Source organism: Miniopterus natalensis, chromosome 10 (genome assembly GCF_054644295.1).
Source record: "Miniopterus natalensis isolate mMinNat1 chromosome 10, mMinNat1.hap1, whole genome shotgun sequence".
Lineage (NCBI taxonomy): Eukaryota > Metazoa > Chordata > Mammalia > Chiroptera > Miniopteridae > Miniopterus > Miniopterus natalensis.
In genome coordinates, this window is record NC_142090.1 from 84,353,646 (window position 1) to 84,404,366 (window position 50,721).

Sequence of the window (50,721 nt, forward strand, 5' to 3'; positions counted from 1 at the left end):
GAGAGGGAAAAGGATAGATAGAAACATGGATGAGATGGAAACATCATTGATGAGAGAGGTCGATCGGCTGCCTCCTGCACGCCCCCTACTGGGGATCAAAGAGCCTGCAACCTGGGCCCCAGCCCTGATAGGGAATCCCAGTGACCTCCTGGTTCATGGGCCAATGCTCAACCACTGAGCCACACCGGCCCGGCCGTAACTTCCATAAGGATTTCTTTAAAGGCTGTGGCTGTAAGTCAGGCTGTCCCTACTTTGTGCTCAGTAGACTTGGCACAAAGTCTGGGTTGCAGGCTTGATCCTCAGTAGGGGGCATGCAGGAGGCAGGTGTGCCCGTGGGACTTAATCCCACAGCCTTGCTCTGTGCTCAGCAGACTTGGGCATCTCCAGCCTGAGGGAGGGAGAGCCTCGTCTAACTGGGCAAAGGGCAGATGGGGAACCAGGTGGGGCCGGTTCCAAGCCAGATGGCCTTCTGGAAGGTTCGGGGGAGGCAGGAGCAGAGTCCCCAGGAAGTGTTGGAGGGAGAACCCATTCTGGGATTTTCTGGATGAAATGAGAAGCCACAACAGATGGCCATTGTCTGGCTCCATGGAGAGACCACAAGTGACCTAAGGGGTGTTTGGAAAGGGCACACCTGTTCCCTGCAGCAGCTGAGGGGAGAGCCCTGACGAGAGGTTTTGTGAGCACAGCTGGCCCTGCGGAGCTGAGGAAGACGGGAAGAGGCCCCCAAGCCCCTGTGGCCGAGAATGGGCCACCCCCCTGCTGTTTAGGGCTGGAGTGACCCAAATTATGGCCTCCTCAGACCTGTTTATCACACAGTTGCTATACTGTCCAACAGTTCTATTTCTAGGGATCTGTTCCTTTTAAGGTTGTTGGGTTGGGGTTTCAACTCTCTCATCCAACAAACATACCCCCCGTCCCCAGAAAGACAAGGAAGGTCTGGGTTTTACGTGCCTGCTCTCCTCTTAACCCTGGGTGTTTACAGAGCTTGGAGCCCACAGGGGACCCATGAGTAACACCATCCAGGGCAAGCCCTTGCCCTGGAGCCCAGCACACCTCCCTCCATGATGCCAGGCAGAAAGTGCAGCGAGGCCCAGAGGGTCCGAGGACACGCCTTTGGGGGTTCTAGGGCCACATGGGAGTGCTGGCTATGAGAGACAAAAGGGGGTTTAGAGCTTCCTGGCCTCTGGGAGGGCCCCAGGGTGTTATTTTTAAGGCCAAGAGCAGCTACAAGTCTCAGACTGTTATTGACCTCACTTGGAAGCCCCGAGGCTGGGACACTGAGCCCCTGGAATCTAACACCAACGCAATTTTCTACCCCAGAGAAGACAAAAGGCCCCGGCATACACAGCAGGTGCAGGCTCCTGTACAGCCTGGGAGAGGCCGACTCTTCAGACACACTTGCTTCCAGCGGCACATGTCCAAGGAAACGTCACTGGAGGCTTCGGCGCACGCCAGCTGGACCCTGGGCCTGGCCGGCAGGGAGGGCACCCTCAGTCTCAGTTTCTCCAAAGCTCCAGTCGTGCCTGCTGCCCTCAGTACATCTTCCTCCCAGGTGGAAAGGCTGGATCAGCCAGGGAAGTCAGGCAGTTTCCGCGCAGCACAGGGCAAGAGAGTTCTTGATGGTGTCCACTGACTTGGTCCCAAACACATCTGAACACAAGCCCCAGGCCGAAAGTAGGGAACAGTCCACACAACCACCATCCTTTCCTCCTCAGGTTTGTCAATGCGGGGAAAGACAGACAGATAGACAAACTGAGGAAGAACTGGTTCCAGATTAAAAGAGAAAGGACACAGGCCCCCCAAGTGAACGGGACCTTTTGCTACTAAGGACACAATTGGGCAATGTGGCAAAATACAATACAGGGCCTGCGATGTCCTGATGAATCACTGTGCTCTGGTGAGGCAGGAGAGTGCTCTTGTTTCAGGAAAAAGATGCTGAAGGAGCATGATATCCACAGCTTGCTCTCAGGAAGCAAAGGTGGTCCAGCGTTAACATTTAGGGGTCTGGGTAAAGAGTGATATTCTTGAACTGTTGTATGGGTTTCTATTTTGAGCTTAAGAGGAAAAGAAGGCATGTCCTGCAAGATCTGGACCTTCCTCCCTCTCCTGGCCCGGAGCCATGTGAAGAGGCGGGCACCTGAGGCCACTGTGCCCATCCCTCACCCTCGGTGCCTCCCCCACTCTGGCAAGGCTGATCCCATCTGCTCCACCTGCCCCAGCCCTGGCCAGACCGGCAGTTCAGGGTGTTCTTGCCCAAGCTTCGCAGTCTCGTGGCCTCGTCTCCAGCACACACCTAACTCTTTGTTGTTAATCTTCACCCAAGGGTATTTTTTCAATTGATTTTTAGAGAGTGGGGGGGGGGGGTTAGAAATCGATGTGAGATTGAACCTGCAACCCAGGTATGTGCCCTTGGCAGGTAATTGAACCCTCAACCCTTCAGTGTTCGGGATGGCACTCTAACCACTGAACCATGCCAAGCAGGGTGCTGCCCCTGTTCTTGACCCCGCTTGTCTGGGTCCCACAGCTGCCTGGACATCTCCCGTTGGGCATCCAGCCAGCTCCTCAAATTTAACATGCTGACACTTAGAGCCCCTCTCACTCAGGCTGGATTTGCCAAAAGGTGGTCACAACAGGTGCTTAGGGCCACCGAGAAGTAATGAACTTCCGGGGGGAAAATTTTAATATTCCAAAAATGCATCGAAGCAGCTCATCCTGTAGTGTACAGTTTATTGTGAATTATGTGTGGGGAGGAGCACCTCACGTTGGCAGCATCAGGCCTTCTGAGGTCTCAGTTCAATGTTCCCTATCACCTCCAACAAGAACTCATCCCTCCTGAACAGCCTTGGGAGATGGCAACTCACGGCATCCTCTCTAAAACTGTCCTTTAGTTCTCTCACACCCCCACATCAGGTTTGTGTTGTTTTTTTTAAATATATCTCTATTAATTTCAGAGAGAGGAAAGGAGAGGGGGAGAGAGAGATAGAAATATCAATGATGAGAGAGTCATTGATCAGGCTGCAAACCGGGCATGTGCCCTGACCGGGAATCGAACCCGGATCGCCTGGATCCTAGGTCAATGTTCAACCGCTGAGCTATGCCCGGCCGGGCCACATCAGGTTTTTAAATCTTAACCCTTCTCCTGCCCCCAAACCCCACACTCTCCCTCCCTGTCCACTAGCCTGCTGGGTTGGGTCTGCAACACATCCCTGCCCCTAACCAAGCCCACACACACTGTCCTCTGTCATGGGTCACCTCCCCCAAGCACAGAGCAGAGGCACCACGGTCCTATTTATACAGCTCCAGGGGTTCCCCTTTGACTCGAGGCCAAGCCCCCGCCTATAAATCAGGGCCTCCCCACGAGCCTGTCTAGCCACCTTCCCCTGCGCTGTTCATCACCCCCTCACAGATCCTGGGCTCCAGCCAAACTAGACTTCTAGCCATCTGGGAACAAATGTTCCCTCTGCCCCAAAATAACCCACATCCGTCTCCACCTGTTGAGGTCTGTCCTTGGAAGGCTATTCAATAAATAGCACTGGGACAATTGGTCACTTGAAGGAAATGCTTTGGGTTCTCTGCGGCATACCACACACCAAAACACATTCCAGCTAAACCACAGTTAGACACAAAATATAAGTATAGGATAAAAATCACATGTATTTTAAAAATCAAACTATGAAAAGTCTGAAAAAATGACGTGATTGTTGAGTATTATGATAGGGTATTAGAACCTAAGCGTAGAAGGAAAGAATGAAATTTCAAAGGAAAGAGAGCAATTGTTCACCTTAAAACAAACAGCAGCTTTTTCCCCAGGAAAAAGGGTTTATTTGGGAACCATAAAGAACTGCAATTTGGACAGTCTAATGGCAGGTGAACCTGGGCAAGTCCAGAGACCAAAGAAGAGGAATGTTCTTTATTATTATTATTATTTAATCCTCAGGGGAGGATATTCTGTCCAGCGCGTTTCAGAGAGTGGGAGGGAGGAAGGGAGGAACACGGATGGGAGACATCGCGCCCCGCGGGGACGGACCCGGGTCTGCGGCCGAGGGCGGCGCTCTAACCACTGGGCCGCACCGCCGGGCGCGGGAACCTCCTTTCCACAGGCGAAGGGGGCGCGGCTGTAAACGGAGCGCCCATTGGAGGAAACCGGGCCTTCGGGGCGTAGCGGCTCTCCATTGGCCGCGCCGTGGCCACCCCTCATTGGCGGAGCGGTTTCCGTGCAGAAGACCCTCCTCCTTCCCGCGGCAGGCGAGCGGGCGTCTTCCAGTTTGGGGGGGACTGAGGCACGGTGCAGCGAGGTCTCCCCACAGGCCCTCCCCATTCGCGTTTACATCAAGTTTCTGGTCACTGACCCTCCAGTGGAACCTGACTGTGACGCCCAAGCCGACAGAGAATCCTTCCCATGTGGGGTCCCCATGTTGGGGTCCCCGTGCAGGGACGCGGTCTGGTCAGCAAGTCAGGGGAGGTGCCTGGACGTCCGTCAAGAAGGCCGGTGACGCCTCATCACATTCCTTCCCTGGGGCGTCTAAAGGTCCAAATCCTCTCCAAGACCCCAAATTTCACGACTCGCCCCGACCCCCTGCTTGGCTAGCTCTTGCTCTGGCTCTGTGGGGCCGCGTGTTTTCAGCCCGGGAGGGCACCGCGCCCACCCCGACCAGGGGGGCGGGCGGCTCCCGTCGCGGTCACCGCTCAGAGCTGGCCGGGCGGACGGCCTTTCCCTGGAGCAGGCAGGGGTCCGCCCAGGGAGCTCCCCGGTCAGGCCACGTGCTCTACGGGCGTCCCCTCACTTGTCGCCTATAAACAAAACCACCAGGTACCCCGTCACCAAAAAGGACCGAGGCGAAGGGAGGGCTGCAGTGCAGGACGGGGGCCGGGGGCCCGGGGAGGGGCGAGGGGCGAGCCGAGGGGCGAGGCCGCCCGTTCCCACCGCCGACCGCCCCTCCCCGGGCCTCCTCACCCCGGGCGGGCGACTCTCTGCCGGGAGGCGCGTCCCCTTTAGCTCCCGTCACCACCGGGCCAGGCGCTACCGTTCCCGCTTCGCTCGTGGGCAGCGGACTCGCCGGGCCGCCTGCGCGCAGGGCCGGCCGGGCCCCGACCCGAGGCCGCTCTGTTCCCGCGCGGCCCGCGGCCCACGGGTCCTCCCGAGCGTGTCACACGGAAACGGCTGTGGCGCCCGCGCAGCTGTCGGGGGCGCGACCCCCCCGGGCCTCGCGTCCCCGCCCGTCGCGCTCAGGCCCTCGCGCTGCTCTCCCGCGTGTAACGACGCGGCCGCCACGCCGCCGTCCCCGTGCGTGTCCCCGGCGCCGCGAGGTGCCCCGCGGACCAGCGCCGAGCCCGCCCTCGTGCGCACCCTCCGTACCTCGGGGACTCCGCTCCCACGTCCCGCGGAGGCCAGCACCCCACGGCCCCACCGGGGGCTGGGCGCGGGCGACCCGCCCTGAACGCCTCTCTAAGGGACCGGGGCTGACAGCTGCGCGCAGGTGCGGCGTCGGCAGGCAGTGCGCTTGCAGCGTACACGCCAACCGGGGCCCCGGCGTGAACCTGGGCCACGCGCAGGACGCCGCATTTCCGGGGACCCCCACCTGAGACCCCCAGCGGCCCCGTCCCTCCTGACGTCACTTCTCTGCGCCCCGCCGCCGCTTCCGGCCGCGAGGACGTGGTGGGCGTGGCCGGCGGCGTCATGCGAGCGCGCGCCGGAAGCGAGCGCGGGCCGGGCGGAAGTGGCGGGGCGGGGCGCGGGGGCGGTGGGGGGCGGCGGCCGGCGATGGGCGGCCGGAGTGAGTGAGCGGGCCGGCGGCGAGGCTGGGGGGCCCCGGAGAGCGAGCCGCAGGGCGGAGGGCAGGGGCGCGAGCGCGGCGGGCGGCGGGCGGCAGCCAGGGCGCGGCGGCGGCGGCGGCGGCGGCCAGGGCGCGGCGGCCGAGAAGATGGCGGACGGCGACAGCGGTAGCGAGCGCGGCGGGCCCGGCTGCTTCCAGCCCGCGTCCCGCGGCGGCGGCGAGCAGGAGACGCAGGAGCTGGCCTCGAAGCGGCTGGACATCCAGAACAAGCGCTTCTACCTGGACGTGAAGCAGAACGCCAAGGGCCGCTTCCTCAAGATCGCCGAGGTGGGCGCGGGGGGCTCCAAGAGCCGCCTCACGCTCTCCATGGCCGTGGCCGCCGAGTTCCGCGACTACCTGGGCGACTTCATCGAGCACTACGCGCAGCTGGGCCCCAGCAGCCCCGAGCAGGTGGCGGCGGCGGCGGCGGCCGAGGAGGGCGGCGGGCCGCGGCGCGCGCTCAAGAGCGAGTTCCTGGTGCGCGAGAACCGCAAGTACTACCTGGACCTCAAGGAGAACCAGCGCGGCCGCTTCCTGCGCATCCGCCAGACGGTCACGCGCGGCGGCGGGCCCGGGCCCGGCGGCCTGCAGAGCGGCCAGACCATCGCGCTGCCGGCGCAGGGCCTCATCGAGTTCCGCGACGCGCTGGCCAAGCTCATCGACGACTACGGCGGCGACGACGACGAGCTGGCCGGCGGCCCGGGCGGCGGCGCGGGGGGCCCCGGCGGGGGCCCGTACGGCGAGCTCCCGGAGGGCACCTCCATCACGGTGGACTCCAAGCGCTTCTTCTTCGACGTGGGCTGCAACAAGTACGGGGTGTTTCTGCGCGTGAGCGAGGTGAAGCCGTCCTACCGCAACGCCATCACCGTCCCGTTCAAGGCCTGGGGCAAGTTCGGGGGCGCCTTTTGCCGGTATGCGGATGAGATGAAGGAGATCCAGGAGCGGCAGAGGGATAAGCTCTACGAGCGCCGCGGCGGGGGCGGCGGGGAGGAGTCGGAGGGCGAGGAGGCCGACGAGGACTGAACGGCGCGGCGTCCCCGCGGCCCCCGCCTCCGTCCCCTGTCTGAAGAGCTCGCTCCTGCTCGTCCCCAGTGAGCCGGCGGAGGCGAGTAAGGGAGGCCCACAGGGAGAAAACGAAATTTAAAATAATGTAGTTAATTACGAGAAGTAACCATAAGAGAACAGTCACGGACAATTAGAGAAAAGCAGTAAAGTTCCAAGGAGCTGACAGCAACCTGCAAGGAACAACAGCGTCTCGTCACCTGAGCAAAACAGTCCCAGCGTCTGCGGTTTCCCAGCGGAGGTTCCTGAACCCATCGGGATTGCCCTTTGGGGGTAGGTCCTCGCACATCGTGGGCCAGGGAACACTTCTGCGTTACCCAGACCTCTTGATGACAGCTGAACTTGTGTTGTACTTGGGAACCTGGTCTAAAGGTCTCTCTAGACCTCACTGTTGCAGTGTCTATCCCTTCACCTCCATTGAAATCAGCATTTTGGATCTAGGTCTTCGTGGAATTCCTAAGAGAGACCTCTGCGGTTACCCACTTTTGAGGGTACCGGTTTCATGAAAAGGAATGCAACTTTAATCATGGACAGGGCAAAATACGAATTCAAGAAGTCACCGGGGAATACAGAAACAGATTGGATCCACTTTGTTTAAGATGGTTTTGCATGATACCTGGACCAAGGCCAGTGTCTTGTCTTCGCAGAATTGTCGGGATGCAAATGGATTCAGATGTCAAACCCTGAACTAGAATTGGTTACTAAAATATTTTAAAAGTTGGCAAATTTTTTTGAAGATGAAAGAGCAGTTTTATGTTGGGGGTTGCTGAGTAGGCACAAGGAAAATCGGGCATAAAGCACAAGGAAAAACCTTTGAGTGGATTGGTTGCTGCTCACTAATGTTCTTCCCCGATCTCTCAGACACGGAGGTCGTTACCAAGAAATGGTTTAGGTATGAGTGAGAGCCAGATCCCTGTGGCTCCACCACGTGGGGCAGTGAATTAAGGCTAATTCGGCTGTTTTGGCCACCAGTTGGCTGGATTTTAAATCGTAAAACTTGAAAAAGGAACAGTGTGGCTACAAGCCTGAGCTTTAATGGAATATACGTCTCACAGAAAAGTCGGAAATAACCAAAACTGAAGTCTTCCTCTATCTTCAGTTTAATCTGTGGATTTGTTCAAATACTAGAGATCCTCAGGTCCAGAATTCCAGCATCATTTATTCTTTTTAAATAAATTTTTAAAAACTTGATCCATTGTATTAGTACCTCACAATCAAAGTTGGCAAATGACGGGTGTGTGTCAAGCAAGCAGCGTGCCCTTTGGAAGCCGAGATTCATCCGAATAGAGCCGAAGTGAACGTGAATGTACTGACTGTATCCTGGACGCGTTTTTGTACCATCTTGAAATTTCAACAAAACTGGCTTTTGCCAGTTTATGCAGCTGTCTTTCAAGAATAAAAGTTGGGGTTTTCAAGGATCGCCTCTTCTATATTTTAAATGGATTTTCAGTAGAAATGATTTTTACTAATCAAGTTAATCCCACCGCATCAAAAGGTATTTGAGTGTCATAGACCTAGGTAACTGAATCAAATGGAAGCTATGTTCTTTCCAAAGTTTTTCAGGTATGCTTTGTGTGACACCTTCTCAACCAGGAGGCAAGTAACCCCACGTCCACAATCTTAGTGTGTTTTTTTTTTAACTGCATGACTGCCCTTTATTTGAGCTGCCTTCTAATTTATTGCATACCCTTTTTATTACCTTATTTTGGTATTATTCAGTATATACAATCTTTTTGTATTTATTAGGAAATAAGTGATATACAAAAAGGTCGTTTTCATGCATTGTGGCTGAGAGGGAGGGAAATAATCATGTATATAAAATTAGGCTTTTTAAAAAATTAGACTGTGATTCAGAATATTGTTAATCTTAGATTTTAAAAAAAAAGTGGAAGAGCCACAAACATTGGTGCCCTTTTCAGACGATGTCTCTACTCTCATCATCCACAGTAGACTTTTTAAACAGATTTTTTTAAAGCTTTTCTTTTTTTAAAATTTTTCTCCGTTGCAAAGAATGTTTCCTAAATTGTATGGGAGCAATAGTATTTTCGATGTTTTAATGACATCCATATACTTGTACTGTATTTTGTACTACAAGGCAGCTGTTTTCAATGATGTCCTGCTGTATTTACCTTTGTGTTTTGAGTGTTTTATTTCTTTGCTGCGGAGAACAAATCCCTAAGTAGTTTTAGTAAAGGAGCTGAGAAACTAGCGTTAAGTTTGCAGAAACTGTTTAAGTTTCAACCTTTGAGGCAGCAATGAAAAGTAGGGTTGCAGCTATCAGTCGGTTGCTGTAACTTTCTCATTTTAAACCATGGACAATTCCTGTACAGACCAACTTGTTTTCTCGCGTCAGTGGTGGTTCTGTTGCTCAGCGGCAGTGCGCCGGTTGTTTTGCAGGTGCGGCACCTCCTCAAGGGGCTGGCTTATCGTTTTTTGTTCTTTCTGTTGGTGAATTGCAGTAACTGGCCTTGCCTTTCTATTCTGTAGAAATGACAGGGTCTTCACAGTCCTCACCAGTGGCTACTAAGCTATAATTAGCTGAATAGAAAGAATGTGGAAGTGGTCTGAGGCGTATAGAGTATATGCCAAGAACACTACCATATATGGAATCAGCTTTGGTTACCAGAGAAGTTTTCTTAGTCATTAGACCATATAACAGTAATATATCATATGTAAATCTTTAGATATCAATTTGAGAATCCTCCAAAAAAAGGAGCAAAGAATGCATAAGCTATGTGTTGGAAAAGTAATTTATATTAAAATTTTGACCTGCCTATGTAAGATTAAGTGGTAAATGTCATAGTGGTGGGTTTTAAGTCTTAACCAATCTCAAAGGTTTGTTGCTCCTGCAGGGTGGTTGATGGCCTCTCTTCCCACTGCAGGAAGGTTACACAAGGATGTGGATTGATTGTAGCATTTCACTGATCCTCATTATAGTCTCTAGGGACAATAGAAACCACACTTTTAGTGTGTGGTTTGTTAAACAAGGGGTATTAATGGGCTGTCTTTCAGAACTCGGTCATAAGTATTGCTTATTAAAGGAAATAATCTTTGTTAAATTCAGGCAGAAAATGTTTTCAACCACTGCTACGAATAGCATTTTAGGACTTGTTTTTGACTTTGGCAAACATCTCAGCTAATGACCATGTTAAAAATCTTCATATTCCCAGTAATTGGTAGAATGTTCATTTCTCAAACCACTGCAGTTACAGAAGTGAGAAGCCCACAATTTTAGGAACAGAATTGAAAGAGCGAAAAACTGAGGAGTTCCCACGGTTCCCTTCTGGTTTCTACTGTCCCTACCTGTTGTTCATGTAGAACCCAATTCTCGTCAGCAGAGGAAGTTGTCAGTGCATATGCTGCACAGAACCAAGTGTAAATCTGGATGGCACCAAAAATCAAAGCGAAAACCAAACCAAAACCCAGACACCCTATGTTACTATGGGAGGCATGTAGGTGGTACAAATGACTGTAGCTGTGATACAGACACAGCTACTTGTCAAGTCACTTTCCATAATATTTACTGCAAAATGATTGAGACGCCCTCGGTGCAGGCAGCCATTAACCTGCTTCCTTTGTTACCTCTCGATCACTTTGCAATAAATTGCAGGTCTTTTAAGAGATTCAAGCTTCAGTTTTCTCAAAACAAAACAGTTATCCTGTCTTATCTGAAAATGCAGGGTTGTGGGCAGAAGAGGCTGGTTATAATAATGCCCTCATATTGAGTGGTCTGTAAACCGCTGCACACTTCAGGCACGTCGTTGCTGAGGATGCTTTGTTAAATGTGACCTTGACTGGCTTTACAGGGGGTAGAGTGATCTACACAAGGTATTAAAAGGTGACAATTCGCTTGCATCTACCTTGCCTTGAGGTGAAATTGAGGAGAAGCTTGAGTGTGTAAGCTATGCACATAAGTTTTCTTCACTGTAAATTTTGTTTTCATTTTAACCCAGTTATGGTACTTTGTCCAATGCACAACTGATCTCTCAGTAGATATTCATTTGAAAATAGTGTGGCCTTGATCGGTGAGAAGGGGAAGGAGAGAAGTGACTTTTGCTTATGTAAAAATGACTCGTTTGCCAAGAGTCGTTCTGCAGCACTCTTAGTACCTAATGTGTTTGTGATTGGTCTCCTTTTTGATTGGGGAAATATAATGGTTTTGACCCCGGAGTTATTCAGTTCAGTTGTCTTCTATTTTTAGGAAGTATCAGAATTACTCCGATAAGTACAATGTTGACTGCTTTGATGTCCAATCTCAGGTTTTAGAATATTTAGTGATGTAAAATCCCACTGTTAACTCTTAAAAAACAATTGTAATTTAGTATCCTTGAAGTCACATGCATAAGGCCTGTTCAGGGAGCAGAGCCTGCCATCATTTTGCTCCTTTCCCGTTTTGTACTTCACTTGAGAAAGTGTGGAGTGGTTTTACATTGTATATTGCCATTTTTAACCCTGACATTTTCTCAAGATAAAGCACTTTTTGATCATGAAATACATGGAATCTGTGTGTGATGTGGATCATGGTTTCTCAGGCTCCCCGAGATAATCTGCTTATGGATATTATTCTAACTCTGTGTATGAAGCGTAGAAATCTTTGCTAATGTTAGAAAGTTTGTATTAATCCAGAATGCATTTTGCTAGCTTCCAGTGGATGGGACAGTGAACAAGGCTGCATTCACAGTTACAAGTTACTTTCCCTTGAGCCTTACAGTAACTTTTTTTGTCAATAAGAGCACTGAAGTTATAGTAAATGATGAGATTCAGTTTTCAGGGTTAGTTTTAGAGTACTGTAAATCAATTAGATGTCTTCCTAAACAGCTGCTATTCCCATTGAATAAACTGAATAGTGGGTGTGTGGGTGGTGGTGGGGGGGAGAGTTTGTAGAAAAGGGAAAAAACACATTTACCTTAAGAAAAATATAGACAAAAAAGAAAAAGTGCATGTCAATGCTGTTTGAAATTCCAAATATAAGGTAGAAATAGCAAATGGCAAATTAAAACTTTATTTCCCATTTTAAATCTAGAAAAGCAGCCATTAATTTTCAGATGTTAGACCCCAGAAATTTCAAGATAGACTCTTGATACAGCTAACTTAGTTTCATTACTGGTGAATTTAACAGACTCTTATTTCAACAAATGTGGTCTAGTTGTCAGTACCAAAAACCAAATTTGGGAAATGAAAAAATAAAATTGCATCATGATGACATTACTCAAATAATTTCCAATTGGCATCTGTACCTTTGATCCAAGTAAGAACTTTACAAATGTATATTTCCTAATGAAATGAGGAATATGTCATCCATGTAATCACCTTTATTCACAATCTTTTACTTTTCATTTGAAAGTCTAACTCATGCCTCTTGAATTAGACATTCCAGTTGGGACAGGCAGAGCCATGTGAGAACAGCAGCGAGAGAGTATGACTGTTCCTGTAATTAACAAGCAGAGTTTGCCCAGGAGCAGATTTTGTTTTCCCTGGGTTATATGTGAAGTGTCCTCGGACACCGATGAGAGGGCTGTTATATCTTTATGATTAAGTGTGGGCTCAGAGTATTGGAGAGAAAGCGATAGACCTGTTCAAGTTCTTTATCCACTAGCACATTTTTTTTATCCTCCCTTCAATAATTTCAGTGGCTAACTCAAGAAAATGAATTTAGACCACCCTTTATTCCTTAAAGGAAAACTTTCGTCCCTAGTCTTACCCTGTGTCACAAGATTAGGATGATTCAAAAAAATCTTTATACTTGGAAATAGCAGAGCAAGTAATATTTTTCCCCCTTTAAAATTGCTTTTTTGGGAACATATAACTGCAGGGAGAGTCCTAAGAAAATTGAAAAAATTATGTCACTAAGTACATGTGTAGGAATTTGGGAGTTTCATTTTCAGCTCTTCACATATGAGACATAGAGCCTTTTCTCCCAGCCCACACTGCACCTCCGAACAGAAGCTCTCTGGATTCCTAGAAGTTAACAGATTGGGCAAGTGCAGAAACATTTTAAGTCAGAGCAGGGCATACTTACAGAGTGGGCAGTTTCTCGTGTTAGGGTAGCAGGCAAGTATATTTGAGTTTTTTCAATGATTATCTATTTGAATAATAATGTATTTGGACTTTTTTCCTAAAGTTCTAGGGAAAGTAGTAGGGATTTATGCTTTTGCACCTTCACGCAGGTGTTTTTCCATGATCATTTTTAAAAGTCCATTTGTATTCTGAGGTGTTTCCAGTCACATCTACCGGGGCTTCCTTGGATTAGATTCTTCACCCCAAAGTGAGGCTGATGTCCTGCTGGTACAGAATCTACAGGCACCATTTGAAGTAAAACCAAATCCTGACAGCAGGAGACAGCTTCCTGATCTAATTAGATGTACAACTAGAGTTAAAGTTGGAAGCCACTTTACAATTGATCTTAGCCAAAAGGCTGAGAAGCAATGGAAGTTACTTTAAAGGGGGGTTTGGGGTGTCTTCAGTCTGTGTAAATACCCACCTGCTGTGCATTGTAAACCAAGTGTGTGTTATGTGTGAATATGTAGGACTGACTTCTGCTTCAAGAGAAGCCGCACCTTTAATTTTATAAGGTCCCCTCCACCTGTAACCCTATAAATATTTGTAAATAGAACACTAAAATTTGTAGTGATAATATCAATTTGGGAATATCTGCTGAGAGACCAAAAAGTTCATTTTTTAAAAGTACCTTGGTTAAAAGAGTAAAGATTATTCCTCTTATTTTTTAAAAGAAGAATGCACTTTAACAAACAGAGCTGCATGGCAATTCAAACAAATCCGTGAAGTGCAGTACCCATTCAGAAACCACACTTCCTGGAAAATGTTCTAAAGCAGAGTCTAGGTGGGCTGTTGATCTCACTGCCTGGAGGTTGAAGCTCAGATTGCAGTCAGTTTGAAGATGAGCAGGGCTGCTTCAAAAGAGCTATGTTAATACAGCCAGGAGCTTCAGACAGGTCTCTAAAATGCAGGTCCCATAATTACCACTAACTAGCAAAACTGACAGAAAAACTCATAGAGAAAAAAGTTTAAGAATCCTTACTGCTGGTGTGTACTCCTTACAGTAGCAGACTTTTGCAAATGGAGTTTTACAGTCTATATTTAAAAAATTGTATGTTTGTAACAAATAAAGTATGCGGAAAAGTGAATGACAATCTTGTGCTGGTGTCTCTAATTTAAGGAATTACCTGGTGACTGGGAGGGAGATGCCACACAGCATCTGCTGGGGCTCAGATGGGTCAGGCATAGGGTGGGAGTAGGGTGAGTTCCCACTGAAATGACTTATAAGCCATTGCATGTTCCATCTGCCTCTGGATGCCCATAACCCGTTTTGAGTTAGTAAGCAGTCTGGAGTAAATCAAGGTTGTAAATGAATTTCATGCTTTGGGTAATTCCCCAGACAGGCCACTTGTCGCTTCCCCTACTTTCTTCCTATTCTACTGGCTTTTGGGTCCTTTCATTTCCTGGTGTGTATCATAACTGACTTCCTGTGGAGTAGATTAGGCCAATCTTAAGCCAGCATTAAAGGAAAAATACAATTGTTATGTCTACAGACCCGTGTTTTTCATCTCAGAAGCTCCTTTACACTCAAAATTCATTGACGTTCCCCTAGGAGCTTATCTTTGAGGGCTTTAATAATTGGTACCTGTCATATTAGAAATTGAATCTTTTTCCCCCCCAATGTTTTTATTCATTTTAGAGAGAGGGAGGGAGAAACATTGGTCAGCTGCCTCCTGCACGCCCCCTACTGGGGATAGAGCCCAGGACCCTGCCGGAGTGTGCCTTAACTGGGAATTAAACCAGTGGCCCTTTGGTGCATGGGAGGACCGACAACTAATTGAGCCACACCAGCCAGGGCAGAAATTGAACCATTTTTAAGACAAAAATAAGTTTATGTTCCATTCACTATCAGCAACGACATCACATCATTTGGCCTCTGGACAACACTAAACCTGCAAGAGAATGAACATGAACAAGGCCAGCAGCAATGTTAGGAAAGTAGTTTTGACTTCCGGACTCCCTGAGAGTCTTGTAGGACCTGGGGGGCCGGTTCTGGATCACTGAGAATCACTGAACTAGACTGGGATGTAAAAAGTATGCCTTTCTGAAGATCAGGGGTGGAACTGGGAAAGACTAAGCTTATTAATCCTTTAGTTCTTCCCACATTTTCTTTATTTATCCTCACCAGAGGGTATTTTTTCCATTGTTTTTCAGAGTGGAAGGGGGAGAGAGAGAAAAACATTGAAGTGAGACAGACACCCATTGGTTGCCTCCCATACAAGCCCCAACCAGGACCAGGGGCCAAGCCTGCAACTAAGGTACCCTTGGCCACAATCGAACCCGGGACCCTTCGGTCCACAGGCCAGCACTCTAACCATTGAGCCAAACTGGTTCAGGCCCATATTTTCTTTATATTAGAGCCTCTTGCTCTAATTACTCCTACCACACACACACACTTCTACAATCTGCCATGGTTCTCAATGCTGACTGCAGAAGCACTTGGATGCTGATGCCCAAGCACCGCCCTGACCAACTGGACCAGAATCTTTAGGACATAGACATAGTGTTTTACTTTGTTGGGATGAGAGGCTGTGGGATCTTGTGGTCTAAGGAAGAGAAAGGACTGGGAATCTGCCAGAGGGAAACAAAAGAAATGCAGGATTGCAGAAGACTTGGGACACAGTAACCTGTGACTGCTGTGCTGGGATTACCCACGTCACCACTTGAACACAAAAATAGCTCATTTTGAGAAAAGCTTGCAAATGGAATCATGGAACACTGTGTCAGCAGTACCCTCACTGGGGGAACCCAGGGGCTTTACTCTCACATAGAACCCTTTAGTGGTCCTCAGTCATTTGGAAGGCTTCTTAAACACCAGTTCCTGAGCTTCTGGTTCAGCTGATCTGGGTGGAGGCCGAGAAGCTCCATTTCTAGCAGGTTCCCAGGTGGTGATGCTGCTGATGGTCAAACCCCACTTGGAGCCTCACTGCAGAAATCACAGAAGTTCTGAGGAAATGAACTCTCATCACCAACTGACGGAGACCTCAGGAAGCATTCACCCTGGTGTACTGGTTCTGCCATAGCCCTGCTGAGTTTTTCAGCTTGATGTGAAGTTGTCACTGCAGTTTTGGGTGCAGCCAGGCTGCAGTCTGAAAAACTCTTTTGAAGTGAGCACCTCAAGGGATAGGTGCTGACTTCAGAATTTTGGTATTTTGTTAGTTTCTGTCCTTGTCTGTGCTATAAACAGTGTGACTCCAGTATCTTTCACACCCAAAAATCCTTAAGGTTCTACAACAGCGTCCAGTTTCCTGGAGAAGCCATTGGGACTTAGGGAGACGACAGCCACCTGGTGGTCAGCACTGAAATCTAATAACCATGAGGTCAGATCATTTGTAAATTCATTTATTCAGTTCTTTATTGGGTAGCTATGTGCCAGGTATTGTACTAGGTATGGGAGATATGGTTCAAATGGAACTTACAGTTTAGTGGGTCCAGAGAGAAAATAGTAGAAAGCTTTTCAGAAGAACTAGGAGGAACTAAGGTACACTGGATTGAGGATATGCTCAGGGGTCAAATGTTCTGGTCTGTGTGACTAGGATGCTAGAATGGGTTGCAACTGAAATTTGCTACAGATTTTCCCTCTTACTAAAACACTTCTATGAATCTCAAATCCTAAGAAGCCACTTCCCCAAACCCCAGGGAGGAAGTGGACAGAGGAAGGGAGTGGGAGAATTGAGAGCCCTTTTATGAATATATACTGTCCCCTGTTCGGAAAGTAAAGGCAGGGTCCCCACCTTTGGTATAAATAATATATAGAGAAAGCATGTTAGGTTCTCAGGAAGAATGGCAAGAGTCTTCTGAGGGAAGGAGAGTTGTTGTCAACAATGTGGAATGTTCTAGTCCCAGCAGCTGCCAATTTTCCGGCAGGGAAAACCCAGCTGGCGACATCGCTCAGGCAAGTGAGTCATCAGGACAGTGGGATCTCATCTGTGTGCTCATCTGACCCACACCTCTTCTGGTGGGGACTGTGAGCTCTTTTGGATACAACTGCTGAACTCTCCCAGACCTTTGTCAGCTCAAGGTTTCTCTTTTGACTTCCTACAGAAACTAGTGTGTGGGAGATTCTTGGGGTTTTTGTTGCAGTTTCTACATTGTCACTACCACTGACTCTCTGAAGGCTTCTGAGGGAGGACTTCACGTTGGTTCACTTGCTGCCAATCCATTTTCTATGTAAATGAATACAAGCAAATTCTAAGGAGAAATTTCAGCACCATTTTTCGAAGACTGATTTCCCCACTGAATTTTCTTACTCATTTTAGACATTGCCTTGTTCCACTTGTTCACACATTCATTGGTTGATTCTTGGATGTGCTGACTGGGGATCGAACCCGCAACCTCAGCATATTGGGACGACACTCTAACCAACTGAACCACCCAGCCAAGACTTGCATTGACTTTTGACATCCTTGTCAAATATCAAATGACCACAGGACTGATTGATCCCACTGGTCTATGCCTATCCTTAAGCCAGTACACTGTCTTGATTACTGTAACTTTGTAGTCAGTTTTGAAATCAAGAAGTGTGCATCCTCCAACCTAATTATTTTTCAAGATTATTTTGGCTATTCTGGTTCTCTTACACGTCCATATGAATTTTAGGATGGTCTTGTCAATTTCTACAAAGAAGCAAGCTGGGATTCTCCTAGGTCTTTAGTTTTTTTTAACAATGTTTAGTAGTTTTAAGAGTATGTCTTGTGCTCTTGTGAAATTTATTCCCAAGTATTTTATTCTTTTAGATGCAACTGTAAATGGAAGTGCTTTGTACCTTTAAAATTTTAAAATTTACATGTGAGTATACAGCTCACTCAAAAGTTGACTCAATAATTGCACAGAAAAGCCATTATCTATGCCAGGTTTCCCAGGAAAGACTTTTACATGGGGATTTACCTTGAAGTTCCCTGTGGAAAGCTCTTGGCAATGCCAGAGAAAATGAAGGATTAAGCTGGGGAGGAGTTGAGCCGCCGCCACCCAGTCCTCACCACACAAGAAAATCCGCAGCTGGAAGGGCCCTTCAGAGTTGTCTCAAATTAAGGCAAAAGGCCCACCAGCCATTGGAGGCACACGGGCCCCTGAAAAGGGGTGTAACCTTTGGCAATGGAGTCCCTTTGGGCCAAGTACAATTCGTGGGAAGAACTGATCACTGGTCAGTCAGCCACCTCAGGAGCTGAGGAATTAAAGTGCCTGGGCCCTGGAATGGTTTCTGGACTGCGCGCCAGCTCCTGCCGTCCCGGTGGCCCTGGGACTGGAGGGCACCGTCGCCCGAAGGGCCTGACTCTAGGCGCGGGCCTGGGGTCGGAACCCGCACCCCTACCCAGCTCCGGGTGCGCGGGCGCCGCGGGCCTGGCGCCGCACTCAGAGCCGCCGGTCGCCCCGCGCCGCACCCGCCCAGCCCGACACTGCTGACGCCCGCAGCTCCCGCCAGGCCGGTGCTCCGTGAGCTCCCACTGCCTCCCCGAAACCAGCTCCTGCAAACCAGGCCTTCTACCCACACACGCGGCCGGGCGGCTGTCTCCCGGGCCAGGGGGCCCGTCCCCTGCGGTCCGTGGGCCTCCGCGCATTTCCCCCGCCTCTAGACGGGGCCTGCTTTGTGTGCGACGAGAACAGTTTATTTCAACCGAGCTCCACTTTCCTGGAAGCCTCAGGAACCACAGGAGGCCGAGGCGGGGCGGAGACGGAGCGCGTCCTGCCCGGCGGCCGGCGTTCCCGGGCGCTCATCACGGCTCGTGCGGGGCTGAGGCCTCCCCGCGCCGCCCCCGAACTGCTGCTCCGGAGCCGCCAACTCAGGGTCGCTGTTTTCAGTTTCCAAAACGACGAAACGGGCCCACCGACAGGAGATCCCTGGCCCAGGTCACAGCCCCGAGGAGCGAAGGCGTCTGGATTCAGACTCAGGCCTTTCCACCGACAACCGCGGCGGCTTGAAAGACAGTGTCCTCGTCCCCACTTCGCCCAGCGGCGTTCACGGGCGCGCGGCGCTGTCCCGGGCCAGCGGGGTGGCCTCACGGCGACGCCGCGGGGGGAAACCATGCGATTTGGCCGAGGGGCCAGCGCGGGGCAGCGGGGCCGACCCCCCGAGGGCGACTCCAGCCCGGCCGGCGAGAAGCACCGCAGCGCGCGGCGATCCGGGGCCAGGACACGCGGGGCCTCCCGCGCCTTCGGAGGATCTGGCCCTTGTCCGGAGCCCACGAGCGACGGAAAACACACTGAGACTTGTGCTCAGAAGGCGTGGAGGGTGGACGAAGGGAGGGCCGCGAGCGCCGCAGAGGCCGCCGACCCCGGGACACCCGCGGCGCGGCTGCTTCGGCGGCGCCCGGGAGCCCCTTCCAGGCCCCGGCCCCGCCGGTCGCTCCGACGCGGAAGGAGACGCGGGCCGAGCACGGGCACCGCCCCGGCCTCACCTCCCCGACCCCCTAGTCCCGCCTCACGCCTCCGATTCCCGGTCCTCCCGTCAGAAGGTCACTCGCACTGCGGGTCAGGCCGCCCGCCGGGTGACACCTGTGCACCGCCGGCCTGGATCCCTCCGCGTGGGCGCCGGCCCGCCCTCGCGCGGCCACGCAAGGCGCCGTGAAACACCGGCCGGGTCACGGCCGCAGCGCGTGCGACACGGCCCAGGAGCCGGCGGCCCCGGGGGCCTGCGGGGACCGGAGCGCACACGCCCGCCCTCCGCTCGCCCCTCCGCGTCGCTGTGACCGCTTCCGCGCGCCTCTCCCGCTCGCCGGGCGTCCTCACCGCTACCCTAACGCCGGCCCGGGGTCAGCGCCCGGCGCGACGCGAGTCCCGCTCACACCGACGAGCCGGGGACCGTGAAAACCTGCCGGAGAAGCGACGCCCACGGCCGCCCCCTTCCGAGCGGCTCCTGGACGGCGAGGAGCCGACGCTGCGAATGCGCGGGAAAACCTCCACCGCCTCCACTCGCTTCCCATTGGCTAATCCTGCTGTCGTTTCCGGAGGCCCGCCTCCCTTGCTCGCGGGCGATGTTCTCATTGGCTCACTTCCGCCAGCCGTCCACCCTCACTGGTCCATCCCTCCGTTCTTCAGACTCCCCGCCGATACAGGCGGAGAGCTGCGCGTGGCCCCACCCACACTCGCGCACAGGCGCGTCCTGTAGAGGCCGGAGGCCCCGCCCCACGTGCCGTGTGCAAAAACAAACAGCCGTTAGGGAGGAGGTGCTGGGGGCGGGGCCGGGCTAGAAGAGTCCGTGCGATTGGGCGGGCGCCGGGGTTCAAACTAGCAAGGCGAGCGGCCATTGGCCGGGGCGGCGCGAGGCGGGCCCCGGTTATTGTCCGGGCTCCGGCGGTGGTGGCGGCGGCGGTCGGTGCTGCGGGAGCAGCGGCGGCGGCTCGGCGGGAGCGCGGGCGGGAGCGGCCGAGACCATGGTGAGGGCGGCGGCGGCGGCGACAGGGCGGGCGGGAGGCGACCGGCGGGCGGACGGAGGCCGGGCGGCCTGGGCGGGCGGCAGCACCTTCGCCGCGGGCGGGCGAGCGAGTCGGAGCGCTGAGGGGTGCGCCGTGTGGCCGGGACGCAGCGCTCGGTGGGGACGCGCGGGTCCCTGACTGGTCGTGGGGCGCGGCGGCCGGGGGCCGAGGCCCTTCCGCGGGCGCGCGAGGCGCAGGTCGGTGCTCCCGGCGGTCACGCGCGCAGAGCGGTGCTGTCCCTTTGCCGGCAGCTAAAAATACCGGAGGCACTGAGTTGTCACCCGAGCCCGGCGGAGCTTAAACTTGAGCGGAAGTCGCCGCGTCCGTTACGGCGCGAGCGTCCGGGCGAGCCGGCGGGCCCCCCGCCGGCCGAGCTGCGAGCGCAGCGCCCGCGCGGCCCCGACCCGGCCCTCGCGTCGGAGGCGGCCCGCTCTCGGCCCGGCGGGGTCGCGGGCCGGCCGAGCGACTCCTCGGGCGGGACTCCGACGTGCGCGTGCGCGTCCCGGGCGGCGCGCGTCCCGAGTGCGGCCTGAGCGGCGCGGCGCCGGCAGGGTCGCGGCCGCCGAAGTTGGCGCGGCCGCGGGGGCCCCGCTTTGTCGAGTTGCCGCAGGTGTGTCCGGACCCTGCAGACCGCGGGGCAGTCGCCCGGGGCGTCGGGGTTTCTGCGGACGGGCCTCGCGTCGGCGGCGCTGCCTAAGAAGCGAGAAGGCAGATGCGGGCCCGACGCCGAGGGTGAGGCGGCTGGAGCGGAGGCGGGGAAGCCCGCGGCGGGTGGCGGCCGCCGGCGTTCACCGGTGACGGCTCTTGGATCTGATTCGTAGGGAGACGGGGCTGGGGTTTTAGACCCCGCCCGGCTGACAGGCTCTGAAATGTTGTCTAGCGGGGCGACCGCCGAAAGGTCTCGGTGAGGCGGGAGAGACAAGAGGGTGTTACCCCGCCTGGTCTCAGAAACAAACAAGTTATGCACCATCTTTGTCTTGCATAGAAATAAGGTCAGGAATTATTAAGGTATGTGAGGCATCCTGGGAGAAAGCTGGAGCCTCGGTTCTCGCTGTTCAGTCCGCCTCTTGCTACACACACACACACACACACACACACTTTTCAGAGAGAAGCATTAAGTTAACAGACATCCCCTTAGGAGGACTATACACAGCTGATTTTTTAAAAAATCGATATTAGAGAGAAATGTCGATTTGTTGTTCCACGTGTTTATGGATCCGTCGGTTGATTCTTGTATGTGCCCCGACCGAGGAGCGAACCCGGAATCTAACCCGCCACTTTTTGGGGTACTGGACTCTCCAACCACTGAGCCAAACAGCCACGGCTGTGTTTAATTCCTTTAGGTGGTTGTTGGTTTTCTTAATGCTTTTTTCCTTTCTAGAAGAGCTAAGTTCTGAATGTTTTTTGTGGAAATTATATTTTGACATTTTAAATTGTTTCATTTGAAACATTTCTAGCATAAAAATAAGGTCAGGAATTATTAAGATATGTGAGGCATCCTGGGAGAAAGCTATATTGACTTAATGAAGATTCTTCAGTCTGAAGTTTGAAAAATGTTTTCAAATTTTTAGCAATTTCATTTTAAATAAACATTTAAGGTTTTATCTCATTTTATATAAACTAAATGGTATAACACATATATATTGTATGTATATTTACGTTGTTATTAATTTATATAAAGTTGACGATCACCTAGGGTTTTTTAACTCACTAAAATAAAACAAGAAAAAGTTTTGTTCCTGAATGTTTTTGAAATAGCACCTTCATCTGGAGCCTTTTTTCACGTAGGCTGGAGGCAAAGCTGGTAAGGACAGTGGGAAGGCCAAGGCTAAGGCAGTGTCTCGCTCCCAGAGAGCCGGGCTACAGGTAATGTATCCATTATGCGTAATTCATTATTACATTATTTTCTTTACTGTTGTAATTTCTTGACCCATAGATGTTTCTTTAATTACAAAATGTACTACTGACCTTTAATAATGAGATTAATTGGTCAAAATTCAAATCATAAAGCAGTTGCCTTTTAATTTGTATTCTCTTCCAAATGAGAACAAGTTATGAAGAGGTCTTAAATCTTGTAATTTTCTCTCTTAAAACCTATTATTTCTAGGTTATAGTTACATTCCTGATTCTTTTATAAATTATATCATTGAAATGAGCATGTTGTAGGTTTTCTTTTGAGGAAGGTGTTTGTAGTACACCTTCCTGTAAAGTTAGAGTTCTGTCTCTAACTTTCAGGATGAGATAGAATGTTTGGTAGACTTTTTGGTAGAAATGAATTACCCATTAGTCCTCTGAATATTTCTCCAATAGCTTTAGTTTTAGACTGAGTGATACACTCGAAACACTAAGTATGTTCAAACTTCATCTATTTGAATAATTGCACCTTTAATCGACAAACTAAGAATTTTCTGGATGAGTAAGAATTGTGCTTTCTTTGTAAGAGACACTTTGTAAAAGGAAAGTTTGAAGGCCAGACTGTAAGGTTTGGATTTTATCCTTTTGGCAGTAGTGAGCCACTGAAAGTTTTTGAGCAAAAGGCTGACATGATCGAGGTGGTACTGCAGGAAGGGGGACGGGAACTTACATTTGATGGGTACATTCTATATTTTAACTCATGTTAATTTGTTAGAATTTATTTGAACTAGGGGACATAGGAGTTTGTGGTAAGGACAAGTTATAAGATTTAAGAATTTAAGTGGAGTCATTTGAAGTTCTACCAAAACATCCACGTGAAAATGTCCAAAAGTTGTAGATTTGAGTCCAGCTTTCCAAGAGAGGTGATTGAAAGAATTACAAATTTAAAATCTTTTTTTTTAATTGGTAGTTTGGGCTATGAACAAGTTTCCAAGTAGAGCATCAGAAAGGAGCTCAAGGACAGTGGTGGACCCCCGAAAAACACAAAAAAGACTGAGGAGTAGTCAGAGTTTGAAGTTAGTATTAGAACTCTCTGTAATCTGCAACCCAAGAAGAAATGTTTTTTGAGGACCTACTATGTGTCAGACAAGCCAATCACTGAGGACGAATCTTGGAGTAAGGCATGGATCCTGCTCTTGGGGAGTTCAGAATTGGAAGGAATGTAAACACCCTCCATCCCAAGTCATGCCTTTTCTCCTTAAGGGTGCCATCTAGAGGTGACTAATACATTTGGTCATTAAAACGTCACGGCTGGCCTTCAAGAATGGTGTTAATGTTTGCAAGAAAATGAGTGATAAGAAAGTAAGGGTTTCAGGATTTGCTTTTAAATTTTCCCTTCAGAAAGCTGGTATCTAGGCTGTAACTGGAAGCACTTGACATAGACATGTGGAGAGGTCTTGAGTAAAGTGTGTGGAAGGAAAGGAGCCTGTGGAGGGGAAGAAATTGGAACTGTTGGAATGGTGGGGCCACGAATGGTGAGGAGGGTCCCTAAAAAATTGATAGAGGGTAATCAAGGGTGTGTAGACCTGGGGGATTAGGATATTTTGGAAATAAGGAAGTACCCATTCTCAGAAAGTAGAGAGAGTCAGAGTGAGAGAATGGTATTGGTTTTTCTCAGGTCACCTCTTGAAACTGAGGAAAGACAGTATGGAGTTGGGGGCCGAAGGAAGGTATTTGAGGTTCAAAGTCGCACGAGGCTGTTATGTGAAGGAATTAACCAGATACTAATGTGATTTCGAGGCCACGTGGAATGTGCAGTTGATGCCTGCACAGCAGAGTTTGCCTTCATTTTATGATGACATTCCATGGGATGCAGAAACTAATTCATAAAACCCTGTGGTGGTTCGTGTCCTTTTAACTTTTATTCTCTTCTCAGGAGGGTAAAAGCAGGCATGAAGATTTGGGGCTAAATACTAGGACACAACACACAGGCCCTAGGAACTGTTAATTGCCAAATAGGTTTGGCTTCTAATACGGGTAACCAAGTTTTTTAATTTTATGCTTTACTCATTATTTGCCTTTGATTACACTCAGTGGTGTGATGTTAAGACTCTTCAGTGCCTCCCATTCAGATGGTTTCTCTTTCAGTTTCCCGTGGGCCGCATCCACAGACATTTGAAGACTCGCACCACAAGCCACGGAAGGGTTGGTGCCACCGCGGCCGTGTACAGTGCCGCAATTCTGGAGTACCTCACTGCTGAGGTATGTGGGGGATGCTAGACGTGGAAGCCCACAAATACTAGACTAGAAAAGGCTGGAGCCCGGCCAGTGCAGCTCAGCAGTTGAGCATCAACCTAGGATCCAGGAGATCGAGGTTCAATTCCCGGTCAGGGCACATGCACAGGTTGCAGGTTGCAGCGGATCAATGACTCTTTCATCATTGATGTTTCTATCTCTCTCTCCCTCTCCCTTTCTCTCTGAAATCAATATATATTTAAAAAAGGAAAGAAACAGATGGAACCGTGGAATATGGGCTTGAAGCAAAAAAGACACCTCTGCTTGGTGGTCTCTTTAATAGCAGTTTTAGGTGTGTCTTAATTAGCCTGTTACCCAGTGTCAGAGAACCTGGGTGTGCTTGTTTTTAAAAATTAAGCAAGGGTTGACAATCCTTGTTTTTAAGTGACTGCCAAAGGAATGTAAAAGTTTAAATACTATGCTATACTAATAGTGAACTCTCCAGTAAGCATATACACAATAGAAGTTACAGCATAATCTCTTAATAATTAAGACTTGGGGTCAGGGAAAGTTTTGCCAGTGTGATAAATTACCGGTAGTTTCAGCTTTGCTATGTGGTGAACCAGGGGTTTGGTTTTGGAAATATGGGACTAGTGGAGAACCTCTCTTCCCCTCCTCCCTTATCAGTCTTACATGAGTTTTTGTTTAGCTGCAGACTTTTCAGAAAGGTACACGTTTTGTTCACTTCTGGAGGCATAGTCTTCTGGCTCAGAATGTTCAAGTCCCATCTGAACTCCCATTTTCTTGGGGAGTTCATCACTACAGGTGTAGAAAATAATTTAGTCCTTAGCAGAGGTAATCACTTTTAAACCTTGGCTTCCTGTTAGGATAACTTGGGGAGCTTTCAAAAGATACTGGTGCCAGGCCGGCTAGAGTCCTAGGGAGAATGGGGGGGGGGGTTCTGGTAGGTTTTAAAGCATGCCAGTCACTTCACATATACACAAGGCTTCCCGAAGCTCCAAGTGCAGAGGGTCTGTGGAGTTATTTTGTATCCTATCAAAGGTTTTATAATGCCATTGTGGTCAGTGGAGGCAAAAAAATAATTTAAAAATGCATTTCTCTGGCCTCTGGAACTTTGAAATTCCTCTAGTTGAAAATTTCCATTATAGAATAAAGGGCTCCTAGCTTATTGCATACAGATAAAAGGGCCCAGTGATGTTAAAAGCAATTTTTAATTGTATTTTTAATCTTTTCTACAAGCGCTAAGAAATTCCAGTTATTAAGAGCTATACAAAAATAGACTACATGGATATATTAAAACGTATGATTTTTCTAGATGTTCACATTTAGAATCTTGGCTGAGGAATAATATCCTTTGGCCTTTACTTCTTTCAATAGAAGTGGCTCTTTGCTGAAGTTTTAGTGCTCTTACAGAAAATGAATATTAAAAGGCCAAATGAAGTAATGAGAGCTCTATAAAAGCACTATAAAGATATTAAAAAGTATAAATTTCAGAATTTACGAACATTCCTATGATCTCTCTCCTCCATGAATGGCAGGGGTACTTATGAAAGACAAAATCTTTGTTCTCAAGGATATGATTGTTTTGAAAAATATTGGAAGGGACTTGTTCATGTTTATATTACTGTCCAATGCTAAACCCATTGTTGGAGGAGCGTTAATAAATATCCCAGAATTCATTTAAAAATATGAAAAATAAACTGTTGGTTTCTATATATTTTGTGTTTTATGTGCACATGCTGTAGTGATCTTTAGTTATAATTGTGAGTCTACACTGAACCCCTAAACATGTCACCCTTTGTTCGATGTGCTGTCTCACTGGCTTTGTAGGTGCTGGAGCTGGCAGGTAATGCTTCCAAGGATCTCAAGGTAAAGCGGATCACCCCACGCCACTTGCAGCTTGCGATCCGTGGTGACGAGGAATTGGATTCTCTCATCAAGGCTACCATAGCGGGGGGTGGTATGTATTTTGACTTCTCCAGCCTAGATTGTTATTGCCTTTCTAACTTACGTATAATTCAGGTCAATGATCCAGTGCATTTTGTCAGCTAGTTAGAAAACTTATAAACCTAAATTCTGTGATGTTTTATTATAATTCTAGCTTGCTTTTTATTATCTGAATAAATATTTATTCACATATAAGGCTGCTTTTATTTTAGCAAATTCTTTAAATTTCATACATGAATTTCATATATGATACTTAAAATCTGGTGTTCAAAATATTTCTCATGCTTGTTAATCTATGTTTGAAAAATGATCTTGAGAAATTGCTTAATATGATGACCTTGAAAATCAGGGCTGAGATAATCAGATGCGTCAGGATCAGTGAAGGTGAGCTGTATTTTGGTGTCCCTTAAGCCTTTTTGGACCACCTTTGGAGAACCTCTTGAAAGCTCCCAAAAAGCACATAAAATCACATCATTTCACATACAATCTTAGACCTTGAGGAGGGTCCTCCCTTGGTACAGATACTTAAGACGTGAGAGGGGACTTAAGTACATTTCATTCTTTGTATGGCGTTTTTTGGTTTGAGGCACTGAAATGACCAGATACAGCCAACTTAATGTTCTTTTTAATAATTTGTTTCTTTTTATTTCATTCTAGGTGTGATCCCTCACATCCACAAGTCTCTGATTGGAAAGAAGGGGCAGCAGAAAACTGCTTAGAGAGTTTTAACCAACCCTCTTCCTCCCTGTCATTGTACTGTAACTAGGACAGAAGAAATAATGGGGCTATGTGGAATTTTAAAAACAGTTAAATGGAAAAGCATAGACAATTACTGTAGACATGGTAAGAGAAACATTTGTATGTTCTTAGACCCGAAGTTTGAGAAAAGTACCTTTTCATGTGGCAACAGTTGTGTGTTGATTGGCTGGATTTCTCCCATGTGTTTTATACAAAAATGGAATTGATAAACCATTTTTTACAAAAATAATTTGTCTCAAAACTGTTCTGTTAGTGATGTGTTGAAAGTATTTTGCTCATACCTTTGAAATTTTTAAAATTTTAAATCGGTTATATCTTCAGAATAATCTTAAGATAGCATTTGGGACTATAGCGTTACCATGATTGATACTGCATTTTATTGAATCTTAGATGATGTCCGTGTCTAGTGTGCACTGTTCCTTTACATACTTCTAAAGAAGGGAAAACTGCCCATTAACAGTAGTGTGCCATTGATAGAGACGCATCCCAGCTTCAGAAATGTTAGAAATGAAAAGGTGCACTTAGAATTGTTGAAATAGAATAGCAGAACTATCTGATTTACTGAGCGATTACTGTGTGGCAGGCCCTGTGCTAGGTGCCGTACTGACCCAGAAATTTTATTACCCCCACTTTAAAGATGTGGAACAGGAGGTCCACAGAAATTAAATGGTTTGCTAGAAAACATTTAGTAGAAGATGGCAGAGCTGGGATATAAACCTAGATTTGCCTGACTTCAGAGCCCACACTCTTACCTAGATTTGAAGTTAAATTTATCAGAGTTTTCTGCTTTTGGCTTAAAATTCAAACTTTCAGGGGTCTTTTATTTGATACAGTAACATTCAGTAATTTGTACAATATTTTAAAAAATTATTTTTGTCAGTTTCTAAGTAACTTGTAAAATTTAAGTTAATGTTGTACCAGTTAATGGTACATCAGAAAATATTTTTCTGCCTCTAAGTCTTCATTACAAAAAATTTTTTAATGTTTTATAATGCAACACTATCAAAATAAAACTCATTTTTACAAACTTACTTTATTGAAATTTTGAAAAATCCAGAATAAAGAGAATAGTATAATAAGTCCCCGTGTTCTCATCCTCCAGCTCTAACCCTGGTGCTGTAGTCAGTTTAGTTTTACCTGTATCCCCCAAGCCCGCCTCCCAGTGGACCTCTTTGAGCCCTGTTTTGGGCTGATTTACTTTCATGTCAACATACTTCTGTGTGTCTCTAAAGGTGGGGCACTTTTATTACTTTTTATTATTTTTAATCCTCACTCATTGCTTTTGCAGAGAGTGGGGGGGGGGGGGGGGAGGAACGTCAGTGTGAGAAACACATCAAGTGGTCGCCTCCCAAATGTGTCCCAACCGGGGAACAGATGGAGCCTGGAACCCAGGTACATGCCCTTGACTGGAATCAAACCTGAGACCCTTCAGTCCATGAGCCAGTGCTCTAACCACTGAGCAACCCTCCAGGGCTATTGTTTCTTTTTAATCTATAGATTTCACTTTTTGTTTTTCTTACAATTTAGTTTTTGAAGAAACTGAGTTATTTGTTCTATAGAATTATCTCTAATTGTTGAGATAATTTATTGAATGAAGCCTAATGGTATTTTTTTTCCCATGTTCTCTACATTTCCTATAAACAGCTCTAGAGGTGGTTTATTGCATTTTGCTTTTTCTTTTTTTTTTTTTTAAATTCTCACCCAAGGATATGTTTTTTATTGATTTTAGAGAGGAAGGGAGAGAGAAACATCATCCAAGATATGTGCCCTGACTGGGGAACGAAACCCACAGCCTTTTGGTGTACGGGATACACTTCAATGAAGTGAGCCACCCGGCCAGGTGCATTTTGCTTTTTCACAAAACTGGCAAGTGAAATTGTGTACTTCCTGTTGTGTGCTTCTCATCAGGTAGCAGCTAATGCCTGCCTCCTCTTGTAACGTGAAGACATTGATGGTGGGTTGGGCGCTGCCAGCCTGCCCCCTGGATCCACAAGTTCTCTTGTCGGCTTTTCCCTCACCATTAACATTACCGCCCAGATGCAGGACTCCACTGGGGGTGGCCAATGGCGATATCCTGTCGTCTCTCCTGCTCTTGGATTTACAAGGCAGGGGAAGAAATTTTCACATTCTCATTGGACTATCTCAGCACATATTTTGAACAAGTTTCTATACTGAGGACCCACAGTTGTCCCTGCATGAACTTTTAATGGTTTTTGGAAGCCAAAGTAGTGATAGAAAAGGCAGCAATGAGCAGAATAGGGGTTCCTTTACTGAAGTTTTCTAGGTAATTGCTTCAAACATCTATTTACTTTTGGTAGTGTTATTTGACTACCTACAGTGTCCCCAGGATTGTGGGGTCTTTTTCTTTGAGAGAAACATCGTTTTGTGGTTCCACTTACTTATGCACTCATTGATTCTTGTATGTGCCGTCACTGATCTAATCCACAACCTTGGCATAATGGGGACGATGTTCTAACCAACTACCTTGCGAGGGCAGGTGGGATGTCATTTCTGTGACAGGTTTTAAGACACTGACTTTCATCTGGTCGGTGAAGCCTTGAGGCACCCATGTGCACTACAAAGATCCTTCCCTGAGGTGGCCACAGCCAACACCTTGACTCGCAGAACCCAGTCAAGCTGTACTCGGATTCCTGACCCACAGAAACTGAGATGCTGCTTACTCATTAAGTTTAGGAATCATTTGAAACACAGTAGATACCCATCCAATGTGCGTCTGCATGTATGATTCACAGTAAGAAATTTTAAGTTCCTAATTCTGGGAGAAAATAAACGGTCTATGTTCAAGTTTCACACAGTTCGCTCCAGTACTTGTGAGCCTCCTGTAGGCCAGGCACTAGGATTCACTGAACAAAACCCCGGGGGGTCCACTCTTAAAACTGGCCACACACCACATGCCAGGCCCTCACAGGGTGCTTGTTGATGGCGTCCTCACGACCTGCAAAGCAGTGCACCCTGGGCAAGACGCAATTGTCTAGAACGTCGACCCAGTTCTGGAACAGGTCTGCAAACCGCCCCTCAGCTTAGCACTTTTCCATGGGTACCCACAGGAGCCTAGCCGCAGCCTCTGAAGAACAGAAGTGGGGAGCAAGCAGGGAACTGGTGACAGTCTTTGTACATGCAGGTCCTGCCTGAACCTTTTCCTCACCTGATTTCCAGTTATGCCATTTGGGGACATTGCTGATGAGGTCGTCTTGCTGCACATACTACCCATGTGAAAACAATTACCAGCTCCAGGAATCTGGTCTGCCCTCCACCTCCTGTAGGGTAGGAACCTCCCTACTCTGGCTCCGTTCTTTCTCCCAGGCTTGTTGCGTGCTGTTTGGTAGACACTTGGAAAAAAAAGCAGCCAGTGACTGTTCCCTAGGACTAGCCTTAGAGGAACACAGCTGAGAGGCTGTCCATGTCCACCAGGGCACTGTCACCCAGAGAACATGAGGGAAGTGGACTTGAAATCCACTGTGGTTTAGTGCAGAAGGAACTAGCCAAGCAGCCTGGTGGTACGTGGTCAAGTGCCTCGCCTCACACCATTAGAAACGTGATTGCAGGGACAACTGAGCCCCCAAACTGGAGTCAGCTAGGTGAGGACAGTGCTGCAGTGATTGAGGGGTGTTCCTGGCTTGCACCTCCACTGGACTGTCTCCTGACTGGCTTCCTTCCACCTGTGCCTAAGTAATTCCCGACAATTAACATCTTGATTATAGGAAACCGCTGGTCGGTTTGGCTCCGTGGTTAGTGTTGGCCCTGGACTGAAGGGTCCTGGGTTCAATTCCAGCAAAGGGCACCTACCTGAGTTGCAGGCTTGGCACTTCAGGACTTGTGGGGGAGGCAACCAAACTATGTCTGTCTCTGAAAAGCAATGGGGAAAATATCCTGCGGTGATAAAGGAAACCAAGGTAGGTCCTTTGGTAGTTGATAGGCATGATGGTCATATGCTTCCCACAAACCTTGACTTCAGCATATTACTTATGTAAAAAATTAAGTTCACAAGAAAAAGTGTGTATTATGGAGGGACTGCAAGACCTCAAGTGACTGTTGGGGCAGGGCCTCTAACACCCCGACCATGGAGAGGTTGATAGTAACTGGTCACTACAGTTGGCCTGGGGTGAGGTAGAAACAGATGCCCTCTGCAGGCTACAGAGCTCCGGCTCCCTGAGCTTTCTTACCACTCAATTTTCTTGAGAATTTCACATGTAATTAAGCTTTACGATAAACCTTTTTATCTACATCCTCAACGTTTTTCTGCAAAAGAGCCTAAAGACCCTTGCCAAGAGCCTATAAAGCCTGGCAGATTCCTCTCAGAGTGTGTGCACCATCATAGACGTTCAAGTTAAGTTTTGTTAAAACAAGTCATGCTTTTCAATTTGTTATAGTACCAATTCTGATACCTCCGAATGTGACAAGTGGAACTTCCTTAAAAGGAGCACCATTCCCAGCTCCCAGTCTTTTTCCTGCCCCTGCCTACATCTCCTGCATTCCACTCACAGCTTACCTGGGTGAGTTACATTTAATCCTTAGGTGAGGGAAGCAAAAACAAAAGTACTAGAAGTAATGTTGCTTAAAATGAAACCCTAACCCAAACAAGGACAGACAATTGTTTAGCTTTTATTTCATAATCATAAACTTAACTCTGCAATCCAGCTAGACTTGGAGAAGGGGTAAGGAAAATATGGAACCCAATGAACTGCGGAGAGATTACAGAACATTCCAAGCAGATGGGGGTGAAGGGGTGCTCTCCTGAGCTACAGAAGGAATGGTCTGGTAGTTAAGATAAAACACAAGTCAAATTGATTAGAGTTGTCCACAGTCAGCAATGGTGACCTTCTTGCTGGGCTTGCCATTCTTGGACCCCAAGCCCTCGATGGTCTTCACAATATCCATGCCTTCTTTCACCTGGCCGAAGACCACATGCTTGCCATCCAACCTGGAAACAGAACAATCACTACCACCAGTGACCAGAGATAACCAGCAGCCTGCACTGTGCATCAAGACGAGGAAAGTGGCCCTGCCCAGTGTGGCTCACTGGTTAGTTGGCCCTTGAACCAAAGGGTCCCAGGTTTGATTTCAGTCAAGGTCATGTGAGGGAGGCAACCAATCGATGTCTAGCCCCCCACCACCACTCTCTCTGAAAAGCACCAGAAAGAAAGATTCTCAGGTGAGGACTTAAAAAAAAAAAAAAGAGCCAAGTGCCCCACAAACCAACATAGCATACCCAAGAGAACACCAGAAGGGAGGCTTATCCAGCCTCTAACGCTGACTCGTTAACTACTGCAAACGGTCTTTCATCCTTCTACCTGAAGGAAAAGACACCACCACAGACTGACTCAAAATGGTGGCAAAAGATTCTCCAACTGCAGCTAAAGATCATTAGGTTTAGAAGAGGATCCCCAAAAGGGTCAATAAGTCACATGCTAATTAGACAAAAGCCAACTATCCAGCAGCTAAGTGCCCTGGTTCACTGTTTCAACAGGACCCCTACACCTCAGAGATGGAAACAGCAGGGAGACTGAGGCCAACAAGCAGTTCTCCTCGGTGGCCCCGGCTGCGTTTTGCCCTTACCAGTCTGTCTTGGCAGTGCAGATGAAAAACTGGGAGCCGTTTGTGTTAGGTCCTGCATTTGCCATGGACAAGATGCCAGGTCCCGTATGCTTCAGGACGAAATTCTCATCTTCAAATTTTTCCCCATAGATGGACTTGCCGCCTGTGCCATTGTGGCGTGTGAAGTCACCACCCTATGCATGTAACAGAGAAACCTGTCACTTTTACAACATAATCAGAAAGCATGCCAAGCCTTCAAGGTTCAAACTTTAAAACTCAAGTTTAAACTGACCAGAAGGTTTAAATGAGACCAAAATGGTAGAATGTGTACACATCCTGAATGGTACTGGCTCAATCCCAAATTAACAACCCAAAACAAAATCAGTAAATTTCATACCTGGCACATAAATCCTGGAATAATTCTGTGAAAGCAGGAACCTTTATAACCAAATCCTTTCTCCCCAGTGCTCAGAGCACGAAAGTTTTCTATTTAAAAAAAAAAAAAAAAAAAAAAGACACGTATGTATACACAACACACACAAAATTGAACTGCCTTTAATAAAACTTAAAAGGAACTAACCTGCTGTCTTTGGAACTTTGTCTGCAAACAGCTGTAAGAGAAAAATGACAACACCTGCTTACATATTTTATTGCTAACTACCCACGTCTTTAGGGGCTTCTGAATCAAATTCCTTTTCTCACTGGAAAAGAATGCTTCAGTAATTACTTCAAATCCCAAATAAGAACTGCTCCAGACAGCCTTAAGTCCTGTGGGGGTGAGTTAGGCAACATGAGACCAAAAGACATGCCAAAAATTCAGAACCCGTAATGACTTAAATAGTGCAAAGCTTCTAAAAAGTGGCTTAGGACTTTTGAAGTGTTACGACACCTACTTCTAAACAGATACACGGCTTCTCAAATGTCCATCACCTCCAACCTCAGCTGAACCGAGGGACAAGATTTTCAGGCATAGTAACTACTCCTGCTGCACTATCGGGGTAAACTGCTCTAACTTTAGGCAATGGCAATGCTCCCACCTCCAGCCTGTTAACATAGCTTTAAGGGATTAGATGAGCAGTCGCTTCCTGGTTTCTGGGTCCCTTACCTAGTAGTGGGGTAAAAACAAAGGTTGGTTTCCACGGCACCTGCCCGTACAACACATTTACAAGCCCTTTCACAAAGGCAGCTTGTTTGAAAATATTTTGTCAACGACTCCAGAGATCTGTGGCTAAATCTATGCACATCCCTGGACGTTCCACTCAGGACTACAGCTACTCAGCGTCTACGTACTTGTCTTTACAACATCGGCTCTTCCTGCGCACTGATATTCCCACTTTCCTCTGTGGGCCGAAACTAGGGCTGAGGCCCTTCCTCACCGGCAGCGCCGCCTCCACGCTGCCAAGGGATAAGCAGGAGGTCCTATCCCGTTTCCACTAAGCCCCGGCTAACCCGACACTAACACGCTGCGAAGCTTTAGGCTCCGGCCAAGTTTCCACGTGGGCCCTTGACAGCTAGTAGGTGGCTCAGATAGTGGCGGCCAGACTGGGACGCAGTGTCGGTCCCACGAGGCTAAGGGGCGCGCGGCCAGCCGGGCGCGGTGGACAGGAAGCCCGCGCCCTCGACCTGCACGAGGTCCCGCGCCCTGAGCGTCGGGGGCTTTTGAGAAGCGTCCCAGACGGGACCACACCCAGGGCCGGGGACGCGGCGCCCACCCCCCACCCGAGCGCGGCCTAGGCTGCAAGGCCCGGCCTCGCCCAGGGCGTCGTCACGGCGGCGGGAGGCGGGCCGCGGCGCCAACACGCTTCCGCTGGGCGGGGAGGAGGCCCGGGCCGGCCCGCAGGGCCTAACGGCGGCCGGCGCGGAGTTACGCCGACCCGCACCCGGGGAGGCCGCGCTCACGCCGCGGGCCGGCGCGGGAAAGACACCCTCGGGTGCGTTGCGGACCCGCGTGGCCAGCGGTCCGTCCGGCGGCCAACGGCTCACGGTCCGAGCACGTGCGCGGCCGGAAGGGCGCGGCCGCCCCTCCCCCGTCGCCTTTGTCTGCCCGCCGCCCCCGGCCTCCCAAAATGGCCCCTCGTCAGGAAATGGCGCCGCGCCGCCGCGCTCCTCAGGCGGCCGCCCGCCCGGGCCCCTCGGCCGCCGCCCCCGCCCCCCGCTCGGGCCCACCCGGCGCGCCGCCGCCACCCGCCGGACCTCGAAGGAGACGCGGCCCAAGGGCTTGCCGTCGACGGCGATGTCGAAGAACACGACGGGGTTCACCATGGCTGGTCACTGGCGGCTCCGGGGCGGTGGCGTTTGCAAAGCGGCACGAGCCCCGCCGCCAGCGTCTCTTATAGTCGTACTGGGCCCCGCCCACGGCCGGTCGCGCGCTGCCACCCTGCCAATGGCGACCGCGCTGCAGCCAAAATGACGGTGCGGCTGGCCTATGGGCAGAGGCGGAGAGAGGGGGGCGGGACTGCAGGCGCGCCTGCGCGCTGGCGCTCCCCGGCAGGTTCCCGCCCGCGGGTTCCGTCGCGGCACTGCGGCGTGGGGTCGGGTGCGGGGGCCCCGGATGCGGAGGCCCGGATGCGGCCTCGGGGGGTGGCGGGGACAGGGGGCGGGCGGGAGCCCGAGGGGGAGCGGGGTTAGCGCCCCACCCCGCCTGGCGTCTCCCCACTGCGCGGAGGCGGCCACTGAGGCGGGCCCGGCCTCAAGGTCGCGCGGCGCGCTAAGGTCGCCGGCGCCGCGCCGCTCGGAGCCCGGGTGGCCTCGGGCACCGCCGCCTCCAGGCCGCAGTGGGGGCGTCGCCGCCCCCGACTGGGAGGTTACGAAATGCTCGCAGAACGCCCCACTTTCCGAAAATACCGTCAGGCGCGCCCGCATCCCCGGGAGGGTGGCCCCGCAGGCTCAGGCGCCGCCCCTCCCGCCGTCAGGCCCCGCGCCCCGCGCCCTGACCCCCGCGGAAGGGCCGGGCTCCGGGGAGAATCCCGCAGGCGAGCGCGCGGTGCGCTCCTGGACCCTCGTGGTGCTTAGGAAACCCCGAGTCGGGGGAAGCGGGTCCTCCGCGCTCGGCCGCCGAGCGCCTGCGGGGCCGGGACGGGGCGAGGGCTCCCGAGGCCGCAGGAGCCCGCCGCCCTTCCCTCGCGCCCCGCGGCTTCCCGGGGTGGCCGAGCCTGGCCGCAGGCGCGCTTCGTGTCCCGAGGGAGCTGCTCGCCCTCCGCTGACGGCGAAAGGCGCCCAGACCCTCAGGCACGAGCCCCTCCTGCGTCTCCCCGTCCACTTGGAACCTAGGAGCAGTTGGGGCCCCCCGCACACCCCAAGAAATGAGTGGGTGAATGCGGGGCCGCCTAATACAGCCCGGCTGTGACGTCCCTCACCACCGTTCAGCAGCCCTGCCTTCCCTTCGCCGCCTCGTGGCAGCCTTGCGGGCGGCCGCGCTCCTTACCCCAGGCGCACAGTGGGTGCATTGGAGGGGACCGGGCGCGGGCTTTGTTTGTGAAGGGGCAACAAACGTAGCGGATCCTTGATGGGCGTCACCCGTTGAGCGGGACCTCCCAGCCCAGCGAGACATCAGCCGGCGCAGAACCTGCCGACCCTGGGGCTGGGGCTGCCCGTGCTCCACTTGGGCCACTCGGCCTAAGGCGACCCAGCGGCGCCCTGACCTGGCTGGCAGGAGGTGTCCATCCCAGCAAGCCGACCCCCGCACCGTGTGCGTGCAGCACGCTGCCCACGAAGGCTTGTCTCAGACTCGTCTCAGCCAAGGGGGTGCAGCAGGAACGCACGTCGGGGTGTCCGGGCGAAAGCACTCCGGAGGAGGGCCACCTGTCTCGTCTCACGGGGCCCAGGGGACCCTGCTCACAACGGGGTGGGAGCTGGCCCTGCGGGGACAACGGGGGACATCGCAGCCCGCGCACCCAGGGCGTTCACCGGACCTGGCTTCCCCTCCTTAAGGCAGGTGCACACCTGCTTTCGGGGCTTCCTCGATGCCCTTGACTTTTCTCCGCCATTTCTCCAACTCCGACCTTTACCCCCTTGAACTATTCCGCGGATTTCTGGAGTGTCAAGAGCTGCACCATCGACCTCATTCTGTTCCTTACACACCTGCCATGGTGAGCCTCATCCATTCCCGTGGCTCAGGTTCCCCGGCGTCTCCTAAACCGAGCTCCCTCCCCCGGCCTCTCTGTCCTCACTGCTACAGGTCTTGCTTAGCCTTTCCAGGCAGCGGCCTCTTTTTTTTTTTTTTTTAATCCTTACCATAGGATATTTTTTTCCATTGCTTTTCAGAGAGTGGAAAGGAGACAGGCAGGCAGGCAGGCAGACATCGATTGGTTGCCTCTTGTGTACGCCCTGACCAGGGATTGAGCCTGAACCCAGGCACGTGCCCTTGGCCCGAATTGAACCCATGACCCTTAAGTCCCCCGGCCGGCGCTCTAACCACTGAGCCAAACAGGCTCTTAACTGTTGACTGGGCCTCTGGTTTTTCCAGAGTGGTCATTCTTAAAACCATCTGATTTTGCAACTCCCATGCAGCCCCCCTGGAGGCCACCTGGGCTGGGCCCCACTGTATAAGATGTAAGCAGCCCCTTTACCGTCTGGGCCCAGCTGGCAGGTTCTTCAGTCTCTGGGCGGACATTTCTCCTGCCACACTGAATCTCTCACCCCACTCTGTTTCCAGGGCTCACCCTTTGCCTGTGCAGGGCACCCCCCCTTCTCCACCAGCAAAGCTCACCCGTCATCCCGGTGGGAGATTGGTTGCCTTAGCTTTCCCAGGGTCACAGCATCTGCAATATCCATATTCTAAAAGTGAGTTGAATGGATGCATAAATGAGGTTAACAACCCCATGGGTGGGTGATGAGAGAGCCAACCAGAACCTGGCCCTGGTTTGGTGTGTCCCCCCAGGGTTAATTCTTTTTTTTCCTTTTTTAATATATCTTTTTTATTGATTTCAGAGAGAGGAAGGGAGAGGGAGAGAGAGAGATAGAAACATCAATGATGAGAGAGTCATTGATCGAGCCCACAACCCAGGCATGTGCCCTGACCAGGAATCGAACCCCGATCGCCTGGATCCTAGGTCGATGCTCAACCGCTGAACCCTCCCCGCTGGGCGCCCAGGGTTCTTACAGGGCCTGGACCCTGTGACTGGCCAGCTCAGCAGGCACCCCTCCTCTTGACAGTCAGTGGAGAGCGTCCAGGGGGTGAATCAGTGTCACTTCAGCCCGTCCCCCGTTTACATCTGCTGACACCCGCCTACACCCTCGCTCCCTTCCCTCATCCACCCTCTCCTGTCCCCTGCTCACCAAGCCCCTTGCGGATGGCCGGCCTGTGTTATTCCTCCCCTCACCTCAGCATCTCCTTTTCCCACAGCTCCTCTGCCCCCAGATCCTGGGTCCTCTTCATCCCCAGCTCCTGAAGCCCCGTTACCACGCTTCACTCTTTTCCAGAACAGTCTACACGGCTCATCCCGCCGGCTCCCTCCCCCCCTCCACTGTGCAGACTTCTGTCCTCGACAAGGCCCCCAGGGACCTCTGATTTATGGCTTCCTTGGACTTCTCTAATTAAACTCACCTGAGTCACAGACCCATCTTGACCTGTCCCCGTGGCAGGCAGGCAGGATGGGCTGACTCAGGGGCCACCCAAGGGAGCTGTAGTGGAGAGCAAAGGGGCAGGGATGGGGCCAGGAGCGGGGCCAGGGGCTGTCTGGGAGTCAGGACGCGCGCCCTCCCCCCCGCCCCACCCATTTGGAAGTGCAAGAAACATTGATGTCATTTTTTAAATGTTTGGTAAAATTCACCCCTGAGCTGTCTGGTCCTGGGCTTTTCAGGGGGTGGGGCGTTGGCCACTGACTCAATCTCTTCGCTCACTGGAGTGTTCAGTTGCTGTTTGTTCCTGGGTCGCTTTGGGTTTTGGCCTGTTTCTAGGAATTTGCTCAGCTAGGTTACCTGATGTATTGTTCCCAGTATTATCCTTACTTCTGTAAGGCCGGTACTCATGCCCCACTTCCACTTCTGACTTTTGTCATGTGCTTTCTCCGTCTAAAGGTTTGCTCTTTGCTCTCTCCTTCTCAAAGAAGCACTCGTGCTGCTCACGCTGACGAGTTTCTCTGGTCTCTAGTTCACCTCTGAGCCCCTCGTTACTTCCTCCCTCTGCTAGCTCTGCATTTAGTTTTTTCCAGTCCCTTAAGTTAGATTATTGAGACCTCTTTTTTAAAATGTGGACATTTACAGCTAAAGATTTCCCTCTAGCAGTGCTCACACATCTGTTTTGTTTTGTGTCCATCTGTCTGAAAGTATCCTGTCTGTGATTTCTTCTTTGACACTTTGGATGTTGAGTTGTCTAATTCCCACGTATTTGTGAATTTTTGTTTCCCTCCCATTATTTGATATTTAGCTCCATCCCACTGTGGTTAGATGAAGTACTTTGAGTGATTTCGATCTTTCTAACGTACCAGGACTTGTTCTGCGGCCTAACACGTGGTCTGTTGTGGAGAATGTGCATTCTGCTGCTGGGTGGTGTTCCAAGTCTAGCTGGTTTTTGTTTACTTGTGTAATATTTGGTACATGCATAAGAATATACATGACGCACAGGAAGGTGAAAACCTATGAAGCACCACTTGCCTAGGGGTCAGACTGTCACCATCTTCGCTTTTCCCGACACGCTGCCCCATCCCTGAGGATGCAGATGTAGGAACCCCATGAAACACAGCTGGTGTTGATCTCTGAAATGGCATCCACTGCAGAGCCCCACACCCTGCCCTTCTGTCCTGCTCTGCATGAGAGGAGGCGTCCACCATGATGCCAGGGCTGTGGTCCCTGTTCCACTGTCAGATGCCACACCAGTCACACTGTCCAGTCCTTTGTGCATCCTGCCTGAGGACTTTGAGTAGCTTGCAGCCTTGTGTTCACCTCCTGACCTCTCCGTATCCCCCAGTGCAGCAGGCTGGGGTGCACTGATGCTGGGAGACCAGGCATCTGTGGGCTGGCCCCTGTTTTGCCCAACTGCCCCAAAAAGGCCCAGGCGTGGGGGGCTGCTGATGAGAAAGCGCTGTGCTGGGCTTTTTCCTGCCTGGCAGCCTTGCTCATCCCAGGGCTGGGCTTCTGGCCCCTGGCCTGGACCTCAGGTGTCCCGTGGCGCTGGGGGTGCGTGCTCACCCCCACAGCCAGGCAAGCTGGAAACAGGCAGCAGCGGGACAAGCCGGCCCACGTCTGGGACCCCAAAATGTCAACAGGCGAGGGCACCTCCTCCCTCTGCCGGCTCGCGAGGCCGGATCCCCCGCTGGGCAGGAAGGTCCGGGCTGGGGGAGGGCACCAGGCGGCCAGAGCGCCCCACCCCAGGCCGGGCTTCCTGCCCAGCACGCCCACGCCAGGGGACAAGGTGGCAAAGGTGTCTCCCGGGCTGGCGACAGCCGCCACCAAACAGCAGGACCGCTTTCAAGCCGCAGCCAACTTGGAAAATTCCAGGGACGAGATACCCGCGGGGGGCGGGGCGGGCGGCGCGAAGGAGGACCCGCCACCGGGGCCACGTGGGAGTCCTTTAATGAGACGGGCGGCGCCCACCCGGCGCTGCGGGGGACACGGACACGAGAGGTGGCTTTAAAAACGCGGCGGGGCTGCACGGTCACGGTAAGGGGCGTGGGGGCCCCGAGGAGCCGCGCCCGCTGCAGGCGCCTGCGGCCCGGTCTGTCGCGGGTGGGGCCGGGACCAGGGCCCACGCCCACAGCGCACAGCCCCGCTCCACGGGCCTCGGGCCCCGCCCGCGGTCGGTGCGGAACCGGCGAGCCGAGTGCACAGGGTCCGGGTGCTGGGGGCAGGCCGGCCCCGCGTGACCCCGCCGCGGGAGGGGCAGGCCGCGGGCGGGGCTCGGGGCGGGCGGGGCGGGCCCGAAGCCTCCCGCAGCAGCCGCGGGCGGGCGAGCAGGGCCGCTGGCGGCTTCGGGGGGCCTGGGGGGCCGGACCCCACGGGGCGCCCTGCTGCAGGCGGCGACGGCGGCTAGTTGTTCTCGAAGAGCGAGAGCAGGTCGTCGTTGCTGCCGGCGGGGAGGTCGGGGGGGCCCAGGTAGGACAGCAGCTCGTCGGGGCTGGTCAGCTCTGGGAGCAGCTGAGGAGGGAAGCGCACCGGCCTGAGCCGCCCGCCCGCCCCGCCCCGGCCGGGTGCGGAGGGCGGGATGCGGGGCGGGACGGGGGGCCCCTCCCCGACACAGGTGGGGCCGCAGCCCCCGTCCGTGCGGCGGGCAGCGCAGTGACCGGGCACCACCGACCCGCCGCCCAAGGCCAGCGGGGACACAGCACCCGCCGCCCACGGCTGCGCCGCGCCAGGCACGCGGGGCTCAGAGGGGCCCCAGTGCCAACAGCGCCAGGCAGGAGGCAGGACCCTAGTCCCTGGGGTTTCCTGCTTTGAGCTCCTCTGGTTTTCTCATGTTGTGCTTTAATGATTTTATTGCGGTTCCGGGACAGTCTTCACGCATTGATTCTGGCACACACACCACCTGTGAGCTGACTGTTCCAACCAGACACTCAGGCTGGTGCTGGTTGTGGGCCCGGTTTTCTTGGGGACTCTGACCACGCGGCCATGGTGCCCAGGGCGCAGAGCTTTGCCCTTGCTTGGAAATCAGTGTGTGCACCCAGGGACAACAGAAAACCAGCTCCCAGCCAGGCTCCCACGCGCTCCCCAGTACAGGGCAGGGTACTCACATCCAGGGCTGGTTCTGGGGCCTCCCCTGCCCCAGACATGGGGGGCCCCATTACACCTGTGGCAGCGTGGAAGGCCAGCTCCCCAACGGGGCCTGAGCTCACTGGGCCCAGGGGCTGCCGGGTCGCAGGGGGAGGGTTAGAGTGGTGCAGCTGGGGGCCTGGGGGGCCTCCAAGGTTGGAGGTGTGCAGTCCAGGTGGCCCAGGGTTGTGAGCTGGGTCCAGGTGACCTGCAGGTGCCATCTGAGGAAGGAGAGAAGGATCTGGTAAAACAGCCAGGGTTCCCTTGAGAGACAGCCCCTGGGTCCCTCAGCCTGGCACTGACCTGGCCTGGGAGGCTGGGCGTAGACTTCTCTGGTGTCAGGAGGCTGCTGGGAATGTCAGACTGGTAGGAGATGGGGGGCGGCCCCGTGGTGAACTCAGGAAGCGTTGGTGTGCTGGGTGTGGTGGACGGGAAGGAATCTGGGAAGGTCCCGGGTCCCAGGAAGCTGGAACCTGAGAGAGGAGAGCCTGGTCCTAGCTGGGGCCTCAGGAGTGCGAGCCTGCAGCGCTTACCCCCAGGTAACATGGATTTTAGGGAAGTCGCAATTCAGAAAAGGCCTTTGTTCTCTTTGCGCTGGGGAACTGCCACACAACAGAACTCACAGGCCAGGAGGGGACAGGAATGGTACCTGCCACAAGACCCAGGGTCAGATGGGGCCAGTCCATGGATGTGTGCAGGCAGACAGCCCCTTGTTTGAAACCGCTGGGAGGCTGGGGTGCAGCTTCAGCTGGAGGCCCTGCTGCCCACCCCCAATGGCTCAGCAGAGGCTGTACCTACACCGCCATGTCCTCCACCAGTGCCACCCAGATGTGGCCCATGGAGCAACACCCTGGATGGTCATTAGCCCAGGGTCATCTGTTTGCAGGCCAGGCGCTGTACTCACTCTGGCCGGAGTAGTCACTGGAGGCCGGGGCTGAGGGGGGCTGCAGGGGGTTGAAGGGGGCAGCCCCTGGGCCTAGGGCAGCTATCATCTCCATCACGCTGGGCAGGAGTGCGTGTGCGGGGCTCACGGTGCGGCAGCGTTTCAGAACCGGCCCGTCAGGCTCCTCCTTGACGTGCACATCGGGCTTCACAGGCACCGGCTTCCAGCTGCACGTGGGGTCGATGGTGATCTCCTCATAGTCAGAGCTGGGTGGGGACACAGAGTCTGGTCACTACCTATCCTGCTGCCTCTCCTGGCCCTGGGGCAGTTTGTAGGCAGACCTTCCACTCAAATGCACAGTCCATGTGCCCTGTGGGATGCTGGCCGGGTCGGAAGCAGATTCCGTGTGGCCTGGAACCGAGTGTGCTCCGTGGCAGATCAGCAAGGGTGCCGCCCTGCCCGTCCCCAAGGGTTGCCCTCTGCTGGCCACGGAGGCCGGGAGGCTGCAGGAAGACTCACTTCTGAATGTAGATGAGAATGCCTAGCATGTACTGGTCCACCTCCAGGCCCTCCAGCAGGGCTGTCTTGCTGCAGAAAACAAACGGACTCGGTTCAGAGCCCTGGGCATAGGACTGCCACTCTCAGCTCCATCCTCTGCTTGAGGCCGCCCAGTGTGAGGTGACCCTGCATGAGGTCTCCACCCTGAGCTTCCAGCCGCGTCTGTGGAGTCTGTGCTATGACCCCCCACATGTGGCTTGGGTATTTCTGGACAGCCTCTGAAGAGGTGCCCTTGCCCCCAGCCCTCAAGTGAAGACTCTGAGACACTTACTTGCACACCGGGCACCTCCAGGTCCCCCGCTCACAGTTGAGCTGCAGGTAGGACTCCAGGTCAAAGCACTGTGGAGAGGGAGACTGTTTCTCACACCAGGCAGTGCCCAGCCACGCACGTTCGGGAATGCAGGGCTTATTTCCTGGCATGTTTGAGAAGCCCATGTGACAGGTTTTCACTGTGCCATCCTTCTAGTGGGTCCAGACTAGGGACAGCTACACAATCCTCGCTGGGACAGACACCACGGGGCAAAGCCAGAGTCTGGCAGCTGTGCTCCAGACGTGGTGTCTGAAGAGCAAGCAGGGCACAGGGCCATGTGTGCACTTATGTCGCCACAAAGGCGGCGTCAGCAGCAGGTGCACATGTCCACAGAGTTCCTGCAGAGAGAGCCTATGTGGCACTCCTGGGGTCCAGGAGGGGACTGCACCTGCACCCTGATGCTGTCAGCACCAGAGCCCCTGAACGCAGTAAGGTTACTACGCCTAGAACAGGGAAAACCAGGCTACCTGCCTACAGGCTGGGCTGTCCTGTCACCTGCTGGCCCAGCGCTGAGTCTCATCTGCTAAAGGCAGTTAGATGGTGGATGTTCCGGAAAAGCCTGCAGTAACCACCCACCTGTATATGGCGACAGTCATGGCCTCGGGCAGGGAGCTGGATCCTGCGGAAGGTGATGGGGCACTTGAGGGACACCTTGATGGCTGTCTGCTCCACCCCGTCCTCTCCGTTGGGCCCAGGGGTGCCGGGGACGGTGCCACTGCTGAAGTTCCGCTTTACTGGTGGCGACAGGGAAAGGGCTGAGGAAGGGCTGTGACCAAGACGTGACAACTCCAAGGAGCCATCTGGAGCTGACTGCTGCCCCTGCTCGGAGCCCCACCCAGGGGAGACAGCCTCATCTGACGGCCCTGCTATGGGGCAGGGGTGGGCAGCTCACTCACTCTTGGTGATGCAGTGCTCGGCGGGCAGCAGCCGCTTCTTGAGGAGGCCCTGCAGCACCGAGCGGACAGCCGGCCGGTGCACCAGCTGCAGCACGAACAGGTGGGACTGCAAGACAGGTGTGGGTCAGGGGGCTGTGTATCAGAGGGGCATGAGCCAGCCAGGGGTTCCTTGGCAGCCTTGTGCCCTCCCAGTGTGGTGCCCAGGCTGGTGCGATGGCTCTCCCAGGAGCACAGGTGGTATGTGGCTGACCCTGGCCACCGGGGCGCCACTCTAAGCTCCATGCTCCATCTCCTCCTCCTCACAGGAGTCACTTGGGGGGCGGGCCCGAGAGCTGGCCTGCCTGCAGCACCACCCCCCTCACCCTACCCCCCACCCTGTGTCTATGCCTCAGGCTGCCCATCTGAGTGCAGCTGCCTGGGTCCCAGTACCAGTGCCTGGGTGCTGGCTGGAATCAGGTGACCCCCTAACAAGGACTCAGGGCCCGGCGGGCTTCCTCCTGCAGACATGCAGGCTCAGCTCAGTTTCTCCTACACGGTGATGCGAGCGTCCTTTGTGATGGGACCTAACTGGAAGCCACGAGGGCAGGTTTAACTGGGTCCTCTTCTTAAAGGGCCAGAGAACAAACGAGACAGGAATCCACTGGCAGGACAAGGCCCATGGTCTTCCTCAGGGCAAGCCGCTGCCCAGGGCACTCACGCAGCAGCAGGCCGTGACGGTGATCTGGATGGTGTTGCGGCCCGGCTGGCACACGTGCTTCAGGTACAGGGGCTTGTGGGAGGTCTTGTTGTCGCCGCGCTCGATGTTGAGAGGGGTGGCATTGACGCTGACCTGCACTGAGGCCGGCCAGTTGGTGTTCATCTGCCGGTCCTCATGGTGGTAGCACTTGAACTGCAGCTCCAGGTCAGGCCTGCGCAGGGAGGACCGACACTGAGCCAGGCGGAGGTGCAAGGGGCCATGGGGGCATGGGCCCCGCTCACCTCAGCATCAGGGTCTTGTAGACCGAGTCGCGAAGCTGGAAGGCGTGGTTGCTCACGGCCAGGTTGTGCTGTAGGCGGAAGGGCTCCAGGACCACCCCGTCCCGCACTGGGAAGGTCAGCCGCAACTCGTCACAGGGGCTGCTGCCTGGGAGCAGGCCGTGGTGTCAGCAGGCCTCTTGCACCAGAGCAGCTCGCAGAGGGCCACCAGGCAGCCCACCTCCACCCCCAGGGCAGCAGGGACGGTGACGAGGGGACTGGAGCCCCTCCTTCCCCTCCACTGGACTGGGATCTGGATGGCATCTCTCTTGGAACCCTGAGCTGCACTGTCACCTGACGGTAACTGTCCCATGGTTCCATCCTGCCTCCGTCACCTGGCTCAGCATCCCCTAAATTATGACTTGAGAACGTGCCCTACCCAGAAGGAAGGTGCTCCTGGTGCTTTCAGTGGGATGAGGGTGAGGGGGTGTCAATCCCCCCAGTGCTCCAGCTAGGTTTTAGGACCCCAACCACAGAGGCTCTGAGCCAGGAGTGGGCTTCAGGCCTCTTCTATCCAAGACTCACACCTACAGCAGATCTGCGGAGGCCCTGCCCCACGTTCCCATAGGACCAAGTCCCGTGGCTCCACCCACCCACCCACCCATCTCAGAACCAACAACACTCACCAGGGGGTGATGGGTGCAAGGAGCTCACACTGGGCTTGAGGTCAGGCAGGAAGGGAGACTTTACATCCTGGCTGGTGGACATGTAGGGGACGCTGCTGCCGGGGGTCATGGGTGGCGTGGGGCTCCCTGGCAGTGGGGAGCTGGGGTAGCCAGGGACGGAACGGGTGGGCTGTGGGGTTGAACAAACAGTCAAGGCAGAATGGTGGGGCTGCAGTGTCTCTGGGCACCCACTGGGAACAGTCAGGGCAGCCCAGGGGTGCCTGGGTGCCCTCTCTCCACGCACCCACCCCGGAATCCTCCCGCCCGTCTGTAGGCCAGTCGTACCCCGCTCAGGCCGGGCTGGCTGTAGCTGATGCTGCCCCCGGTGAAGCTGGCACCTTGCCCGTTGAACTGTTCTGTGGGCTGAGGAGAGAAGACCATGTGTGTCTGGGGCTCCAGCCTGGCCCACAGTGGCCTACACGGGACCCAGGAGAGGGCTGGGGGCAGGGAGCCCACCACACACACAGGCCCTGCCCTTTTATTTTCTTTTTCATGCGCTTTCGTGTTTCCCAAATAACCTACAGGGAGCACATACTGATTTCATAATCTTAAAAATTGCTACCACAGACACAGGTGACCCCCCCATCAAGAGGGTTTCTGTGGATGTCAAAGAGGGCTGTGCTGACGGTCCTTGCAGAGCTGGACGCCCTCCCAGACCTGCCCTACACTGCTCAGGACCCCTGGGAAGCTCCCAGCTGCTTGGTCACTGAGCATACTTGGGCCCCGCTTGGCAGCCCAGGCTGCTCAAAACCTGTCTGTGTCCCACAGTGTCGAGCAGGGGCTGCCGCAGGCCCAGGAGGCGCTGGCCTACCTTGTAGTGCAGTCCCGGGGGGCCAGAGGTGGACAGGGGTAGCCTGTGACCAGGGTAGGACGAGGGGGCAGGGGGCTGCCCGGGTGTGTACTGGGTGGTGCTGGGTGAGTACTGGCCTCCTGGCAGGTACTGCTGCCCTGGATACACCTGAAAGAGGAGAGTGGTGAAGGCCCAGGGGAAGAATGGGTGAGGGGGGCCAGTTCCCGGGGAGGGACAGCAGTAGCCATGGCCAGTTCTCTCACACAGACGTCCGACCTCACCACGGCTCAGGATGGCACCGGTGTGAGGGCCCAGACGCTCACCTCGCTGGAGTAGGCTCTCTTGACCCCTTGTCGGGGCAGCGGCTGGGCCTGGGGAGGCCCAGGGTATCCATGCTGGGGCAGGCGCTGCCCTGCATACAGGGGTGCCATGCCAACTGCCCGGGTGGGGTTCATGCCCATGGGGCTCATGCCGGAGGGGCCCATCAGCCCTCCCACGCTGGCAGGGTTCATGCTGCTGGGGACGCTGGGCCCCCGGGGACCTCCGTGCTGCAGGAACTGGCTGTTAAAAGACTGTCCGGCCCCCATCTGGGAAGAGAAGAGGGACCACCCAGGCTCAGTGCCTCACTCCTGCCTGTCCATCCCCTCCCAGGGCCTCATCCTCACCAGCCCCGCACTGCATGCACACCCCCAGTCCCTGAGCCTGAGCCTGAGCCTGAATGTCCCGTGCAGGGCCCTCGAGGGAGGGGCTGTGCCCTTACCGCTCCGTACTGGCTGAGCTCCTGGCTCTGCTTCTCCTGGAGGGCGGCCACAGTGGCCGTGGCGGTGGCCGTGGCCGTGGCGGCAGCAGCAGCCATGGCAGCAGCCGCCGCTGCTTGAGTGAAGTCCGTGGAGGGTCGTGTGGGATGGGAGGGGAGGCCCAGACCCCCAGGCCCCCCGGGGCCACCTGCATACCTGCAAGAGACACAGATGGCTGGGCTCAGAAGTGCTTCCCCACCTGTGGCCCGAGGGGTGGGGCGCACACAGCACCTGCGCCTGCTCTTTCCCAGACGCTCTCCAGTGAGCTGGGGGGTCAGCGGGGAGAGCAGAGATACCACGTCCCACCAATCACTGTCACAGTTCCCAGGCGCCTGCCCCCGAGGGGTCCTGCTTACCCAGTGGTGAAGCTGGGGCCCCCGGGGTAGCCTCCACGGGCATACACTCCCTGCTGCACGTAGCCCTTGCTGGCGCCGCCCTCACCGAACGCCTGCTGTCCCAGGCACTGCGGGGAGCTCAGGGCCGAGCTGCCACCGGCCACGCCAGGCATCATGGAGCTGCCTGGGGGGCTCCCTGCAGGACCCATGGGGTTCCCCAAAACCTGCAAGGAGGCAAGAATCACCAAAGGGAACCATCCAAATAACTTGTTTCACACAGTGGCTCTAAAGTGTGGGAAGGAAAGGCCTGGCAGGTGAGGTGGTGGGAGTGGGGGGCAGCTCATAGGAGGGTCTGTGGAGACCAGGCGAAGACAGGAGGAAATCGCAGCCACGTATGCAGGGATAACTAGTCTCCAAGGACCTGGAGTCCAGGAAGCCCTGGCTCCACTGCATCTGAGACCTGAGGTGGGCTCACCTGGCTCTGTGCCGTGTTGCCAACTCCCCACACAGTCGTGACCACGGACAGCGATCCTGTGGGCTGTGTGGCGCTCTGTTGCCAAGGCACCGCCTCATAAGCAAAGGGACCATCACTGCAAGGACAGGGGTAGCAGGGGGGCCTGGGTCTGGAGGCCACAGGTGCTAAGATGTCACCTGGGAGGAACTAAAGGCTGGGAGCAGAGGGGTCCACTCAGCCACCCCACCCACATCCCTGGGGCCTGAGAGGGGAGGGTGGCAGGAGCCCCACTCACCTGTGTGGCGCGGAGGGCAGGGCAGGTTTCATGGGGTTCATGGGGTTCATTGGCTTGGGAGCAGCCTAAAGGCCAGGTCTGTGGGTGGCAGAAAGCAGCCCTCTCTGGTGCTGATGTGGGACTCAGCTGCTCTGGCTGCTGGGACAGGAGGGAAAGACATCAGTGGAGATGCAGCTGGGAGACCTTGGGAGCAGGTGCAGGGTTTGGGGTCAGGGTACAGGGTGCATGGAGCAGGGTAGAGGGTTCAGGGTGCAGGGAGCAGAGCTCGGGGTCAGGGAGCAAGGTGGAGCCAGCTCCTCTAGCACCTGGCCCCAGCCTCCTCTGCTCCCACTGGAGGGCAGGGCAGGTGACACTGGGATATGAGGGCCACTCAGGGTGGTCAGGGCAGCCCACCCCACACTGACAACCCCCCAAACCCAGCCCAGAACCATCATTAACCCTTTCTGGCCAAGCCCTGCCACCTGGAGTACCTGGAATGGCTCTGGAAGCAAGCTTTCTGACCTCAAATTTATTTCCCACATGGAGGCCTGTAGAGTCGTAAGAGGCGGGGAATATCCAGAGCCCCCCAGGCCTGAGGTAGAGGCCAGGGGTCAGCAAGGTCAGCCTCCCTCCAGCCTGGCCTGGACAGCAGTGTGGGGCCATTGGCCTGTACAACTGGCAGCCCCCCCACCCCTGCCCTCCCTCCTATGCCCTGAGGGCAAGAGAATTGGGACTGATGGTACAGGGGCCAGGCAGGCACAACAACCCCAAGTTCCCAACAGGACAGTGACACACATAGCACTATGGGTGCAGGGTTGGTAGGTGCCCACAGACATGGAAAGGGACCAACGTGGACATGGCAGCAGTGGCTAGCACATGCCGGTGGGTCCCGTGTGCCCATGCAGGGCTCCCTCCCAGTGCGGGCTCCCTCCCTCCCATTCAGTATTGCAGGGCTGGCCAGTCCTCCAGGTTGCCAGTGTCCCAATACCCCCACGAGCCAGCCCTTCACCGACAGGCCTAGGGCCCTTGCTGGCTCCCCAGGGCCTCCTTCCATGCCCACCTCTTGCTGGCCTAACCAGAGGCACACGGGCTGTGGTTCTCAGGCGGTCTCCTGGGAGGCACCTTCTTGGGTTTAGGGTCGGGCCTGAAGCCCCAGTGCCTTTTAGGGACTGCAAGGCCTCACACACACATGCCACCTCGGACACGCCCCAGCACTCTAGATGCCTCCCTCTGGCCCAGCAGCAAAAAGGTGGCCCCAGCATCCACCTAACCGCAGGGCTCACATTCCTGAGTGCTGACCAACAGGCTGCCAGAGGGAGGTCAGGTTACCATCGTGTCCTCTGCAAACAGAGTCCTGGAGGTGCATGGGCTGAGTCCCAGGCCAGGATCCCAGAGCTGGTAAGGGCTACAGTGGGGTGGCTCTGCTTTGGAGCATGTGGCCCTCATTGGCGCTTCCCACCACAAAGCTCTTAGGTAAGTGGGTCGGAGTCACAGCAGAGCCATGGACAAGAGGGAGAGGGAGCCTGGTTGAGTGTGGCTCAGCGGTTGAGCATCGATCTAGGATCCAGGAGATCGCAGTTTGATTCCTGGTCAAGGCACATGCCCGGGCTGCAGGCTCAATCCCCAGCTGGGGGTGTCCAATGACGCCTTTCTCATCATTGATGTTTCTCTCTCTCTCGCTCTCCCTTCCTCTCTCTGAAATCAATAAGGACATATTAAAAAGAAAAAAAAAAGAGGGAGAGGGAGGTGGCCACATTGGCACTGCCCCGTCCTACGAGTCAGGCTCCAGGCTTCAGGCTCCTCTCCTTCTTTCCCCAGTCCGGGTCCCACCCAGGAAGCAGAGGCAAGAAAAACAACAGGGCAGTGGTCCAGAAAGCTCAGGGACACCTGGACTCTGGGCAGAGGCAGGATGGGGAGCCAGGGTCACCCAGCCGAACGGGAAGACTGTCTCCCCAGTCCCCACAGCCTGACTCTGGCCTGTGACACTGGGGTGAGGGGAGGGAACCTGCCAACAGCCAGAGACTCTCCTCAGACCCCTGGGTGGGGCCCGGAGCATCATGCAGGGTCTTCAGGACTTAGACTATCAGGGACTAATTCAGACTGTATAAAGACACCCAGAGCAATGAGAGACCAGAGAACCTGAAACAGACCCACCCAAATATGCCCTACTGGTTTCTGACAAAGGTGCAAAAACTGCCCTGAAGGACATTTCAACAAGGGGGATCAGAGCGGCCGGACAGCCACAGGCAAGGAAAAGACCTCAACCCCAACCTCACACAGAAATCAACTCGAAATGGGTCACAGACTTAAATGCACAACACAAAAGGAAAAAACCTTTTGGAAA

The 50,721-nt window shown here is 53.3% G+C and overlaps 4 protein-coding genes and 1 pseudogene across 4 annotated transcripts; 2 read left to right on the forward strand and 3 right to left on the reverse strand.

Annotated features, from left to right (window-relative positions):
* The first annotated feature begins 5,921 nt into the window (after positions 1-5,921).
* PURB (purine rich element binding protein B) lies at positions 5,922-14,026 on the forward strand. Its single transcript, XM_087821281.1, has one exon. The coding sequence runs from the start codon at positions 5,922-5,924 to the stop codon at positions 6,834-6,836; it is 915 nt and encodes a 304-aa protein (XP_087677407.1). The 3' UTR covers positions 6,837-14,026.
* On the reverse strand, positions 13,140-13,302 carry LOC148092318 (U2 spliceosomal RNA; annotated as a pseudogene).
* A 6,215-nt stretch (positions 14,027-20,241) lies between the features above and the next one.
* Positions 20,242-27,389, forward strand: H2AZ2 (H2A.Z variant histone 2). The gene is made up of 5 exons (XM_087821283.1): positions 20,242-20,305; positions 22,133-22,210; positions 24,347-24,460; positions 26,285-26,414; positions 27,059-27,389. Exons 1-5 carry the CDS (start codon positions 20,303-20,305, stop codon positions 27,118-27,120), a joined length of 387 nt encoding a protein of 128 aa, XP_087677409.1. The 5' UTR covers positions 20,242-20,302; the 3' UTR covers positions 27,121-27,389.
* Positions 27,390-31,763: 4,374 nt separating this feature from the next.
* On the reverse strand, positions 31,764-35,001 carry PPIA (peptidylprolyl isomerase A). The gene is made up of 5 exons (XM_087821282.1): positions 34,910-35,001; positions 33,297-33,327; positions 33,114-33,202; positions 32,738-32,910; positions 31,764-32,102 (listed from the first exon to the last, which is right to left on the reverse strand). Exons 1-5 carry the CDS (start codon positions 34,976-34,978, stop codon positions 31,970-31,972), a joined length of 495 nt encoding a protein of 164 aa, XP_087677408.1. The 5' UTR covers positions 34,979-35,001; the 3' UTR covers positions 31,764-31,969.
* A 5,587-nt stretch (positions 35,002-40,588) lies between these two features.
* On the reverse strand, positions 40,589-48,529 carry ZMIZ2 (zinc finger MIZ-type containing 2). The gene is made up of 18 exons (XM_087821285.1): positions 48,399-48,529; positions 48,125-48,239; positions 47,671-47,873; positions 47,278-47,470; positions 46,841-47,104; positions 46,539-46,685; positions 46,013-46,090; positions 45,689-45,857; positions 45,027-45,171; positions 44,746-44,956; positions 44,049-44,154; positions 43,729-43,886; positions 43,114-43,181; positions 42,804-42,872; positions 42,306-42,550; positions 41,705-41,874; positions 41,383-41,622; positions 40,589-40,789 (listed from the first exon to the last, which is right to left on the reverse strand). Exons 1-18 carry the CDS (start codon positions 48,446-48,448, stop codon positions 40,682-40,684), a joined length of 2,739 nt encoding a protein of 912 aa, XP_087677411.1. The 5' UTR covers positions 48,449-48,529; the 3' UTR covers positions 40,589-40,681.
* Positions 48,530-50,721: the final 2,192 nt, after the last annotated feature.

Coding starts and splice junctions, on each gene's coding strand:
- H2AZ2 (XM_087821283.1), top strand. Junction 22,211..24,346: donor CCCAGAGAGCCGGGCTACAG/GTAATGTATCCA, acceptor TTTCTCTTTCAG/TTTCCCGTGGGCCGCATCCA. Junction 26,415..27,058: donor GGCTACCATAGCGGGGGGTG/GTATGTATTTTG, acceptor ATTTCATTCTAG/GTGTGATCCCTCACATCCAC.
- PPIA (XM_087821282.1), bottom strand. CDS start 34,978: ATGGTGAACCCCGTCGTGTTCTTCGACATCGCCGTCGACGGCAAGCCC. Junction 33,203..33,296: donor CAAAGTTCCAAAGACAGCAG/GTTAGTTCCTTT, acceptor TTTTTTAAATAG/AAAACTTTCGTGCTCTGAGC. Junction 32,911..33,113: donor TTCCAGGATTTATGTGCCAG/GTATGAAATTTA, acceptor TTACATGCATAG/GGTGGTGACTTCACACGCCA.
- ZMIZ2 (XM_087821285.1), bottom strand. CDS start 48,448: ATGAACCCCATGAACCCCATGAAACCTGCCCTGCCCTCCGCGCCACAC. Junction 45,172..45,688: donor CTTGCACCCATCACCCCCTG/GTGAGTGTTGTT, acceptor GCCTGCTCCCAG/GCAGCAGCCCCTGTGACGAG. Junction 40,790..41,382: donor CCCCAGAACCAGCCCTGGAT/GTGAGTACCCTG, acceptor TTCCCTCCTCAG/CTGCTCCCAGAGCTGACCAG.
- PURB (XM_087821281.1), top strand. CDS start 5,922: ATGGCGGACGGCGACAGCGGTAGCGAGCGCGGCGGGCCCGGCTGCTTC.